At 38.6% G+C, this 71,229-nt stretch overlaps 3 protein-coding genes across 4 annotated transcripts; 1 reads left to right on the top strand and 2 right to left on the bottom strand.

Annotated features, from left to right (window-relative positions):
* Window positions 1–1,594: 1,594 nt before the first annotated feature.
* LOC122316529 (pentatricopeptide repeat-containing protein At3g02650, mitochondrial) lies at window positions 1,595–4,163 on the top strand. The gene has a single exon (XM_043133128.1). It carries the CDS (start codon window positions 1,796–1,798, stop codon window positions 3,644–3,646), a length of 1,851 nt encoding a protein of 616 aa, XP_042989062.1. The 5' UTR covers window positions 1,595–1,795; the 3' UTR covers window positions 3,647–4,163.
* Window positions 4,164–17,093: 12,930 nt separating this feature from the next.
* On the bottom strand, window positions 17,094–20,004 carry LOC122317293 (protein FAR1-RELATED SEQUENCE 5-like). Its single transcript, XM_043134288.1, has 3 exons — window positions 17,559–20,004; window positions 17,405–17,473; window positions 17,094–17,315 (listed from the first exon to the last, which is right to left on the bottom strand). The coding sequence occupies exon 1, from the start codon at window positions 19,651–19,653 to the stop codon at window positions 18,034–18,036; it is 1,620 nt and encodes a 539-aa protein (XP_042990222.1). The 5' UTR covers window positions 19,654–20,004; the 3' UTR covers window positions 17,094–17,315; window positions 17,405–17,473; window positions 17,559–18,033.
* Window positions 20,005–21,866: 1,862 nt separating this feature from the next.
* LOC122314861 (sister chromatid cohesion 1 protein 4-like) lies at window positions 21,867–47,958 on the bottom strand. Of its 2 annotated transcripts, XM_043130490.1 has the most exons (16): window positions 47,041–47,958; window positions 44,124–44,385; window positions 43,500–43,597; window positions 43,350–43,399; window positions 43,089–43,138; window positions 36,305–36,397; window positions 33,577–33,688; window positions 32,509–33,478; window positions 31,818–32,267; window positions 31,475–31,619; window positions 30,459–30,595; window positions 28,885–29,873; window positions 28,536–28,569; window positions 27,986–28,094; window positions 27,097–27,226; window positions 21,867–22,240 (listed from the first exon to the last, which is right to left on the bottom strand). In XM_043130490.1, exons 1-16 carry the CDS (start codon window positions 47,162–47,164, stop codon window positions 22,142–22,144), a joined length of 3,852 nt encoding a protein of 1,283 aa, XP_042986424.1. In that variant the 5' UTR covers window positions 47,165–47,958; the 3' UTR covers window positions 21,867–22,141. The 2 variants fall into 2 exon arrangements, with proteins under 2 accessions (XP_042986424.1, XP_042986425.1); XM_043130491.1 differs by lacking the exon at window positions 36,305–36,397.
* Between the last annotated feature and the right edge of the window lie 23,271 nt (window positions 47,959–71,229).

The raw sequence follows: 71,229 nt of genomic DNA, 5'->3' as shown, positions 1-71,229 counted from the left end.
TTTTGCAATTGTCGTAGCATTGCTTAGATTTCTCATTACCTTTTTATTTATTTCCACTTAACGTTTATTGCATACTACTACAATATCTAGGTGCATGCATATTATCTGTCATGTATGAGGGGTACGTAACCTTGTGTTGCATGTCCCAGCATCTCAATCACTTTCAAATCCTAAGTGAGGGCTGGGGCCGCCACATTTGGATTATGAATATGTCCGAGTCTGTGGAGATTTTAGTTTATTCTATTGAGGTATTTTCTATGGTGGCTTGGTGGAGGAACACATATATTTTGTTTGAATAAATGGATTTATGTTTTATTTGGAATTTGAAGTATTTATAATTGTGATATGAGAGATGAGTTTAGGCTTCATGAACTAACTCTCTGATCCCTCCTAGACCGGGGAGTTACATAATCCTACTTGGAACTTTTTGGCCAGCATTTTCTCTGTACCAATCAAATGAGGGGCAAATCTTCCCAGTTCCATAAATAGGGCCACATACTATTTTACCATCATATTACCTTGCGTCAGATTCACAAATTCCAATGCCTTCTGTTGTTTGGTTATTTCTGGAAAGAAAGAACTATCAAATTCCCTCTTTAACCGCTCCCAAATGAGAGTAGCGATGTCCCCCAATTCACGTGCCAACAGTTATCGATTCATATCCCACCATATACCAGCTTCTTCTTGAAATAAGTGTCTGGAATACTGGGCTTTTTGCTCCTCTGTACATGTAATAATATCAAAGGTCCTTTCCAAGTCATTAAGCCACTTGTTGGTTCTCAGGGCTTATGGAAACCTGATTGAGGAGACAAGAAAATTACTTTCTATAAGTTCAAGATGGAGTGTAAATTTCACTTATAAAGAAGCTAACAACATATCTCATAAGCTTGCAAGATTAGCTTTTACTTCTTCTTTTTTAAGAGAATGTGTGGATAGAGGATGATCCTATACAGATTTTGAATTCTGTTTTGAGTGAAAAATATTGCAGTGATTGAATATTGTGATCCTCAATAAAGATATCGTTCTTTGTCTTTTTTTTTTTTTTTATAAAAATAAAAAAAAGCTAAAAAAACACGCACAATATCATGCTAGGTGTAAGCACTATTTTTTCCTCAAGATTGTTTTTTCTACTATTATAACTTAAATATTAAAACAGTCTGCAGGTTTTTAAACAAACTGATCCATATATTCTAATTTTAAGCTTTTTACTCCATATACTACTGTTTATAAAGCATTAAATATTCCGCGCTAACACTAATAATTGAGTATCAGATGCAAAAATTAAAAATTAGTTAAAAGGAAATTGCATGAGTATCAAGCTTTTTATTACTATTATTATTATTGGAAGTTTTTTTTTTTTTTTTATCTTTTTGTTTAAAGATCAGGGATGTTGCTCACCAGCCCAGGTGGCCATTCAAATTGAAGGTATCTCTATTTTTCTCCTTTGAAAATAATAGTTGGGCCATATTTTTACACCCATTTGATCGATTTTTCTTCTTTTTAATTTTTAAATCTTGGAATTTTCACTTCTCTTACTGATTTTTGTTCTTAAAAGAATTTGATAAATAAATAAATAAATAAATTGGATAGAATGGGGACCAAATTGCATCATCCCTAGGCTGAAAAAATTGCGACTAATACCGGGACGCAGATACCAGAATCGAAGATAGCCCCCGTGTTGTTTCATTTAGCGACACAGTGGTGACGGTACCCATTTTAGGGTTTTGGACACGAGAAGGTCCTGGCTTACGTTCACAAGTACAGGCACTGAGAGAAAGAGAGAGAGAGAGAGAGGATGTGGAGGTCAGTGGTGGCAAGAGCTGCTCTTTCCAGAAGGGAAGGAGCACGGAGCTTCTGTAAGAGCCAGAACCCCAAGGTACCTTCTTTCTCTAAAACCTTTACCCAAGCTGAATCTCCTCGTTTTTCAACAAGGGTCTCCCCCAGTACATCTCTTCTTCTACAAAACCCCAGGTTCTTCTCTCAAATCTCAACGAACCCCTCTAATTTTGACTCCCATCTCTCTGAGGTGGAACAGTCCTCAGAAGGTTTTGCTGACAATGGTGATACCCGGTTGGAGAATCTTGCCCCTGATGTTGATGAGATTCATGGAGTTTTGGACCTAGATTCTGTGGGGTTTGATGATAATAGGGATGCCCAGTTGCATAGTTTTGCCTCTGGGGATGGTGTTTTGGGGAACCCAGAGCAATTGAATGATGCTAAGTGGGATAGTTTCGCCACTGTGGAGGGAAGTGGTGATGCCCAGATTGAAACTTTTGGCTCTGGGGATGGAGAGGGTCAGATTTATGAGATTGATGTGGAACAGTTGGAGAATCTGTTGTCTCTTTTACAGAGTAGTGTTGATGGATCTTTGGAGTCGAGTCTTGATGGCATGTGTTTGACCCTACATGAGGAATTTGTGGTGAAAGTGCTTGAAACTCGACTTGTTTTGGGTGAGAATATGATTAGGTTTTTCAAGTGGGGTATGAAGCAGAAACCCGAATTTAAAATAACGTCATGTGTAGTTGATGCACTTGTTCGTGGCATATGTTGTGATCTTAAGAAGAAAGATGCATATGCTTTGTGGGATTTAATTAAGGAGATAGGTGAGAAGGAGAATGGTGTATTGAATGTGGAGGCTCTCAATGATTTGATAGCGTTGTTTTCAAAGTTGGGTAAAGGAAAGGCTGCGATAGAGGTGTTTAACTCGTTTGGGGGTTTTGGGTGTGCCCCAAATGTGGATACATATTATTTTACAATTGAAGCACTGTGTAGGCGATCAATTTTTGATTGGGCTTTGTGTATTTGTGAGAAGATGCTCGAAGCAGGAAGCTTACCTGAAAATGAGAAAGTTGGCAAGATCATATCTTGGTTGTGTAAGGGGAGAAAGGCTAAGGATGCCCATTCAGTTTATTTGTTGGCGAAGGAGAAGAACCAGTATCCACCTCGGTCTTCTGTTAATTTTTTGATCAGTTCACTCTGTAGGGAGGATAAAACCGTGGAATTGGCTTTGGAAATGTTGGATGATTTTCCAGGAGAAGCTCGAAAATATGCAATCAAGCCATTCTCTGCTGTCATTCGTGGTTTGTGTAGGATGAGAGATGTCGATGGGGCAAAACAGTTACTTTCTAAGATGATTGTGGAGGGCCCTCCCCCTGGAAATGCAGTTTTTAACTCAGTTATCAATGGTTATTCCAAGGCTGGCGATTTGGGAGAGGCTATGCAAATTAAGAAGCTGATGGAAAGTAGGGGATTAAAACCTGATGTGTACACTTACACTGTTATCTTGAGTGGTTATGCAAATGGTGGTCAGATGGAGGAGGCTTGTAAAGTCTTGTCAGAGGCAAAAAAGAATCATCCTAAGCTGAGCCCTGTGACTTACCATACACTCATTCGTGGGTATTGTAAACTTGAAGAGTTCAATAAGGCTTTGAAGTTGTTGGGTGAGATGAAGGATTTTGGCGTTCAACCTAATGTTGACGAGTATAATAAGTTGATTCAATCTCTTTGCCTAAAGGCTTTAGATTGGGAAACGGCAGAAAAGCTGCTAGAGGAAATGAAAGAGAAGGGATTACATCTCAATGGGATCACAGGTGGTCTCATAAGAGCTGTCAAGGAGATGGAAGAGGAGGAGCTGTTGCTGGGTTAGTAAATGTGCGGCCCTGAATCGTTAGCTGGTTGTTGGAAGTGGACTTGATACGAAGATGCTGATAGGTACGTTTTGCATGCTTCCTTTTTTGGAAGAAAGAAAAAAACTTTCGCCGTGAAATAAAGAGTGAACCTTTGTGGCTGACGTCTTTGAAGGCCATCACCTATATATTCTTACACATCAATCAGATTGACACAGAAGCTGCATTTATCTTCCTATCTTCTTTGTTTTGGGTCAGTTTTTGTATCTTTTCAATTACATTCTCTTGGGTAGCATTCCCATGCAGGTGAGGGATATACATTCTACAAGTTGTAGAAGCAATGGCTGTGGATGCCGCTATGCAAATTTCAAGTTTTGTTTAATTTATATTCTTCAATGTAATCTCGTTTTCTTTTGCTGGATATCTTGACCTGCTAGATTTTAATTAGTGGAAATTGTATAAACCACCTCAGACTGCAATTTGTAATGGTTCTACAAATTTGCAATTTCAATAATATATCCCCTAATTACTAAGCAATTACAGTGTACTCATTTTCCCTTTTAAACAGGTAAAATTACGCTTGAATTTTTTTATTATATAAAAACCGTAACTACGTAGTTCATCAGAGATTTGCCTTTCAGTCTTTGACAATATTGGACCTTATCCTATAAAATTACCGTTTCTTTTTACTAGTCAATGTTATTACCAAGCGACTATTTTCGAAATAATCTAAACAATAAAAGAGAGATTCAACAATATTGCATGACACCAGATATTGCATGACACCAGATTGTCGCAAGAAAAATTAGGTCCACCCAAGGGCGTGGCCGAAGAAGCATTCTTTGAGAAATCGGTCGCTAGAGAAGCATCTTCTTTTTTTCTTTTTTAAGAATATTGTTATATACAGTCTTATGCAATGTTTAGAAGTAACTAAGAATTCCCTTGATTTTTTAAGAGTAATCCTAGATCTGCTTAAGACAGTTTAGATACCTCAACTATCTAAATGGTAGTTAAATGATTTTAGTAAATATTTTTATTAGATATTGAAAAATAACAGAGAAAAAATTGAATAAAAAGTTTTAAAAAATTTTAATATGATTTTTTAATATTATTTTTATTTTAAAGTACATAAAAGTTATATTAATTTTTGTGTTTAAAGAATGATTAGGTAATAATTAGATGAAAAAATTATAAATTTTAAATTGTAAAAGTGTTATACTTGACTGATGTTTGAAAAAAAATTATAAGAATTATAAGAATTCTCATTTTCTGAACATGCGTTACACCCTTTAAAAAAGGTAGATTTCCCTAAGTCTTGCTTACACCCTTTGAAAAAAGTAAAATCTACTGTAAAAAATAATTCTTTTCAAATGAGATTCACCTCTATAAATTATTTCCCTTTAATGGGCGGGACGTCGAGTGTTTAAACACTGCACAATTATTTTGAAAAAGAATAAAACATATTATTAAAAAATTAGTATCTTTTTACGTGAGTCCTATATTTACTCATTTTTTACAAATAAGTTGTAAACATTTACACATTGCAAATATCTATTCTAATCCTTAGGACCGGTCGGGCTGTTTATACTCAAATAACAGCCCGCCAATCATCTTATGCCACGTAGGACTTCCACCGACTAACTCATGGACCAGCATATGATGGAAGCCCCCTGCCCTCATTTGTAACTGAGGCCTAACTCCTCGTTCACCCTGAAGCCCTTCTCCTGAACGTGGAAGTCCCCTGCCCTCGTTCACGTTGAAGCCCTTTGCCCTCCCTCACGTTGAAGCCCTAAGCTTCTCCCGAACGTGGTTGAGTCCCCTGCCCTCCCTCACGTTGAAGCCCTAACCTAACGCAATTCCCGAACGTGGTTGAGTCTCCTGCCCTCACTGCCCTAACGCGATCTCAGCCTGTGATTTCTCCAATATTCATCTCCGATCTCAGCCTGTTAAACCACGAAGCGATCCCTCACGTTGGCACGACCAGACCGATTAACAGCCTGCCGTCGCTCGCCATTTCAAATCGATTTCTCAGCCCTCACGATTCAGAAGATTTTCGGTGATGTTATTTACTTAAATGATTTTAACTTCATATTCATAGCAATGATTTTCTATTCTTTTGGTTTCAAACAAAATACATACTGAAAATATTGGATTTGTTTGATGGTATTCATGGCAATGAAATATATCTCGCCCAAGTTTGAGTGGATTTGTTTAATGGTATTGGTAGGAAATCTACATTCTACATTTTGAATAACTGGATTTGTTTGTTGTAATTGAGGGTAAAAGTAACTAGTACATATATAGGTTTTGTTTGATGTCCACTTGCTTGCCAACTGTTTGTGTATATGACTAAAAGAGGTTGGATTTGTCCACATTCAGTTACAAATTAAAATGCTAGCAGATACATAATCTGTTATCCACTATAAGAAAAAGCTACATCGTTGATTTTTTATTATGGACTTCACAATCCTTGTTTGCAGGGTTAGTTCTTTATCAATCCTAAGCTTTAATGAATTGTTATGGTGGAGTTAATTCCACGAACCTGCACTTTGGATAACTAAAGAGCAAGTTTGGCTTATCAATTATATTGTAATAGGAAATGATCTTTCTGTTGATGTGATGACCCGCTTTTGAGTGTATTTTCGCTGAAATGGTTGTTTTTATTTTAATTAATATATTAGTTATTTATTTTAATTTATTTGCGTTTTAAAATTTTTTTTTTATTATTTAATTGATATTGTGTTTTATTTCTTTTAGTTGTCTTGTAGTTTTTAATCTCGTTTCGGCGGTTTAGTTTTGTTTTCCGAAATGAGGTTTAGACCTCATCTTTTTCCCTACATCTCTTTTCCTTTTTTCTTTTCTTTTTCCTTTTTCTCTTTTTCTTCTTTCTTTTTCTTCTTTCTTTTTTTCTTTTTCTTTCTTTTTCTATTTTCTCTCCTTTCCCGCTCGACCCCCCCCGGTCTCTCTCTCTCTTCTCTCTCCCTCACGCCGGAAATCTTCAACCGTTCGAACCGCCGCCGTCCGGCCACCGTGTGGCTCACCGCCGGCACCGTTCGACTCCCCTCCCTCCGGCGCACCTTCCCACCAAAACCCACCCCCATCCGGCTGGCCGTTTGGCCGGAAAAGCCTTTAAAAGCCCGCACGGGTTTGGCTCTGATCCGCCGCCGTCGCTCCACCTCCGGCCACCATTTCTTCTAAAACTTCATCACCGGTCCCTTGCCGTCCTAACCCACCTATTTTCGGCCACCAACGACCACCGGAACAGCTCCTACGAGCTAGCTTTCCTTTTTGGGAAATCTGGCCTCCCACCGCCGTTTTCGCCGCCACCCACGGCCAACCACCACTTCCAATAGCTTCACAATCATCCCTAGACCATTCCCTATCAATCTCAAGCCCTAGTTTGTCCCCGTTCAAAAGTGAGTTTTTCACAACCCACGGCCACACTGAATTTTCACTGTGACGTTGCTTTTTCTCCGCCGTTTGCAACGCCGCGTGTTTTCTAAAATTGCCATATAGCGCTGTAAGTATTTTCCAAACCCTATTTTCAGATTTAAAAATATATTGCTCATTCAATAATTTTATCTGCTGGTTGGTTGATTCCGGACTGAGTTCGAGGAGTTCGGGGGTCGGATGGATGGAGGACGGAGTTGCCTGTTTATTTGATTTATGTTGTTGGATTATTTTATTATGCATTGTTATGACATTGCATGGTGCATGCACGTGTGTTTGTTAAATAGTGTGAAAAGCCTGTGTATTGGCTTAGGTGGTCTTACGGGTGCGTGTGTATCACGACCCCAAGCCGGGATGGGGTATTATCTCGGTGGAGCTCCTCTGGTCACTCGGGAGCGGAATAAACTGAGTGATGTCCTCTGGGTTGTCGCAGGGCGACGACGGGAGCGGGGGCTAGGGGTTGCTTGGCTACAAACGCGCCGGGCACGGAACCGGGCATCGCTCTACGCACCGACTCCGTGGCCCTTCGCTGGTGAGGGCTAGAGGATGCTTGGCTACGAACACGCGGGGCGTGGAACTGGGCATCGCTCGTTAGGTGTCACATGCGTAGTGGTACTCTGCGGTGTAGCACTGGAGCCAGGGTGTGTGGATGACCCCTAGGGGAGGTCATGGTACATACGGATAAAATGGATTCTGGTTTGAGTCGGATAAAGGCCAAATGTGACTTTTGGCGTGTTTTCCGGAAAGGATGTGTTTTTGGGCCAAATGGGATTTTTGGCGTGTGTGGAAAAATCGTGTTTTGTGGGCTTTGTGCATTAGGCATGTTTCATGCATATTGTTTGAGTTCTATGTGTTTTTATCTGGTAGTGTTTGGGTTTTACTTACCTGCTGTACCATTTTTGGTTCCGTAGCTTTTAGTGCAGAGTTTGAGGATGAAGAGGAGGAGGCTGAGCCCGAGGATGCGGCTCTGCCGGGTTGCTGATGCTATGCTTTATATTTGGTTTAAAACTGTATTTGTGTTTTTGTAATATTTTACTTATGTACGTTTTAAACAGCTTGTATTACGTTAAGAAAAATTCTGGTACTTAGTTATGACTTTCGTTATCCGCTGCGTGTTTCTTTGTGCACATATGTTGCCTTTGCACACACTTGACACCCGTCGCTAGGATGGTGACCCGGGTTGTCACCATCCGGACGTCTCGATTTCCCCGTGTTGGGGCGTGGGGATTTGGGGGCGTCACAGGTGGTATCAGAGCGGTTTGGCTCTGGGTAAAACCACATGTCCCGTAGGTAGTACCAGAATTTTGTTTTTAAAAGTTGTGTTTTAAAAATTATGTTAAGTACAGTTGTTTTATTTGTTTGAGCTTGTTTGCTTGTTTTTTTTATTTATTTGGTTATGTTTTTGCAAGCTGGTTTCTTTTGTTTCTTGCTGTGTAGTGTTGGTTTCGTTTTTGTTGGTTTTATGATGGTTTTATTTGTTTTCTTAAAGGAGGGTCAAGAGTGGTGTTATGGCAGGAAAATGGGGAGACCAAGGAAATCTACTCAGAAACCACGGGACAATACCTCCAGGGATAACTTCATAGCCGAAGCAATACGGCAGATGACGGAGTTTATGCAACAGAATATTAGGCCACAACAGGCAGGGCCTTGGCCACAAGGAGGACTCTGGCCACCACCAGGAGGGCCTTGTCCACCACCAGGAGGGCCTTGTCCACAACAAGGAGGGTTTTGGCCACAACTAGAAGGTCCTTGGCCATATCAGGGAGGACCTTGGATGTATCCAGGAGGGTCCAGTAGCATGGTGCAAGCCGGATGCACCTATGAACGCTTCCTGGCGAATAGGACTCCACACTTCACTGGAGATGAGGATCCACTTCAGGCTGGAAAATGGATCAAAGATCTGGAGAGAACCTTTGAGGTGTGTGGATGCACTGAGGCACAACAAGTACTCTACGCCAGCTATCTCTTGCAAGGTATCGCTTCTGATTGGTGGGATACCAAGAGGGTGATGCTGGAATCTGAATTGGGATCTTTCGCTGCGGTGACCTGGCAGCGTTTCAAGAAAGAGTTCAATGATCGCTTCTTTCCCGCATTGGTAAGAAAGCAAAAGGCATGAGAGTTCTCCAATCTGGTCCAAGGGGGCACAACAGTGGAACAATACGCCCGGAGATTCATAGAACTTGGGCGATTTGCTCCTCACCTTATCGCCACTGAGGAGATGCGAGCAGATCGTTTTCAGGAGGGGCTACGCCATGACATACGCCGTATGGTGGTCAGCCATCGGATATCCACTTTTCAGGAATTAGTGGATGTGGCCACCCTTGTGGAGCGGGAAAATAATCAGAGTGTGGGCTCCCCTCCAGGGCATAAGAGGCGGAGTTTTTCTGGTGAAGGAAGCAGCTCGGGTTCGCCCCAGAAGTTTGTTCAGCGGACCAGAACTTGACCTCAAACGTCCTCAGGTGTTCGTATGGGAGGACGGGTGCCTATTTGTGGAGCTTGTAATAGAGCTCATGAGGGCGAGTGTCGGATGAGTAGCGGACCCCAATGTTACCGGTGCGGCCAAGTGGGACATATCGCTCAGGATTGCCCCGTCAGAGTTCAAGGAAGCCGTGGAGGTAGACACTGTGGAATAACCAACCCGAGACAAGCAGTGCAAGCCCGGGTTTATGCTGTCACACCCGGAGAGGTGGATGATGAGGCGCCAGCGACCCATGATGCTGGAGTAATTACAGGTATGGATTAATTTAATTTTAAGTTGGATTTAATTTTTGGTGTATGTGGTTTATTCTTTGCTTTTTGGATTTCATGGGTTGATGTGTTTGGTTCAGGAAGAGTCCGTTTGTATGAGTTTTATGCTTGTACTTTGTTTGATTCCGGTGCTTCACAGTCGTTTGTATCTTCCACGTTTGCTCGGGTGTGTAATTTGGTCACGGAACCATTGCCGAAGTCTATGGTAGTGGCTCTACCCGATGGTGAGATGGTGTGGTGTTCCAAGGTTGCTTTGGGATGCCCGTTAAATTTTGAGGGAAGGTTCTTGGTTGCTGATTTGGTGGTGTTCAAGTTGTTGGGCTTTGATATCATCCTCGGGATGGATTGGCTATACCGATATTCTGCGAGTATTAATTGCAGAAGTCGGATAATTAGCTTTCAGCTTCCAGATGGTGATTGTCTGGAATTTGCGGGGAGTAAATTAAAAGAAAAGCCGATAATTATATCGGCGATTCAGGCAAGAAGAGAGATTGCATGGGGAACGGATGCATTCTTGGTGCAGATGGTGTCCACGCCGTCTGAGAAGAAGTCTTTGGCAGACATTCCAGTTGTGGAAGAATTCCCCGATGTGTTTGTGGATGACTTGCCCGGACTACCCCCTGTTCGGGAGATGGAGTTTGTTATAGACTTGGAACCTGGAGCAGCTCCTGTGCATAAAGCTCCTTATCGCATGGCACCGGCTAAATTGAAAGAGTTGAAGACTCAGTTGCAAGAACTAGTAGAGAAGGGATTTATTCAGCCTAGTACGTCGCCGTGGGGTGCACCAGTTTTATTTGTTAAAAAGAAAGATGGAACCCTCCGTATGTGCATTGATTATCGGGAATTGAATAAGGTGACCATCAAAAATAAATACCCTCTCCCGCGGATTGATGATTTATTTGATCAGCTTCAAGGAGCAGCCGTGTTCTCTAAAATTGATCTGAGGTCGGGATACTACCAGCTGAGAATCAGAGACCAGGATGTGCCTAAAACTGCTTTCAGGTCGAGGTATGGGCATTATGAATTTAAGGTGATGCCGTTTGGGTTAGCTAATGCCCCTGCACCTTTCATGGATTTGATGAATCGAGTATTTCGACCTTATCTGGATTCCTTTGTGGTAGTGTTCATTGATGATATTCTGATTTATTCCCGAGATGTTGAAGAGCATGTGTATCATCTTAGTCTGGTACTTGAGAGATTGAGAGAACACCAGTTGTACGCCAAGCTCAGCAAGTGTGAATTCTGGTTGGAAGAAGTTAAATTTCTTGGGCACATAATTTCCCGGGGCGGAGTGGCTGTTGCTCCTAGTAAGGTAGAAGCCATTTTGTCATGGCAGCACCCGACTACAGTGCGCGAGATTCGGAGTTTCTTGGGGCTGGCCGGGTACTACCGAAGATTTGTAGAGGGTTTTGCTCGCCTATCCGGACCTCTCACAGCTTTGACTCGGAAGAATACAGAATTTGTTTGGTCAGAGCAATGTGAGAGAAGCTTCCAGGAATTAAAGAACAGGTTGACGACGGCACCAGTGTTAGCGCTCCCAGAACCGCATAAGTCATTCGTAGTCTTCAGTGATGCGTCTAAGTTTGGTTTGGGTTGTGTCCTTATGCAGGAAGGATGGGTTGTAGCCTATTCATCTCGTCAGCTAAAGGACCATGAAAAGAATTATCCGACACACGATCTAGAATTGGCTGCGATTGTTTTTGCCCTCAAAATCTGGCGGCACTTCTTGTATGGGGAAGCTTGCGAGGTATTTACTGATCACAAGAGCTTGAAGCATTTGTTTTTTCAGAAAAATCTGAATATGAGGCAGAGGCGATGGCTGGAGCTAATCAGTGACTATCAGTGTGAGATCAAGTACCACCCGGGGAAGGCTAATATAGTTGCTGATGCTTTGAGCCGGAAGTCCCACTTGGAAGATGAAGCCGAGCCGTCAGAATTGGATTCGCTGCTTTGTGGGATGAGAAGGCTCCTTATAGAGAGTTCGCAGCAAGTAGAGATCTTATCTTCAGTTCTTGACATTCGGGTAACTGATTTTGAAGAATTGAAGACTCTCCAAAGAAAGGATCCGAAGTTGCTGAACATCAGGAAAAGAGTCAGAAAATCTCGAGGGCCGTTACATTATAGCATGGATAAGGATGGGATACTTCGGTTCCGAGATCGCAGAGTGGTCCCCAAGGACTCTGAATTCAAAGAGCGGATCATGGCGGAAGCTCATGCGGCCCCTTATTCAGTTCATCCCGGCAGTACAAAGATGTATCGGGACTTGAAGAAAAATTACTGGTGGGATGGAATGAAGAAGGACGTTGCCTTATATGTTGAGAAATGCCACACATGCCATCAGGTGAAGGCCGAGCATCAAAGACCTGCAGGTATGCTCCAACCCCTCCCTATTCCTGAGTGGAAGTGGGATGAAATCACGATGGACTTTGTAGTGGGGTTGCCGAGAACGCCTAGTGGGAAGAATTCTGTTTGGGTGATTGTGGACCGATTAACGAAGAGTGCTCATTTTCTGCCTGTTAATAACACCGACTCTTTGGGTAAGTTGACCCGTTTGTATGTCAAAGAGATAGTGCGACTACACGGCATACCAAAGAGTATAGTGTCGGATCGAGACCCGAGGTTCACGTCGCAGTTCTGGAAGAGTTTGCAGGCAGCTTTGGGTACTAAGTTGAAGTTCAGTACTGCTTATCACCCGCAGACAGACGGCCATTCAGAGTGCACCATTCAGACCCTGGAAGACATGTTGCGAGCATGTGTCTTGGAATTCCAAGGGAGTTGGGAAAATCATTTGCCGCTCATCGAGTTTGCATACAATAACAGCTTCCATGCGACCATTCAGATGGCTCCCTATGAAGCTCTTTATGGGAGAAGGTGCAGGTCGCCCTTGTGTTGGGATGAAGTTGGGGAGAGTAGGATAATTGGACCCGAAATAATTCAAGAGATGCAAAGCCAAGTCCGGATCATCAGAGATAAAATGGCGGCAGCTCAGAGTTGCCAGAAGAGCTACGCTGATACCAGGAGGAGAGAGTTGTCGTTTGAAGTTGGTGATTGGGTTTACCTTAAAGTCTCTCCCATGAGAGGTGTTAAGCGTTTTGGTAAGAAGAGGAAGCTAGATCCGAGGTACGTCGGCCCTTTTCAGATTCTGGAGAGAGTAGGGTCCGTCGCCTATAGAGTTGCTTTGCCAGATTATTTTGGGGATGTTCATGATGTCTTCCACATATCATCCCTAAAGAAGAGCTTTGGACAGCAAGAACCACGCTTCGTCGACCCAGCGGGTATTCAGTTGCAACCGGATCTCACTTATGAAGTTGTTCCGTCGCAGATCTTGGATTGGAAGGAGCAACAGTTGAGGTCCAAGACGATACCTTTGGTTAAAGTGGCTTGGGGAGATCCGTTAGTTCAAGACTTCACTTGGGAGCGAGCAGCGAACATGAGGGAGCAGTACCCGTATTTGTTTGAATAGAGAAGGTATGTATCTTAATCTTGGTCACAGTTGGTTTATGTGCTTTCACGTGGCTTGCTTTAAGTTGGTGGTTGCTCTGCAAATTTCGAGGACGAAATTTGTTTATAAGGAGGGGAGGATGTGATGACCCGCTTTTGAGTGTATTTTCGCTGAAATGGTTGTTTTTATTTTAATTAATATATTAGTTATTTATTTTAATTTATTTGCGTTTTAAAATTATTTTTTTTATTATTTAATTGATGTTGTGTTTTATTTCTTTTAGTTGTCTTGTGGTTTTTAATCTCGTTTCAGCGTTTTAGTTTTGTTTTCCAGAATGAGGTTTAGACCTCATCTTTTTCCCTACATCTCTTTTCCTTTTTCCTTTTCTTTTTCCTTTTTCTCTTTTTCTTCTTTCTTTTTCTTCTTTCTTTTTTTTCTTTTTCTTTCTTTTTCTTTTTTCTCTCCTTTCCCGCTCGACCCCCCCGGTCTCTCTCTCTCTTCTCTCTCCCTCACGCCGGAAATCTTCAACCGTTCGAACCGCTGCCGTCCGGCCACCGTGTGGCTCACCGCCAGCACCGTTCGACTCCCCTCCCTCCGGCGCACCTTCCCACCAAAACCCACCCCCATCCGGCCAGCCGTTTGGCCGGAAAAGCCCTTCAAAGCCCGCACGGGTTTGGCTCCGATCCGCCGCCGTCGCTCCACCTCCGGACACCATTGCTTCACCACTTCATCACCGGTCCCTTGCCATCCTAACCCACCTATTTTCGGCCACCAACGACCACCGGAACAGCTCCTACGAGCTAGCTTTCCTTTTTGGGAAATCCGGCCTCCCACCGCCGTTTTCGCCGTCACCCACGGCCAACCACCACTTCCAATAGCTTCACAATCATCCCTAGACCATTCCCTATCAATCCCAAGCCCTAGTTTGTCCCCGTTCAAAAGTGGGTTTTTCACAACCCACGGCCACAGTGAATTTTCACTGTGACGTTGCTTTTTCTCCGCCGTTTGCAACACCGCGTGTTTTCTAAAATTGCCATATAGCGCTGTAAGTATTTTCCAAACCCTATTTTCAGATTTAAAAATATATTGCTCATTCAATAATTTTATCTGCTGGTTGGTTGATTCCGGACTGAGTCCGAGGAGTTCGGGGGTCCGATAGATGGAGGACGGAGTTGCCTGTTTATTTGATTTATGTTGTTGGATTATTTTATTATGCATTGTTATGGCATTGCATGGTGCATGCACGTGTGTTTGTGAAATAGTGTGAAAAGCCTGTGTATTGGCGAAGGTGGTCTTACGGGTGCGTGTGTATCACGACCCCAAGCCAGGATGGGGTATTATCTCGGTGGAGCTCCTCTGGTCACTCGGGAGCAGAATAAACTGAGTGATGTCCCCTGGGTTGTCGCAGGGCGACGACGGGAGCGGGGGCTAGGGGTTGCTTGGCTACGAACGCGCCGGGCGCGGAACCGGGCATCGCTCTACGCACCGACTCCGTGGCCCTTCGCTGGTGAAGGCTAGAGGATGCTTGGCTACGAACAGGCGAGGCGTGGAACTGGGCATCGCTCGTTAGGTGTCACATGCGTAGTGGTACTCTGCGGTGTGGCACTGGAGCCAGGGTGTGCGGATGACCCCTAGGGGAGGTCATGGTGCATACGGATAAAATGGATTCTAGTTTGAGTCGGATAAAGGCCAAATGTGACTTTTGGCGTGTTTTTCGGAAAGGATGTGTTTTTGGGCCAAATGGGATTTTTGGCGTGTGTGGAAAAATCGTGTTTTGTGGGCTTTGTGCATTGGGCATGTTTCATGCATATTGTTTGAGTTCTATGTGTTTTTATCTGGTAGTGTTTGGGTTTTACTTACCTGCGGTACCATTTTTGGTTCCGTAGCTTTTGGTGCAGAGTTTGAGGATGAAGAGGAGGAGGCTGAGCCCGAGGATGCGGCTCTGCCAGGTTGCTGATGCTATGCTTTATATTTGGTTTAAAACTGTATTTGTGTTTTTGTAATATTTTACTTATGTACGTTTTAAACAGCTTGTATTATGTTAAAAAAAATTCTGGTACTTAGTTATGACTTTCGTTATCCGCTGCGTGTTTCTTTGTGCACATATGTTGCCTTTGCACACACTGACACCCGTCGCTAGGATGGTGACCCGGGTTGTCACCATCCGGACGTCTCGATTTTCCCGTGTTTGGGCATGGGGATTTGGGGGCATCATAGTTGATCTAATTGTAGATTGATGAAGTGTATATTTCCATCAGTGCATGGTTTAGATATGACCATCCCATTATAAACTAGCTAAGAGGAATTTCACCATATGAATTGGTGAGGCTAAAAATGTTCTAAAGAGCAGAAGGTTGGGCTTTAGAAATCAATCTGTAGAATAATCTACAAAGGCAACTTTACAGTACAAAATTACTGGAATGTGTATAAGAATTAGAAATCACTTGCTTGCCCGACAACTTAGAAGGCTTTACAAATCAATCTGTACAATAATATACAAATGCAACTTTACAGTACAAAATTACTGGAATGTGTATAAGAATTAGAAATCACTTGCTTGCCCGACAACTTATAAGGCTTTAGAAATCAATCTGTACAATAATATACAAAGGCAACTTTACAGTACAAAATTACTGGAATGTGTATAATAATTAGGAATCACTTGCTTGCCCAACAACTTAGAATGCCTCCCTAAACCCTAAACCCTAAACCCCTAAACCCTAAACCCTAACCCCCTAAACCCCAAACCCGAAACCCTAAACCCCTAAATCCTAAACCCTAAACCCTAAACCCCTAAACTCCAAACCCTAAACCCTAAACCCCTAAACCCTAAACCCCTAAACCCTAAACCCTAAAACCCTAAACCAAAAACCCTAAACTGAAAACCCTAAACCCTAAGCCCTAAGCCCTAAACCCTAAACCCCTAAGCCCTAAGCCCTAAACCCTAAACCCCTAAACCCCAAACCCCAAACCCCTAAACCCCAAACCCCTAAACCCTAAACCCTAAACCCATGTGATTCTTTTAGTTCTTTTATTTCTTTTAGTTCTTTTGACTAAATTTAGTTCATGTAGTTCTTTTAGTTCTTTTTACTAACTTAGAATTCCTCTTAATTGTTGTCTAATATATACTTATCTGATTATGTCCGTTTTAGCAAATGAGTTCTGCTTCTCATTCTTGCACAAGTTTGGAGAGACCACTTTGCTATTGTGGCTGCCAAGCGAAGCTACGGATTTCTGGAAAAGCAAATACTTTTGGTAGAAGATTTTTCAATTGTCCAAACTATAAGATGAATAAACAATGTGGTTTTTTTGAGTGGATTGATCTTCAAAGTCAGCAAAAAAATTGCTATAAGATGACATTGGAGTTAGCTGAACGGAGGCACGAGAGGGTACTTCATGAGCGGCTACGCATCGAAGAATCCAAATTTAAAGCATTGGAGAAGAAATACATGAGAGTGTTAAAAGTATTAATCTTGACATGGTTTTTTTTTTTAATAATAGCTTGTAGTGTACTTTTTATGAATCCAATAAATTATAGTGTATCTCGGCCACTGCTACGACTCATGTAAACCGTTGTAGTAAATGTACTAAATGTCTCTTATGTAATGAGAACATCCTATGAATTGAATGCATTTGAAATTTCGGGACTTTATTCTGAGATCAATTGTAGAATGAATTTGGAATGTATTTCGACTTTGGTATATTTTTTTTTTTTTCGTTGTCCAAAACATGCTATAAAGGGCTATCATTTGGAAGGGAAAATTGAAGAAATTATGAAAAAAGGTAAAATCCACTTTTCACCACGCGTTCTTCAAAGTAGGGCAAAATTATAATTTGACTAGATGAAGTGCCACATTGGTACAAAAACCTTCTATCAAAATCCCATTACAATAATTTCAAACAAAAATCTTCTAACAAAAATCCCAAAACCAATAAAGTGCCACAAAAGTGAAACACCATTACAAAAGTGTCATGTATCTACATTCTATTACAAAAAATGCCACTTCTAAAGAAAGGACCATGTAAATCAAGCAAATCTGCTACATTCCCTGTCACACGCAAAATAATGACAGATTATTTTAACCGATAAAATAAGTAAGACATTTATTCACTTACAAGTGAGTTCTAAATCACTTACAATGTCACATGGGAAGCCATCAATCATTCTAAATGTATTGATGTGTTGTCAGTTGCTTGCCCAAAATCCCTACATAAACAACAACAAAACACAAACATGCTTAATTTCATATCATGATAATAAATTGATAAAATACAACTAAATAGGAATATACCTCACTGAAGGACAATTGTTTTTAACATGTCCCTCATTCTTGCAAATGCTACAACGTCTTTTCTTTGTTGTCTGTGTTTCTTTTGGGTTTTTCGATCTCAACGATTTTGGCCGTCCTTTTGTTGGCACCCGTGGAGGATCCTGGACCGTTTGTGAAAAATTCGATACAACTTGACTTCTTTCGTTTTGGATAATATTGGTTGACTCCCCTCTTTGTGAACATGCTACATGATCTTCCATTGCAAGTAACTCTTTATGAACCTTCTCCAATGCAAGACATAGATGATTGTGTTTTTCAGTTGACTGTGAGCCAAGTTCAACAATGTCATAAAGTTGAATCATCAACTTGTTTTTTCTCATCATAGGATCATCTTGTCCTACCTGAACTTGCCCTTCAATTAATGGTATGTCAGGAATGGGTCGAGCCTTAGCATTAATAGTCCATCTTTCTTTCACCCAATGCTGTGGCAATTTATCTAATATCGATTTCTTGCCAAAAACACACAAGATATGCCGACAAAGAAGCCCCATAAACTCCCACATTGGCATGTACATGTTGTCTGTTCTTCACCATTTTCCAATGTCACATGATAAAGTGGTTTCTCTTTACCACTTATTACCACTCCATATGTCTTTCTTTCACCCTCTTTAGATAATTTTGTAGCTTTGTACCGTAAACTATTGAACAGTTCATCTTGGAAGATCATGAAAGACTTTCTTGTATAAACCATTGTCGCCTCCTCTTCAATTTTAAGAGGTGTCTTCAATATAGCCTGCGTAAATCTTGTCCGCACATCCTTCTCTTTTTCTTTAAAGTAACGTGCATCTATTGCTTTTTCATACTGATACACAAAATCACTTACCATAGTGCTTGAACGAACGTAATCTTTGAAAAATTTGTTCATGCTTTCGCTCCTTTGAGTTGTTGACATGCCAGCACAAAATGTCGAACGCAAGTAAGCCGGAACCCATTTATCCCGTCGGCTATAAAGATTCTGCAACCAATTATTTTCTTCTAGTTCATACTTCTCTAATATACAGCCCCATTCTTGCTCGAACTCATCAGTTGTAATTGTCTCATGGATGCAATGACGGAAATCTTTGTCAAAGTCCAGAAATTTGTTATAAACATGGGCCAAGTGTTCAGGAAACTTTTGTAAAATATGCCACAAACATAACCTATGAGTTGTATGCGGGAGTACCTCTGCAATTGCCTTCGCCATTGCCTTGTCATCATCGGTAATAATAGTTGCAGGAGCTTTACCAAGCATTGCCTCTTGCCATGTCCTCAATAACCATGTATATGATTCAGCTGTTTCATTAACCAATAACGCACAACCAAACATTATGGTCTGATGATGATGGTTAACTCCAGAAAATGGCACAAATGGCATCTTATACACATTGGTCAGGTATGTGGCATCAAATGTAACAACATCTCCAAAATACTGATATGCAGCTCTTGATTGCGCATCAGCCCAAAAACAACTTCCCATACACCCATCCTTATCAACTTGCATGGAGTACACAAACCCAAGTTCTGTGAGTTGTCGCTCAAGAAAGTAAGAATATAACCTTTGCGCATCCCCCTCTTCAAATACTTTTCTCCTCTTGTTTCCCAAGTAGTTTTCAACATCCTTATCAATACAGCCAACATTGAAGTCACCACCTGATTCTTTACTCAACACTGACATAATCTTTCTTGTCGGTACACCGGACTCATTCAAAGTCATGATAAGGTTTTTTTGGACTTTAGTAACCTTTCTATTTCCGCGGAGCAAACTAGCACTCCTTGGTGTAAGTAGAATGTGGTTATGTCCAACCACAAACTTGTTCACCATCCACTTTTCACCATCTTTTTTTACTCCCATAATTGCTTTACATCCAATCTTTGTCTCAGCAATCTCAGGAACTGTTCTTTCTTTTTCTTTTCGACTTACCCGCCGAAATCCTTCCCTTGTGCAAACATAGTCTACTGCACAAAGTTTTTTGTCATCTTTCGACAATCGAGTATGATTTGTCCGAATTGCAAAACCTTTCCGTCTTGCGTAAGCTTTGTAAAATGATTGGGCGTCTTCCACATCGTCAAATATCATACCAATAAATGGCTCCAAAGCCCCACTACTCGAATCTTCCACATTCACTTGTTCTTGAAGATTGACTCCTTCTTCAACATTCAACCCATCTTCGACATTCACACAATCTTCAAGAGTCACATTACGCTCATCATTCACCCCATCTTCAGCATTGACATCAAATTGTGCATCTACACTATCATCATCAACTTTATCACTATCAACCCAATAACTTTGTTCCTTTCATAAAAAAAAAAAAACCACATCGTAAATTCAATAGTTATTAAAAAACAACCACAACCAAATTATAAATCTATCTAACATGGCTCAACACCACCATGTTTGAGAAAAAAATTAAAATCCTCAAAAAGAGTGGAATGTAATATATGATCTAATAACTAACAAAACGTTGAATAAATTTTTTTGATAAATAATTATGAAGATATATGCAAATGATTGTTACTTATATAACATATGGCTTTAGAATTGATATTCCCTAGTGGTTTTCCAGCTACTTATCACAACGTCATTAATTTGTTGGTATTATAAATAGGAACCCGCAATAGATATATGGGAAAAATATATGGGATAAGATTGATCAGACTCCACCAATCAAAGTCGAAGCTATCACTCATGTGGACTAGCTTCGAAGTAGTGGTTGGAATATCATTGGCCAATGAAAAAGGGCAAAACAAAAAACAAATCAAGATTCAAAAAAAAAAAAAAAAAGAATCCAAATTTAGAAACTTCGAGTACGGCTAGAATGGATCATACATAACAACTTCCCATGTCTACTTGTTTCAAATTCTTTCTTTTAAGAGTTTGAGGCGCAGGATGTTTCCTTTCCATCTACTAACCAATTTGTCCATGCTGCCAGAGTTGAGTGGTAGTATGCTTTAGTTTTTTTTTTTTTATCTAACATTACAGACAGGATGCCTGTTTTTTTGGGTGATAAGGGATCAATCAATACATGGCTAAATTGTTCTTCATCTTCCAAGTTTGATGATGTGCTTAAGCCATGCGAAGATCCAGATTTAGTAAGAGCTTTATAAATATAAGAAATAACAAGATTTTTTATATTAATATTCGCCACTTTTTACGTATCTATGGAAATTCATATTTCAAATGTTTATTCTTTTCTGGCTATCTCAAATATTTCAAATGTTTAGCCAAAAATCCAACCGGAATATGTGAATATAACATAACAGAGCCCTTTGTGACATTTAATCAAACACATATCGTGTCAGCCATGATAACTCCTTCTGGGCAACCGGTTGTGTCGGCCAATAATATCCTAAGCTGCGTCGGTGTTGGACTGATATACAGGCGGTGCGAACAACGGTAGCTGAGCTGGTTTCGGACTGAGAAGGGCAGTACGATTCGGAAGGGTGAATGGTTTCGGACTCAAATGGTTCAGTCTCCGATTTACTTCGGCGTCGGTTTCAGACTGCGATGATTGAGTCAGCGTCGGGCTGAGATACTTTCGTCGGTGACGGGCTGCGATTTTGGCCGTCCGCCGGCGTCGGGCTAAGGCAAATGGCAGAAGGGAGAAAACCCGTGGCTCACGATCGTGGAAAGGGCAAACGAAAAACTCAAGCTGAAGCCTTCTGATTCCCTGTTTCACGGTCTACTAACATTTTACAGCTTTCTCCTACGTGGCATCAGATGATTGGCAGGCTGTTATTTGAGTATAAACAGCCCAACCGGTCTAAAGCGTTTTCCCTTATAATTATGTTTGGAAAGATGGAAAATCTAGATGCTTCATTGCTTTCAACGTAGCTTTCCGGATTTAAGGTCTGAACGCTCAGACACTCCCTGGGACAAGAATTGGGCATTAAACGCGGAACTACAAGCTGTTCCATGTTCAGCCCAACTCCAAGGGAAAGGAAATAATTCACTCACGGAACCTGTAATTTTTCTTTCCTATTTTCGGTCTTTTAGGCGGCAGAGCCCACGAAACATTGTTATAAATCACTTATGGTGTCAACTAGGATTCCTGCACAAAGTCTAAGATCTACGTACACATTAAAAACGTCTGACAAACTTTTTATAATTAACCAGAAGATTCAAGAACAGTCATGAACACAAAACTAGCCCTCTTTTACTCAAAACGCTAGATGTTTATAGTACCCGAGAATAAAAACATTTCGCAATATACTTGCTGAGAACTTGCAACACATGATTGGTCGATTTTTGTGTTTTTTTCTCTTCCACCAAACAAATAAATGGGCATCTTCAATGCAAATGGTGATATTTTACAGATATATACATATAAATATGATTCACACTACAACGCTATTGCTAGAATCAACATCGTCGATCAGATGTTAAAACTACAAGTTACATGGACTAACAAAAGACAATTCCTAACCTACAAATTATAGATGAAAATACATAATCAAAGAGAAAAAAATATAACCAAGGAAAAAATCCCCCATCCCTGCCGAGCATCATAACACTAAAACTACATGGTTCTTTTCAACCGTATCTGCCTTCCCTATGTAAGATATCAGAAATCCGACTTCATGAGCTTTACTCGAGGTTTTATATTTACGTTGTCAAAGGGCTTTGCCTGCTCTACGTGTATGTAATCCCTTGTCTTAAGAACCTGCAAAAGAGTGAGTTAATACATAAGCAAATTGTATCCTTCAGGGAAACTCAGAAAGCAAAACTAAATAAAAACCCTCGTAAAAGTGATCTAAAAGTTCCGATTTGGAAACATTGCTTAAGAAATCAACTATCATCCTTCCCAAATACTCCACAGGTTGAGGTTCAGCATCCAGTTCCCCCATTCTCATTTTTAGGAGGGTAAGCAGAATTTATAATAGTACAAAGCTAATCATCAAAACTAGACTCTAGTCCTCATTCGTCATGACTGCATCACACTTTTGTCCTAGAAACCTTTCATCTTAAGCACACATGCATCATGCATGCTTGAATACGCACAGCCCCATACATGACCGCAAGTGCACATTAAAGACACGTCAAAATATACAAGATACATTAGTGCATGCAAGCAAAACCTATCGATTTTGGATAGCACATTGTATTTCTACTAAGGATAGGTGGTGTATGGAATCCCACATTGCTCGGGAATGACAAGTTCTTGCTCTTTATAATGGTTCCAATTGAGCTCCAATTGTAACATTGACTAGTCCTTTTTACAAATAGTATCAAAGCTTATCACAACTAGAAATGTGGGACTTAGGCTGTGCCACATACGACGGACTGGCCCACCGAGGACGTTGAGAATACAAAGAGGAGGGGGGGGGGGGGGGGGAGGGAGGGAGATTATGATACTCCATTCTGATAAGTGATAAGAGTAGGAGATGTATAAGATCCCACATTACTTGAGAATGAGAAATTCTTGCTCTTTATAACAGTTTCAACGAGGGAGGCTCCAATTGGATCATTAACTAATCCTTTTGAAATATAGGCCCAAATGTGCCTTGGGCCTCCCTTTGGGCCTCTCTGTTGATTAACAGTACACCATTGGTTTCTTCAAAAGTTCCCACATTCTGCATCAAAGGGATCCATTTCTCTTCACAATGATCATGGAAGCATTGACCAAAGTTCGGTGGTGGACTGGGAAGTTCTCACAAGTTTTTCAACGGGAAAAGGAATAAGGACGAGCTGCCAGTGTCTCATTTCCTATTTGAAGATGATACATTGATATTTTGTGAGTATAATCCATAACACTTCTCACATTAGCAACTTTGCTACCATATTGTGAGGGTATTTCGGGGTTGAAAGTCAATTTGGCCGAATTCGAGTTGGATTCCACCAATGATGTGGAATACATTGGGGTATTGGCTTGTATTCTAGGTTGTAGCGTAACGTCATTGCCTATGAAGTATTGGGATTTATCCAAATTCTAGGGGGACACCATACTAGGTAATTTTTTTTATTAGTTGTTGTACAAGGTAAAATCACTATGGGAAAATATCATTGAGCAAATAGGAAGGTGATTGGCGGGATGGGAGTGTCTTTGTTTGACTAGAGGGGATCGAATCACTTTGATTAGGAGCCTGGTTTCTAACTTGCCTACATATTTTCTGTCCCTCTTCCCAAGTCAGTGGGTATGGCCAAGCCTATAGCATTGAGAAGCTTCAGGAGGATTTTGTGGGGTGGAGTAGATGGTGAAGCCATATGTCATCCAGTTAGTAGGCCTACAATATGTGGATTTCTTCAGGCAGTTTGGAAGACAAAGCTAATAGTATTTAATTGAGCATTATTGGACAAATGGTTGTGGCGCTATGCAATGGAGATGCAGGATTTACACCAATCATTGGAGGAAAGTAACTATTGAAGTATGTAGGGTGGATGGCACTTTGATGGGGTCAATGGGGCATTCATAGTACAAATGCAAAAGCATATTTGCCAAGAATGGGGAGAATTCTCCTAATCAATTACATATGAGATGAGAGATGAGTCCAAAATCAGATTTTTCTACATGTGGTGTGAGGATCAAGCCCGCAAAGTAGTCTACTTAGAGCTCTTTAGAATCTCGTGTTGCATAGGGATGTGAATTGATGAGCTTTACCATGTTTCTAATGTATCCACAGTGGACCATTTCTGTTATCAGACTACTGAGGATTGAGAAGTGGATTTGGTCTCTTCGCTTCTCAGCCGTTGGATTGAGAGAGAAACTTGAGGCTGGAGTGGATTTACTCTAGAAGGAAAAAGTTTTGAGGTTAGACCTTTACTATTAAGTTCTTAGTCCGGCAGCTGAACACTCTCTTCCTTGGAAAAGCAAGTTGAGGAACAAATCCCCCTCTAAAATGGCTTTCTTTGTATGGACAACTTTAGAGAAGATTCTAAGCATGGATAACTTGAGGCAAATAGGAGTGATGAATTGGTGTTCTATAAGCAAGAAAAGCAGGAAACTTTCAATCATTGTTGCTTCATTTTATGTGCGATGAATTGGCTAGGGCCTTGCGGTCATCAGTTTTATGTGTGTTTGGGACTGAATGCTCCAACAGGTGGTGGAGTTAATAGCCGTGAGGGGAGGCAAGGCTGTAATTTGAGTAGATCTATGGAGGATTTAGATTTTATGGTTAGGTGTGTCAATCCTCCGTATTTTATAGTCAGGTGCTTCAATATATGCCACACCATTAAAATACTGACAGGGCAGCAAATTCTGTCCCTGCAATTCATCCTCATAAGGGGGGAAACCAAAATGAAACATTTTAGAAAACCCAAAACGTGACAAGGACCAACTTGAGATTTTGTTTTTTTTTTCCATCAGTAAACAAGATTTTATTGATCAAAAGAATAGGCAAAACCCAAGTATACGGGACATATACAAGAGCAACGCCTAGGCATTCTTAGTTTAGCGATACAAGGAATCCATGAAACGACCAGCCATGAAAATCAATAACAATCAACCAATGGAGTAAAGTATTGAAAAATAGACTTCTAAGCTCCTCCGTTGACTGCACTTGATCTTCAAAACTTCTTTCGTTCCTCTAGCTCCAAACCAACTTGAGATTTTTTTAGGGATGAAATGTATAATTTATGGAAAATGAAATGGAATTTCTCACCCAAATCTGTGTTTATTAATAAAAATTCGATTATCATCACACACCCACAACTTCATGCATGTACACATCTTTCGGACTTCCATTACCAAAACTTCTATCAATTAAGAGCAAGCATCCTCACATTCCACCATGAATATGATTCTTAACTGCTTAGTAATCTGCACCATCTACAATTTACATGGCATCACCTGAAGTACACTGCAGATCACCAAGAACACACAATATCATAATATTCTTTTCAAATGCTCAATATTGCTGGCCTTGTATCCTGGGAATACGATGAGATCAATGATCATATTGCCAGGTACTATAAAGGATTTCCTTTTTTTTAATCGGTAAAAGAAATAAGAAATCCTTCATGGTACCATTGGCATGAAGCCAAAACTTGATGGACTAACATTTGAGACAAATGACCAACCAAATGTTGCTCGGTTGGAGAGGCCATTTGAAGAGGATGAGGTTCATCTAGTGGTTAGAAGAATGACTAGAGACAAGGCACCAAGTACAGTCAGGTCACTATGGCACTCTTCAGTCTTGTTGGGATGTGATCAAGGAGGATGCTATAAGGGTATTCCAGGAACTATTCTTGTTTGGGAATTTTGAGAAAATCCTCAAAGCTACTTTAATTGCACTCATCCCCAAGACAATCAGGGCTTCAGATGTTAAGGATTATTATCGCCCTATTACCCGTGTGAATGAGGTGGTTTAAGATCATTTTGAAAGTCGTCATTAATAGGATGGGCGTAGTTATGGAGAAAACCATTTTGAAGACACAATGCTTTAGTTATAAGAGGCAGACATTTTAGATTCGGTGCTAATTGCCAACAAATGTTTGGATAGAAGAATTAAGTCAGGAGTACTACGTGTCTTGTGTAAATTAGATATGGAAAAGGTCTTATGATCATGTCAACTAGGAATTCCTAGTTACTTGCTTGGGAGGCATGGATTTGGGGAGAAACGACGTTTGTGGATTAGGCATTGTGTTTCCACAGTCCAGTTCTCGATATTAGTGAATGGTGATCAATTGGCTTCTTCAGAGTTTCCTAGGGATTGAAACAGGGTGATCCCTTCTCTCCTCTACTCTTCGCCATTGTCATGGGTGCTCTAGATAAAATGTTGTCTACTGTAACTGGGGGTGGTTTTTTCTCAGGTTTTTCAGTGGTGGATATCAACCAAGGCATAATTGATATTTCTCATTTATTGTTTGCAGACGATATGTTGGTATTTTGCAATGCGGATAGAGGCTCCATCCGATGTACAAGATGCTTTGGATTCACTCTAAGAAAAGTAAATTCTCTGTACATTCATTCTATAAGGTCATCACTGCTCAAGCTAACGATTGTTTTTCTTAGAGGAGCATTTGGATGACTAAGGAGTCTCTTAAAGTTGCCTTCTTCGTATGGACAGCCTCCTTGGGAAAGATTCTGACCACAGACGATCTAAGGAAATGCCAGATCATCATTATCGATTGGTGCCATATGTGCAAAAATAGTGGAGAAACAGTGGATCACTTGCTCCTTCATTGTAAGGTTGCTAGATCCCTATGGAATAATTTGGTCAACAGAGTTGGGCTAGCATGGGCTATGCCTGGGAAGGTCGAGATTCTATATCAAGCTCCTGAATGATCGAGATCACACTCTGAATCTTAAAAGATTCCTTTTCAATACATCATTCCTTTGGGCTATAGCAAAAGACATCAAGGAACTTAGTCTTCTGATTTCCTTGTATCTATATCTAGCCCTAATTTGGTACATTCTCTTGTACATGTCTTATGTAGTTAGGATTTGCCTATTTCTTATTAATAAAAATTTTTTTACTCGTTAAATAAAGGTTTCGCTAAAAGCTCTCCACTAAATCTCGGAAGAGAAGATGGCAAGATAAAATATAACTTCAATCAACCAGGAAAAGTTAACATACATACCAACGTCTCAAAAAACATCCTCGATGCTTCCTTACGAGTTTTACCAGCTAATAGATTGTCCATGGTGAGGGCCTTTCTTCCCTGTACAGCTTGCTTATCAAATGATGTCTGTAGATACTTGGCAACAGCCCTAAAAAATGGAGAAAAAACAGAACATCATTAAGTTGTTCAAGTTTGAGTCAATCAATATGGACTGATAAGAATTTTTATTCAAATCATTGCAAGACATCTAAGTATAAGAAATGAAGTCTATCAGATTAGTTGTGTTCATGATGAGATGAGTCCTACTTGACACACCGTCCACATCATGGACATGACAAACTAATTTGTAAGAAAAACTATAAAAATTTCAATTTTAAATTTTTTCAATATGACGTCATCAGTGTGGAGGTTGTGTCCTTGCAATAAGACACATCATGAAGTCAATCAGAATCTCGAAAACCTTAAACCAAATCATCAGCCTATATTTCCAAATAGTCAATCCAGGTTGGGGTAAAACATGGTAAAAACTAGAAACCCTGACTATTAAACAACTTGAGAGCAGTGTTATGATAAGCTGCCCTATCTATGGTGCCAGAAGTTCAAACAGGAGAAACAACATTGACCACCACCTAGCATCTCCACTCCAAAGCCTTTGCTAAACAAAAGAGAACAGTGTGTAATCAAAATATTGACCATGGTAGGTAAGCCTAAATATACAATTATGATCAGTTTGATAGCTAGGTCAGGCTCCCACTAAAAAACAAAAAAAAAACAAAACCTGTTGATACCATCCAAAATTCAGTGAAGTGACAGGCAAGTGAAAATGTCTCTAGCATCTTTCTTAGCAGGGAAAAATTTACTGCCCCGAGTATTAAGAAATAAAACTGAACAAAAGAGGCATACACACCGGGTGCGAGAAGACCATCCACTGTTCTCAACAAGACGAGTTTCTTCAGAACATGGCATACTTTCATCGTATTCTTCAGTTACCTCATTATCATCTACATTCAGGAATTCTGGGAGAAAGGCAAAATACTATATATTAGAGGAACCAAGGGCCACCAATTTAACATAGAATCAGTAAAAGATGTTTCTCTGAATTAAAACCGCAGCAAATTCCACTCCAAAATGAACAAGATTACCAACACTGTCACCCATAAGAGGCATATCTCATTAGCAATTCATTCATATCTCAAACCCACAGCAACAGAGAATGAAAAGCTAAAAGTGAAAGTAGCTCCTCTGTTTTCAGATTTTAGAGGTTGTGAAACTAGCACAGAAATAGTGTACACCGATCTCATGGGAAATTTGCAAGTATTCTGAAATCTTTATAGCTTATTTAGCTAAAACAACTTCATGAAGTAATTCACTTCACAAGGTCACACAACTAACGTCTAGGACACAATCAAATTTCTAAATTGAGCATCAATGACAAACAAAAGAAAGAAAAATTGAACCTGTGTCATTATCAACTGTGGCATCTTCAAAAACCTGCAACATAAGCCAAGGATTCTATTTAAATCATGCACAAGAAATATAAGAGAGAACTTCCAGACATTATAGTGAAAATCTATGACATATAATACAAAGCATAATTGTGGAGATGGTCATGTGCCTGAAAAATATAGACTACACCAAACAAATGCTCAATAAGGAAAAGAGTAACTTGCCAGCGAACCATATTTTATGCAACAACTTGTGAGTCTGTGCATTCACACGTACATGTATATAGATGTGCATGTCAGAGTAAACTGAAAGGAGTGAGTAAAACTATTAAAAAAAAAAAGGATGAAGACTACAACTTACCCTATGATCTTCAACACCAGGATGGTCAAGGGCAGGAATTTCTCCATCCATGATACTCTGTGGATCAGACTCCAGACAGTTTAGATTTTCTTTATCATTCAAAGAAGCATTACTCACATCCAATTGAAGCTCTACAGAATCCATAGAGTCTATTTTAATTTCTCCACTGCAAGTAAGAGGGTCTTTTTCCTCACAACCAAACTCGGCAGGCAGGACTACATCCTCATTCTTATTATGCTCTGTTTCCTCCAAAGTTTGGGTACCATTTTCAAAACCTAGGATATTGCATTCACTTGCAAGTGAAGCTTTATCACCATCTGCAGGTTTAAGACAATGTGACTGAACATCTGCTCCTATTCCAACATCACCTTGTATGATTTCAAGGGAATTAACTGCTTTCCCATTGCTTATATCCTCCATAGAAGCATCCCCCCCAACAGTTTGAGAATCCAATTTCTCATTAGGTGACATGCTTGATACATCCTTTGGCAGATAAGCAGATGGATCATTGGTTTTATCAACAAGAGTTGGCTGCACTGCCAAGTCAGCTGTCACATTGCAAATATCTCCAGAAACAGGATCAATTGAGGAATTTACCGCTTCAGCAACTTCGTCACTCCCTCTCTCAATTCCCATTTCAGTTATCTCCCCCAAGGGTTCATCTCGAGAACTTTTAAGCCCCAGTACATCAGAAACTGCCTTTATCTGACCTTGAGAATCAATATCACGAGATCCAAAGTCATAAAATTTGACCTGATGTGTCAGAGTGTGAATGGAAGTGTCAGCAGGTTGTGCTTCTAAATCACTTCTGACTCCCACAGGTCCAGTACTCTCATTCATTTCACTTTCTTCAGCAACCTTTGGCCCAACAGAAGACTCCATATCCTTTGCTACTTCTGAAGAAGCATTACCCTGATCATTTTCAGAAACCTTGGTTCTGCTCAGATCAAATGTCTCACTATGCAAAAATATCAATCCGGCAGACATACCTGAAAGAAACATAAAACCCCAGGTACCTAGTGAACTGATAGTTGAAGCAATTCCATAAACATATCTTCATTTGTTATTTAGAACTAGCATAATCAAGAAAACACCAAACTCAGAAAACAAATGAGTTGAAATATTGTGATACCAATACAGCACTACATGAACTCAGTGAACATGCATTCATACTTAAAAACTTAACCAAGCCTCATAACGTTGGGGTCACCTATGGATCCTCATCAACTAACAGGGTCGACTATGCATCTGTGTTCAGTGAAATTCATACAAGAAAACCAGAATACCCATTAATCAAAAGCAACCAGTGATATCCATCAGCGGCATGATCAACACGCAAAAGAGTGACTGGAACTCTCGTGGGTGGATATGCCCCCAGGTCCCTCTCGAGTTAAGAGCATCCGCACAAAAAGATGCTACTAAAAAAGGGACAGACAGACAAAAACAGCTAAAAATAAATGAATAATTAAGTCCAGATGAAAACAGGACACACACCTTTTAACACAAGAACTAAAACTATATTAAAAAATAATAATTCATGCAAACAGATTGAATCTTTAGCACTAGGAACTCACCAGTAAAAATGGGCTCACTAAATATTTTATCTTCCAAGAATTGTCTAAGAATAGTCGAGATCTCAGGAGGCGTGCAAGGAGCTTTCTTTCTAACACGACGTATGTCTTCAGTATTTGTCAACTGTTGACGAATAGTACTAAAGAAAAAAGCAGGAAATTCCTTTAGTAGTTTACTTAAAGAGACAAGATCGTAAGTAAGACTTTAATTACAGCATATTAAATCAGGCACGCTTCGTTCACTATTGAAACACTGGATTCGAACCATGGTTACTTAAATATGCAAGGAACAGCAACCACTAAACAGTTCCCACTAGCATGATATGGATGAAAAAATTATCCATGTGTTACTGCTACCAAACAAAGCATATTGAAATTACAGAAGACATAGAAAGATAGGCCAAAGAGCATAGCCATGGAATCAACTGTATTTCACAACAGTCCAAGATATTTCTCTTGGCAGGTAAGTTACATAAAACTTCCTTTGACCTCACCCCTTAGTGTATACTTACGGCAGAAGGAATTCCACTTGATCTGAAGCTAATTTAGGACAAACTAAGGATGGCGTTTTCCTTTTCAAGGACTGTTAAGGTGCTAGGTTATATCATTAGCATTTTTTTTTTTTTTTGGATAAGTAATATCATTAGCATTTTTCAGAAAGTGAGAGAACGATAGCAGTTCAGTGGGTGATGGAGGAGGGGAGAAGGCAAAACTTGACAAATTGGAGTGATAGATGTTGTGTAGGCACGGTCTCCGGGATTCCATGTCATCAAAAATATATGTTTCCATACATGAGCTCCCCACTGAATTCTGTTAACTGAGCAATAAAAGCCACATTCATAAAAAATAATAGAACAGAATTAACTTTTTCTTTCTTATTTTAATTATCTTCAAGGAAAGAGAATGGAGAACTAGAATCTAAGTAATATCATAAGAAACTGGAATAAGCATGTCAACTACAAATTAAGTGTCAGTATGTTCATGAGTGGAACCATAGTGGAATAGGAAATAGAACATACTCGCCATGCAACACCATCGTATCATCCATAAGTACTTTCCTCTTCAAGACAGTAGACCTGGGTGCAGACCTGGGATGTTTTGTGGATACTGTTTCAGGTACAGGTGGAGTAGGCTTCATTTTCAAAACCGAAGATCTTCTTCCTACTGAAGCAACAAATATTTCATTTGAGTCATAACCATGTTTTAACTGTCACAAGCCTTCCAAGCCAAATAGAATTCTAACTACCGTTCTTCGAGAAAGCAAGAGGCTAAAGACCCATCCACTCGTCCAACATTGATATTGAAATTATCCATCACAAACATGCATTAATGATAAGGAATTAAGAAAAAATCATCTGATACCTAAAATGGAAGACAACAAATCATCATCATCAGGAATCGACTCTGCAGTTCTCTTGGATCGAGTCATTCCAAAAGATTCAACTGAGTTTAAACTCTGCACCGTTAGAGTACTTTCTGTGAAACTACGCTTTTTTCCTGAGATGATTTTGATCCCAGCACCAGCTCCATCACTGCCAGGAAGTGCTTCTTTGTCTGGTGTAGACTCTACTAGAAAATCATTTGGTTTACCAGTGAGGCCCTCTGGTAGAGAGAGCATCTTTTCAGGTGCAGGAAAGTTAGAAGTCCCAGAACTATTTAAATTATTCAACCAACTCTCATCAAAGCCCGCATTGCCCAGTTGCTCATCTAACATCCTGGAACCTGCCTGAATTTCTCCATGTGAAGTAGGCTCTGAAATTTGATTTTGTTTTAACCCCACATCAGTAACATCATTTGGAAGGCGCTCGTCACCTAAAACCAAAGGGAAATTATTAATTGACAGGTACCAGCAGGTGGGTGCACACGCATTTTGGGGGAGCATGGGAGTGGGGGGGTGTGGTTTGATGTACGTGCTAACATACACTTTACACCACTAGCTCAGATTAGTTACACAATTAGTTCGTATGCAATAAGAACAGCCCAAAAACCAAAAAGAAATAAGATTAACTAATTAATTCTTGATGGTAAGTCAGTACAACCCCTAAATTAATACCTCCGAGAGATGACATGTTAGGTTCGCTTAGACGGGAATTGCATGCCTGAAGCACGTGGGATTGATTTGACAGTGTAACTTTGTGAGCAACAGGATTATAAGTCTCATTCTCTTTTGGTTCTTGACAAGCACGAGCTTCAACATTTACAACCTCAGGATGCTCCGGTGATTCCAATGTACAGACAGCATTTGGAACTGATGCTTTGTTATGGGAGCACAACACACCCACGTCATTATCAATTTCAACATCATTGAGAATTTCAGGTCTCGAGGATGCTTGATCATCCTCTAGATAGCCCTTTGACTCTAACGCACCAGTGCTACTTGAAAAAGTTCTACGAACAGGATCCTCAAAATCACAGGTGACATGAGAGCAACCAGGAGATGCAACGGTTTCATCCAACCTAGCGCCGGTAGATTTCAGATCTGTTTGATGGACAAAGGGTGTACTAGGTTCATTGTCTATAACAACTCCATTGTGGATATCTTCAGCCCTGTCCAGACCATTCAACATACCAATGGCCCCATCTGAACATTCTGATACCGGACAAATGGGTTTAGATTGATCGGCAGGATTCGAAGATGGTAAAGAATTTGATAGGCAATTATCTTCAGCCGTGCACTCCATACTCGATAGGGTGGGTGGCACAAATCCCTGTTGCTTAACATGTTTGATCTCCAGGTCACCCCGAATGCTTCCATTCTCCTCAACAGTATTAGGATTAAATTCATTGCATGAAGACAAATTCGCCGTATTATTATCCCCAGGATGATGATCTAACCTCTGGCCAGCATTTACGGTGCTCGCCCCTGCAACTAATCCTGTTAAATTGCGATCTTCTGACTCCATATGATCATCACAGGCCAAAGCCTCCTGAACATTGGACAAGTCTGGCTCTTCCAATAATCCAGGAGTGGATGGAGCCTGAGCATACTCAAGCATTTCAGTATCAGTGGCTAGACCTACAACCTGTTCAGAAAGGATGATTTTATATATCAAATAAAGGCCAATGAAAAAATACAGACAAAGAATAGCATCATATGACAATTTTCTGATTTGTTAGCAACCTGATTTCCACTTCCATTCACTGGCATGACTTCTGAAGCTTCAGTTATCCCCTCATGACTCACATCCTTTGACATAAGTGTCACTGATTGGATGGACATGTGCTGATCACCACTGCAACCAACAAAGAATAAGGTATGTCAGAAGTTCAGGGATCAGAATGATTTGAATCAAGCATCAGAGAACCCATACATAACAAAGATGACCTAAAAAGTTGACGGCCTCTTTTAAGTCTTTTAGAGAAGACGTGAAAATTAGGATCAAAATATATCAACATAAATAAAGAGGAAACAGGCAATGTGAATGTTAAAATTAACATAAAGGTGAACAACCCACATCTTTGCATGACACCCTTTTTTCTTTTAATTGGTATGTTCCCCACACCCACGAGAAGTGACTTTTTTTTCTTTATATATAACAAAGATGGCCTAAAAAGATGATGGCCTCTTTAAGCCCTTAAGAGAAGATGTGAAAATCATGGAGTAGAATATATCAACTTTAAGAAGAAACAGGCAATCTGAATTTTAAAATTAACATACAGGCGAACCACCCACATCTTTGCACGACACCCTTTTTTCTTTTGATTGGGATGTTCCCCACACACCCAAGCCCATGAGATGCGAAATTTTTTTATATACATATGATAAATTTTAATAGCAAGAAACAACAAATACATTATCGCAATACACAGTGTATGCTTCCAATACACCTAATGAGGAGGGAAACAGGTCAGCAAACTCTGGAATACCAAAATTGGGAAGACAAGGGTGGGCTGCCACCCAGCGGTAAAGAGAGGTAAAAATTAAAGCATGGTGTTTTTCCACTGTCTTGAGTTATCTTCAAAATTTTGATAATTTCTCTCTCCATAAGCACCTAGCAAATTGGGGTCCTTTTCCATAAGGTTTCCCTGTGAGGACTCTAAAACTGCCCTTTCCAGCATGCTAACAAATCTACCACCCTTCGGGGCATCACCATATTAGCCCATGTAGGTTAAGCAGATTGCCACAAAAAGGTGGCTACCACATAGTGAGGGATACACAACCACCATAACATCTCTTTCTCAAAATTTCTAAGGTAAAGGAGCTTCCCCAATTCAGTTATCCAAACAAAGAAAGCCACCCTTGAAGAAGTCTTAAGCTGCATTTGGATGTTGAGCTGAGTTCAGTTAGAGTTGAGATTAAAGTTAAAAGTTAAATAAAATATTGTTAGAATATTATTTTTTGATATTATTATTATTTTGGAATTTGAAAAAGTTGAATTGTTCATTATATTTTATGTTGGAATTTGGGAAAGTTGTAATGATTAGATCAGATGAGTTTGGAAACCAAACTGGCCTTAATCCTCCGAATGTTCTTCCAAGGAAAGAAGATGTTATCATAGGGTATTAACGCATTATAAACTGATTTAACATCAAACACACCTCACTTGGATATCCTCCAGAGTAGTCTGTCTACAACATCCAGTCTCTTTCTTAATGCAAACAGTTAAGCATAAAAGGATGTAAAGTGATCCACCTCCTAATATTGTGCCGTGCATGTAAACAGCATTTGCCATTGTATTTTAATTTAATTTTCTTTAATTTTCAGAGCCGATGGTATTTCTATGATTTTATGTTTTTCACATGGGCTACTTTTGATCCATTTTATCTTATTTTCGGTTTTCTTATCTTTTGAAATTTAATTTGTTTCTAACAAATGTGTAGTTTGGAATTAGTAGTCAAAGTTCCTAGAATCCAACTCTTACCACAATCAAACTTTCATCAAAATTTAAAAGTTTTAAGAATTAAACTTTGAATGCCTTCAATTCAATAGAAAATAGTATTATGAAAATTCAGCAGTAACTATGCTGTCAAGGTTTGTGTTAATCCGTCCTTTTACAATGTGTGATGCCACCTAGTCAAGTGGGATAAGATCTACAACCCAATTGCTGCAGGTGAATTGGGTATAAGAATTTTGCTCCTGTTCAATATGGCCCCATCACGAAAATGGTTCTCGCAGAACACCATTGAAAGGGAGGATTTGTGGCAATTGGCTGTGGGAACCAAATAAGGTAGCATGTGGGAATTATGGTGTTCAAATGAGGTCAGTCGGCCTTCTGGGATTGGGGTGTGGAAAAACATCAAGAGAAGGCGGGGGACTTCTTTCGCTTTATTAATTATGTGGTGTGTGATGGGTCTAAACCAGATCCTGAAATGATGTGTGGTGTGTGGGCCAATCTTTTTTTTTTCTTTTGATAGGTATGTGTGGACCAATCTTAGAAGACAACATACCCAGAACTGTTTCATTTATCTCATCATAAGGAGACTTCGGTTGCAGAACACTGGCAGATCACAGATAAATTGCTCCAATGGAATATTACTTTTATAAGACCAGCACATGATTGGGAGTAGGATGTATTCTCTTTATTCTTCCATTGTACTCGTTTAGGTGGAGCAGGACCGATGTTGATCAAATATGTTGGACTCCATCAAAGAGATGAAATTTTGAGGTAAAGTCCTATTTGAAAGTGCTCCTCCCTTCAATCGCCCCTTCTTTCCTAGGAAGTGTAATTGGAAAAACAATGCACCTACAAGAGTAGCTATCTTTGTTTGGATGGCTGCGTTTGGAAATATTTTAATGATGGATAACTTGAGAAAAAGACATTGTAGTATTGGAATTGTGCTGTATGTGCAAGCAAAATGGAAAAATATCGATCATCTTTTACTACACTGTGAGTTGGCAAGGGGCTTACGGGTTGCAATTTTTTACACCTTTTGGTCTGAGTGCTCCCTGTCGTGGCCACAAACTCAGAAGTTTGGAGGATGGCCCCTCTATGCTTGATGTGCTGCATTTGGAAAGAGAGTAATGCCTGAGCTTTTGAAAACTTTCGGAGGAAGGTGACGTAGCTATCGCCATATAGTTCAACAATCTCCATTCTCAGATTAAAGCTCACAACAGTCCCCAAGTTTCCAACCTATTAGATTTGACGGATTTGCTCTTTTTCACCTTCTTGCTGGTTGTGTGTATCTTTCGTATACTTTATGCACTTGGGTTATGCCCATTTGCACCTTCCAATACCATCTTTGGCTTCCAACGGCTTTATTTCCCATCAAACCATATGATTCTTAAAATAAAATGAGAAATGTTTGGTGCACAGAAATATCTAAAGAAAATAAAGTTCACAAACTGATGCAGTTTGTTGTGATACGTGATATTGTAAAATTCGTTTTACTTAAAAGATCTAACACATTACATCTAGCCACATTAGCTTATGAATTTTACTTACATTTTTTCTTTTTTATTGGCACCTTGTGTTCGAGATCAAATTCCCGACTAATTTTGAGGTGCACATGCCCTCGGCAACGAGTTTTCCGCAACTGCACCTCAGTTAATTCAAGGGGAAGTTCCCTAGGGGTGGCAATTTGGGTTCGTAGGTCATGTTCGTATGGCATCAAGTAATGGACCTCAACTGCATAGGTCAACCCAAACATGACCCATTAAGCTAAATGGGTCATATCTTCAAACCCTGATATAGCTCATTTAAATAACAGGTGACACGACACGGCCCGTTTTGACCAGTTTAATAATTAATTAAAAATGACACGACCCATTTCAACTCGTTTCAACCCGTTTTATATAAAGGGATAGAACTAACCCGCATAACCCATTTGACTTAATTAACATAATTTTACATAAAAGTTAAAATCTATATTTCTTAGTAACCACCACATCTCCAAAAAGAAACAATAAGACTACCTACTCAACAAAAAATATCAATATTTTTCAGATTTTAACCTATAATAAAACCAATATTACAAATCCTTTTTTTTTTTATATATAAGTAACCAATATTACAAATCCAACAATAACAAATATGAGCATATGTCCAAAATTACAATCCCAACAATAAAAACATAAGCATATTGAGAAAGACAAACATTTTTTTTTTATAACAGGGAAACCACCCCCACGACAGAGCCCTTAGGAATCACTCATGGAACCTAAACCCTTGAGGAGACTAGCACAGCAACCCACCGCCGTGGCCTCCCACTTAAATCGCAGTTTGATCGCAGGAGGAATCAAACCTATGACATGGACACATGCACACAAGTTCGCCCTTACCACTTGGGCTACCCATGGGTGGGTGAGAAATACAAATATTACAATCCAAAAATAATAAACATAAGCATATTGTAATAATATCAATGTTACAATCCCAAGCAAATTTTTTTTGGCAGAGACGGTAGAGAGGAAGAGGGGCAAAGAAAGGAGAAGCAGCAATGGCATCACGACAATGTGCAGAGGGATTGAGAAAATATTGTTTCTGAGGAGGCTAGCTTCAAACAACCATTTGTTTCTAATTATTTTTATTTTTTTATAAGTAAAAATATTATATATATATATATATATATATATATATATCAATAGGAGTAACTAAATACATTGGACGTATACAAGAAAACACCTAACCCATAATAGAGTGCCCCAAATGACCCAAAAGTGAAAACTACCCAAAATACACCAAACCCGAATTGGAATGGAACACACCTCCCCAACCCCAACCCCAACCCCAGCCCCTTGTTTCCTGTACAACTAATTCAAATCCCTCTACAAGACCGTCTTCACAATGCCCTCCCTTTAGTCTTCCCTCAACTTGAAATACCTCCCATAGAATCGTAGTTAATTGCCCATGATAAACGCTTTAACTCCCATCTTTTCTTGAAACTTGATTTGGTTTCAAGCACGTTGCTCGCTTCAATCACAGTGAATAGAGCTTTAATATGATCTTCATATGCATCATTTGAAATCCCCACGATTTGCTTAAACTCGTTAACTTGGTTAGGAACCCAATCCAATAGTGACCCCGCTATATCGTTTAACAAAGGAAGAGAGAGAAACCAAGGGAACAACATTATCCCCAGACACAGTACCCAACTGCACTCCTGACTCTAAACCTTCCTCCACACGAGGCACCAACGACAAACTTTCCTTCCCACCATATGGTTGCTCGACAACAATATGGTTGTTGTCCATTGTTTTTGTCACCATTACAGGTTCTTCCCCTCCATCAACATTGTTTGTATGTACTCCACTCCCCAATGATACTTTTCGTGCCACTTTGTCAAACCCTACTACTCCCTGAGGAGACACGGAACAGGTAGGGGAAACACAACTTTCTGTAGAAGAGGCCCGACTGTTTCTTCCAAAGTATTCAAGACCCTGGATGTACCCCCATCTTCAACTAAAAATGAACCCTAGACAGAAGTACCAACCCCATCTGCAACTGGAGCCTGAGGCCCTATTGCTCCCTCAGGAGGCATAGTGACACTGGCATGAACAAAGATGCCAGCGTCCAACAACCCTATTTGTGACGGCATTGAAACCTTTGTCGGCACACTTGTGGCCTTCAAACTCGAAGGATCTACCCCCCGCCCTCCCTCATCCAATCTTGACCCACCACCAAAACCCATGACTAGGTCCAGCCCTTTATCTACTTTAATTATCAGATCTATCACATACTCAATAACCCTCTTCACTCGAGCTTTAAAATCCCACAAGACCCCCCACTTCTCACAATGTCACCTGACAGCCTTTGTCTCCTACAAGTGGCTTCCCCTTTACTTCTGCCGCTGAGCTGATCTCGGCTGGACTACCCATCATTGACCTCAACACCGCAATGTACGAAGCAACTTTAACTAAGGAAGACGTTCCCACTGTTTTTCCATCAACAAACCCCCCATTGTTTGCATGCTTTAAAAAAGTGGCTTTGGACCTAGTAACACTACGAATGGACTGCATAAAGCCTCTCCTTTCCTTCCGGAATCACCAACAAACCGTTCCTCCTTCCATTTCGAAATTCTAAGAGTTGCAGAAAGCTGCCCCTTGCATTAACATGATGTTGAATTATAAAAACTCCATTACCCATCCTTAACTCTCTAAAGAAACCTTCATGACAGTTAAGTTCTAAACAATCCTCAATCCCCTTAGCCACCCATGAAGCTACCATCCCACCTAAACACATGAACTTAGCTATCCGTTTGCTACGTTCAAAGATACGAAAAGTATTACCTCCCTCTTTCATAAAAACGGAAGTTTTTTATTCCACTTTCAACCACCTCTCACCTTCCAACTGAGACAAATCCCCATCATGCATTGTCATCCTCAGATCCCAAAGCCCAAAGCAAAGATATCCTACTACTCCATCTTCATCCTCTTAAGGGCTACAGATCAAACAGCAAAAAAAACCCACTTCAAATCTACGAAGCCCAAGGATGAAACAAACCAGCAAGACCAATCGGTGTCCCCAGAAAGCACCATCGTCATTTTTTGTACGGAAAAACGATGAATCTGGGCAGTTTTCCAACATCACTTTCTGTTTCGACCGTCGCCGAAGAAGTTCCCGGCACCGGAGTACTGCCAAGAGGATCGCCAGTCACCGTCGACTCTTTCTATGTCGACAACACGGCCGTCAGAGCGGGCGGTGGTATGGCCGTGAGTGACGCCTCCGAGAAATGCAAAAAGGATATGGGAAAAATCAAGGTCACCAGAAAGATGACAACCCCAAACAACCTACAGCGGCATCGCCAAGGCCCGTCAGCCCTGTCTGTGTAGGCGGTGTAGAGACACTCGCCAATGTAAGGGTGACGGCACAAACCTTAGGGCTCTGTCTCTATCTCACCCCGTAGCAAGAGTATTTTGTTTCTAATTCTATATATAAAAGAGAGAAAACAAAGGTAAATACAAAGGTTAAAGAAATCCCAAGAGAATAGATAGATACTCTCTTCTTTCCTTACTACACTAGGGGGAGGAATCAAAGAAGGAGCCTGTCAAGAAGTAATTCGATCCTAAGACAGAAAGAAAAGCCTAGATCTCTGAGACAAACAACAAAGAGAGTCTAACCCTTGAGACAGACAATGAAGAGATAGACAGACACTAAGATGACTACAGAGACACACACAAACAGAGAGAGAGAGAGAGAGAGAGAGAGAAGGACAGAGAGCTTAACCCTTGAGATAGTCAACTAGAGACAGACGGTGGTCGACATACAGAGGGAGACCGAGACTTGAAATGCCAAATGGCAGACAAAGGGAGGTTGAGACTTGAGAGAGTGAGAAAAAGAGGGGGACAAACTTTTTTTTTTTTATAAGTATAAATATTATATATATATATCCAAATGAGTAACCAAGTACACCGAACGTATACAAGAAAACACCTAACCCATTAGAGAGCCCCTAATGACCCAAAAAAGCTCGTGAAAAACAACCCAAAATACACTATGCCCGAATTGGAAAGCACACCTCCCTTACCCCAACCCCTTGTTTCCCGTAGAACTAACACCCAACCCCAGCCCATTGTGTTTCCCATCTTCACAATGCCCTCCCTTTAGACTTCCCTCTACTTAAGCTACCACCCTTAGCGTCGTAGTTGATTGCCAAAGAAAATCGCAGTGATTAGTTTTTTAAACTAGTCTTCACATCCTCCATGTGAAATCCCCACAAAATGCTAAGTCTCGTTAACTTTCGGCAAAATCTAATCCACTATTAGAGGAAGAGAGACTAGGGGAGTAACATTATCCCCAAACACATTATCCAACCGCATTTCCAATTCTAGACTTTCCTCCACACAAGGCACCAACGACAAGTCTCGTACCTCCTCGGCAACTCCACTGGTTCTTTCCAATGGTATCAAGATCCCCATTGGAGCTTCTAGGGTGACAAGAAGTCCCTCCAAATCTGGAAACCCTTTATATGCAACTTCAGCGGATCCTACATCTACTTCAAAACTCGGCAGTACACCATTTTCCTTCAACTCCGACGTAGAACCCACTTCAAATAGCCTAGAGAGGGAGACAAGCTTGAGAGAGAGGAAGACCAAGAGAGGCACCGGATGGTGAATTGAGGGAGACCGAGACTTGAGAAAGTGAGACAGAGACAGAGGGAGACAAAGACAAAGAGAGGGTTACCAAGAGAGAGACTGGACTGCATACAAAGGGAGACCGAGAGAAATAGCATCACAATGGACAAAGGGAGACCATCGACCAAGAGAGGTGGGGGATCGGGGGTACTGGCGCGAGAGAATGAGAGAGAGTGATAAGTTAGGGTTTTTTAGTTTTTAGGGTCAACAGGGTATAATTGTAATTTTGAAATAAAATTTAAACAGATTATTACGAGTTGATTTTGGGTGAAGCAGATTGACTCGTTATTGCCTTTTTATTAATCGTGTCTTAACGGGCTAACCCGTTTTGGCCCAAACCCATTTATATCAAATGCAAACCCGCTAATTTTGTGTTTTGTTCATATTGAGTTCACGAATCATGTCACATATTGTCACCCCTAAAGTTCTCCAGTTTGATGGCTCTTGAAAATTGTTTGCCCCCAAAAGGATACGAACCGTAAACCTCGAGGGAGCATACCACCAGACCAAGTCCTTTACAACTTGAGCCAACCCTTACGGGTTGTGAATTTTACTTTTGTAAGATCTCCTAAGACTTCTCAAATAAAAACCCTAAATCACCCTTGCATTAACAATCTCCAAAATTCCATAAAAGCCCAGATTGCTACTCCCAGATCACTGTTCACAGCCCTGGAAACACAGCCAAAACTTAATTTCTGCTATTTGCTTCTTCTCCAAACCTTCAAATTTCCCTAGTTATCTTAAGACACCCCAAATCCACTAAACTTTTACAAGCCCTTCTTCACCATGAAACTCTAACCCTAGCCGTTCAAAGTCTTAACGCACCAGCTATCAAGGAAATCCAGCAAACTAACCTGCCACTTAAATCCTATTTCCCAGCCACCTTAGGGCCATCGAATTTCAATCTTTTCTAGGTGAACATGATCCATAGAGACTAGATCACCTTTCACATACTTTAGGCCTTCAAAACCACAAAATTATTGACTTATAGATTATACAAAATTTTTATCCCACTCTTACCACAAAATTCTGATAAAATGAAGTTTCAGTGCATCCAAGAAAACATATATGATAACCAATCACACAAGCATGCATAAGTTCATGACCAAAATAAGCCAAAACATAAACTATTTTGCAAGCAGTAAGATCACTGTTTATGACAACCAGGAAATTAATATCTACTGTTTTGTGCAATGCACAACCATGTTGAACCATCCACAGAAGTTAAGATGCTTTTTCTGTTTTTTTTTTTTTCTTTTCCTTTTGCTACATAGAACCAAACAAAAAAATAAAATAACAGATAGCAAGTAACAGTAAGGGCACAGATAAAGAACACAGCACACATAAAATCCTAAACAAGTCAAAGGCAGAATTTAAAATGCACAGAAAATCTTAAAAAGAGAAATGGCAATCAGCTCCACACTATCATCCGATAAAAAAATAAAAGTGCAATGCAGTTTAAAACACCTGCCTCTGCAATCTAGAAATGAGTAGAAGAAGCAATTGCATAAGCAAATATGCAATATAGAAAGGTGTGCATACATAAAGCGCAACTGCCTTGAAGCTAAACCTTGATTAAGAAGATATTAAACGATTATTCAATACAGATATAAAAAACTTACTCTGAACCTCCATCATGTCTTGGAGCTACAACATTGCTTAAGAGCAGCTCCTGTTTGTCAAAGATTTTTAAGAAAAAAGATAGAAAAAATTTAGTAAGTAACAAAAAAGGACGAGAACTAGGTTAATCAATACATGCATAGACCAAAAATAGCATAAGGAAAGGCTCATATGGCACTTAAAATTGTAATAATAACAGGGGCTCCCAGAGAAATAATAAAACGGTAATCATAGAAATTTGGGTATGATTACATCAGAATTACCTCATCAAGGTCTAACCCAATCTGGGAAGTGTCACCATCACCAAACCTCTCTAAAAAAAAGCCACATGCCACAATTATTTTTTATTTGTGCATACATAATTGAAAGGCATACCATCATACGATGACATACAATAAAACAAAAGTACTAACCATCCAATCCAAACTGTGATGTCGAGTAGATCACACCCTCCATGGTATCTTGGAGTGTAATCTGCTCCTTTGTACTCACGTGATGATCAACATAATTACTGCAAGAAAGTTGAATGGTTATTATACATGGATAAAAAAATCTTCCACTTGAACATCAATAAAGGAATCATCATCCAAATGCCAAAGCATGATACTACACAAATTCAACCACATATTTGACTGCAGGCATCTATAATTTCTGCTGATAACAAAATCAACCAGAGCAGATCATGAAGCCACTTTAAACATTTTCTTTCTTGATAAACTTTTTCTTTATATCCATGGGTGTCCGGGACCAGCTTGCGCGCACCTCAACTAATCCCACTGGGCTCTAAAGTTAACGGTCAGGTAGACCTTCAATGGCCTTGAGGGGAATCGAGCTGGTAACCATTGGGGGGCAAACAAAAAAGAACGCTAAATGAACAATGGTCCTTTAAACAGAAAACTAAAACAAAACCACTCTTGTGCCTCAAGAACCATCGAAAGATACACACAATCTAGAAAATTTGTACATGAAAAGTATATCCATAACCTGCAATAAAGTGCAGCTTTAACTTAAGAAAAGCCGAAATATCTGGAACTAACCCCTGAAAATTTTCATTATCTGGCAACTCAAAATCATCAAGATCAAAAGTCTCCGGCAACGTGATAGAATGGTATGGTGCAGTAGACTCTTCAGGTGGTAAATCAACAGCAGTGGAGCGAAAAGCTTGCTTTATCTTAAGCAAAGCCTCACTGCAATCATCGAACAGATAATTAACCTTTCTAGAATATATTCTCACCACACCAAGCAGTAGATGGCTGGACAACCGGAGCGCAATTGGGACGTCGGGAAAAAGAATTGAATCTGCTCAAAGAACATAAACACGGAAATCAGGCAAGTTAAAAAAAAGAATTCATTACCAAAAGCAGGGACAACCAAAAAAGGCAACAAGATATTATTTATGATACTGTGTTATTTAGTTTCTTCAAAATAGGATATTCACCATCAAAACAGGGGTATTAAATAACTCAGCAAATGCAAACACACAGTTCAGACCAGCGCAAGGCAAAGAAATTCAGTGACATATTCAATTGGTACAGCTACAACACAATTTGTTATTAGCCATTCTCCGTGTACTTGGGCTATGCCTATCAAGTTCATCACTAAATTTTTTGTTTACCGATCCAAAAAGATATATTATTAGCCGTTCGATTAACATGGAAATTCGCCAACAAATTTACCCATAAACATTCACCAACAAAATCAGAAGAAGAGAAGATTTCTGCCATGAAATCTCACAGTAAACAGATGTCTCCAAAGTCTCCAAAGAATGAAATCCTCTGCAAAAGTTATTGAGAGAAAGAGTCCCCCACAACCTTCATACCAGACCAACAAGAACATTCTCAAGGAGGTGGTCATCCAACCTCAGAATATAAAAGGGTCCAATCCAAGGAACCTCCCCCCCTAAAGCTCCAAGAAGATGAGCGCATGTATCACATAGGAACTGGAAAATCATAAAATTACCAAACAGTCCAATACTAATGAGTGATGAAAGCACATTACAAATTCATTAACAAGTGTAGACCAGCTGGGCAATAGCTACAGTAGAAAATTGATTCCCAATCCCATGTCATTCAAGCCCATAATTATGTTTTCTAGCTCAAACCAAGCTTTCAATGTCTTAAAATGTTTCCACTAATACTTACAAAAAAAAATATGTTTCCACTAACTGATCTACAACTAGACATGTCACATGGAACTAATCTTGGAAGCATGTGATTGTAGGTGGGTGAACACCACTACACAACATAAGAGATTTTTCACTTTTTTTTATGTAAATGGGCACTCTATCCACTGGGCTACAGGTGCATCTAATAATGTTTTTACAAAAATTGGGCCAATTTAACAATCAAAATCAAAGCACTTTATAAATCATATAACCAAATTAAGAATATCATTTTCAATACATAACCAAATGGGTCAAGGATTGCTGCAACTACAGCTACAAAGCTATCAGGATCAAGATGCTATTTCAAATAACCAATGTTCTAATTTCGCTAAGCAAATTAACTAACATAGAGCAACTCTATATAAATTCGTATATCTAACAACTTTTCTGAAAACTGTCCGGTCACAATGCTTGGAGCATAAGTATATGCACAACGGTAAGCAAACAATATGTGGCCAGACAGGAAACATTTGTTCATGATGCAGGTGCCAGAGCAATAATTTTTTTATGATGGGCGAACCACCCCACAGCAAAGCCCTCAAGACTCACCCATGGAACTTAAACCCCGGCGAGACTAGCACAACAACCCACCGCCATGACCTCCCACTTAAATCGCAGTTTAATCCCAGGGGAAATCAAACCTATGAAATGGGGCACATGCACAAAAGTCTTTTACAATAATACCAATGGTTCTAACTGAATGGTATCCTCGTCCTCAGTAAATGAGGGGTGGAGGATACTATCACTGGGTTCAACCTCATGCAGCTGCATGAGCTACCTATCAAAAGAATCTGGCTTTACGCCAATGGCAATTAGATGATGCCGGTCATGGGGGAGAGGCAGAGAGTAGTGTGTTTGGTGGGGATGGAAGTGTTGATGGTGGGATGGGATTGCAACAGGAAAATTATGCAAAGTTTCTTCACTTCCTCGTATTAGAATCATTTCAGGTAAGCTTAATAAAGTTATTTAAAAAAAAAAAGGTTTTGATTTTGCCAATGATAATTGATTATCAGTAATTTAAAACGAAAGAAAACTAACTTCAGAAACTTTTACAAACTTGGTATAGAAAAGATTAACATTAGAAGATATAAGACAATAAATCTACAGTGGCAGACCTCTGTTTTCTTTTTCTTTCTTTTTTGTGCAAATTAGGATATGTATTAGTTGCAAGGCATTAGTTTACCAGTAATTAACTAATGATGTTTTGAGAGCTTTGCATAGTCACAGATTAATGATAAGTGAAAAAGAAATGTATGGCTTACAGGCACTCAATCAAGTACCAGGCTACTAATATGAATTTTTAATTAGCTTGATTATGAATCAAATCTTGATTTGCTTCTCTACATACGAACAACTACTACTTATTGTACCAGCTACTGGACGGCATTCATTAATGATTCAAATACTGACCACTATAAGGCAGTCGGAGAAAATGGGAAAAGAAAACAAACAGTGAAACAATTCTAAAAGTTTTACATTTCGGTGCCCACACAAACAAGGAGAAAACCCACTTCACTCGGCCTAGCATACCCCCGTCATTTGGCCTAACTGAGAAAAGTTTTATACCCCTTCAGAAAAACCAAAGCAACATAACACCACAAAGCTTTTTTCCTTCACCACCTATATATTTTTTTAAAAAAAATAATTCCATCTATTTAAGGCAACTTCTCCACTACTTGAAAAAATAAATAAATAAATCTCAACCTTTAATTTATTTTCTCTTACTATCCTTCCTCGGCAACTAAAGATCACGTAATCAAAGGAACATAAAGCGAGGAATTAAAACTTACCTACGGAGACACCAATATCTGTATCGGCAACCTGATTCTTCCGTAGCTTCCGCTCCAAATGCGCTGCTATCCATATCGTCCCTAGTGGCCCTTTCTTGGCCAATATAAACTGAGAATAAAACATTTCCTATAATATCTTCACCTCACTTCGCCACTGAAGCCCTAGATTTCATGCAATCAAATTTTTTAAAATTCAGCTTCAAAAACCCAAAATTTACACTTCAAACCAAAATCAAAAACCCAACTTCCACAACATACAACAAAGCCCAGCGGCAATTTAGCTTCTAAACCATGTTGTTCACCGTCCAGGACGCCAAAAGCAAACAAAAAACCTCTAAATCCATCAATTTACATATTTTAGACCGCAAACCCTAGATTATAAAAGATAACCAATTCCTCCGAATTTTACTTCAAAAACCCAGATTTCCAATTGTATTCCAACCCTGAATTGCTCGAGTTGAGAAAAAAAAAAACCCCGGATTCGCAGAAAACACGAAAGCCCTAATCACACCAGAGCTACTACCACGCCATTTCCAGAATCCAAACCTTCAAATTTACAGGACAAGGCTTCATTCACGCTAAATATACCGAATTGACCAAACCCCTTTGGAATTTAAGAGGTTGAGAATCGAAGCTTTGAAGAGAGAGAACAGAGGTGGTGACAAAGTGAAGAGCATAAATTCGCAGCAGCAGTAACAGCAGCTAAATCAGAAAAACCTAGGAGAGTTCAAGCGAAGGTGTTTCGGGTGAGCGCAAGAGAAGAGCAAGCATGGGGTGGAATTTAGCTGAAAAGGGACTGAGTCACTGAGTAAGGGATCGGACGAGTTGACGCGTTTGGGAGAATTGGGAGAAAATTTTGAGAGAAGCGCCCTTTGCCTGAGATTTCAAAGATTTTCGAACGTGGTAAATGTTAGAATGTAATTAAGGTGCATGCGTGCTTGTATGGTTGCTTAGTGGCAAATTTCCGTTGGAGAAGGCTGTGGTCAAAGTCAGCGATTGCATGGCCGTGGACTGCTGAGGTTTTCGTTTCTGATTGGTGAATAGTATTCTGGGGTTGTTCGTGCATCTACTGCAAGATGGGCTCAAATAGCATTGACGTTAATTTGGTCAAATTCATCTTTAAATTTAACTAAAAAAAAAGCTACTCAGCCTCCGGTTTGCCTAACGCACGCCACACTCCTTCCACGTCACAGTTTATTATCAAAATAAACCGGGTTGCCCTTTATTCTGCTCCCTACGCACTCTCTTCTCCATCACCTCTCAATCTGACGCCCTCACCTTAGACTCTTCTCCTTCTTCTTCATCTCCCCTAAATGCAGCTACCCTCTACCATTACTGTGAGACTCTTCTCTCTCACCCATCGCCCTTCACGTCTCTCTCCCTTGAACGAAGACTCATTTCTCTCACCCCCTCCAATTCCAAACCCTAGAAGAAATCATCCTCGACGGATTCCAAGACCCACCCATCTGACTCACTTCCTTCAGCCTCTTCTCGCCATCCCCGAAGGCACTTTATTTTTCTTTTTCTTTTTAATCTCTTCCTTCCAAAATGTCTCTTTCATTCCTTAGTTTTGTGTTTGTTGGATCTATGTTTTGTCTTTTAATGGTTGCTAAGTTTGGATATAATCTCATCCGAGAATGGCATAAATTAATAGTGATGCCGGGGCAGGAACTGAAATCGTGCCGAAACCGTGAGGCTGGAGGACTGAAACCGTGCCGAAACCGTGAGGCTGGAGACCCGTACAGAAATGATGCACCCAGAGGGAAACTTTTGTTCCACCGTGACGGAGTGATGAACCCACTCAGTTCTCTAGTGATGCCGGGGAGGGGAGAGGGTCAGGCCGACAAAGGACACGAGCTGGGGGCGTGGAGGAAAGAACGCGGGGAAGAGTTCTGAAGAAAGTGAAGACGAACTGGAGGAGGAGGGAGAAATTGAAATGTTCTGATCAAAACTCACATTTTAATTAAAAAAAAAAAAAAAACCACGTAGGCTGGAGTGCGGAGGTTGAGTGAACAGTGGGTGGTTGTGTAGTGTAACTCTTTAACTAATATCAATACTTTTTTACATTTATTTATTTCATTTAAATTCTATCCCTATATTGAATTATCAATTCATTTTCTATATAATAATAAAATATTATTAAATTAATAACTTTTTTATCACATTTTATAATTCTATCAATTAAATGTTAATAATAATAATATTATATTAAATTAATATTATTATATTATAATTAAATTTTAAAAAAGTATTATTAAATGTTAATAATAATTATATTATTTTAAATTATTATTATTTTATTGTTGATTTATTATGTTTATGTTTAATTTCATGATAAATTATTACGCACATAATATTGATTTTCGTGATCATTATGAATTAAATTTGACGCCCCCAAATTTCGTTTGGGATAGGATGGACATTTGAAACATCAAGACATGCAATACAAGATTACCTGCCCCTGTTCATGATATATAAGATGCAATATTCCTCACATGATCCAACATTATATAATATTTACAGCGGATAAATTTTTTTCTTTAGCAATATTATACACCAAACTGAAAATATCACAAATACTTAAAACATAATTCATACATAAAGACCCTGATGAAGTGATAAAACTACATAATTAAGCTACTCAAGTGAATAAATTGTTTAACAAAAAATGATTTAAGTACTTAATTATGTAGTAGATCATGATACTTGAGTTCATTGATAAATTCTGATATTTTTTTTGTGCTTAAAAAGATTGATAATACAATCGTTTCACATCAAAATAAATATCTTAATTTTACTCTTCTCATATCATGTTTATATGTTGCAGGGCAATTATTTTTTTCAGAAAGAAATACATGAGTTGTTGACATCCCTTTTTGAGTATAAAGAAATATTATAACAAATGGACATTCTTGACAAGTCACAAATAAATGTAAAAGGAGCTGCAAGCTGCAGCAAAAAAACTCACACACGCCGAAGAGATCAATAAACTTGCAGCAAAGAAACTCACACGGATGGACAACACACACTCGGAAAGTAGCAGCAAATTTATTTCTTTCTTTCTTTTTCTGATAGCTGGATGCGCAGCACGTTGTAGATCAGTTATTTAATTCCTTCTTTTTCGTTTAGATGGAAGGCAGCAGAGGATTATTCGGTTTCAACTTTTGGCATGTGAAGCTGAGAGATGGAAGCACTCGGACATGCAGCAGCAGCAGGTCAGCAAAAGAATAAACCTGCTGGCTCTCAACTTTGACAGAGCTGGACTTCACTCAAAGAAGAGAACATGCTGGAGTGCTTTTCAGTTCTACACCTGGGGACCACTTGGATGTGCAGCAGCTGGAGCAGCAGGAGATCAATTGAAGATCACGTTGGACACTTGGACATGCAGTTCAGCAGAAGAACAGCAGGCCCTCAGCTTTGACAGAAGAGATCACGCTGGCACCAAATGGAGATCAGATGTTGACTGCTGAAGCATTGAGGATTCGGTTTTAGCTTTTGCATGGAAGCACGTTGAAGACAGCAGGTTTTATTCCTTTTGTTGGTTCTACGACAGCACATGGATATGCACTGGATCGTTGAAGACGTTGAGCGAAAGCTTTTATTTATTATTTCTCTGCTTCTTTTGTTATTCATTCGGCTACAGCAGAGTAGACCTTCTTTCTTTCTTTCTTTCTTTTTTCGTTTAAAGCTGGAGTTCAGTAGCTTAGCTTGGTGTGGTTATTTTCTTTTTTTTTTGTTTCAGACGCTAGGCTTCAGAATTTTTTTTTTTGTCACAGCTTTACTTTGTTTTCATTCCAGACTTAGACTAGAGAGTAGAGTTAGAGTTTTATTTTCCTTCTTTTCGTTTCAGACGCTAAATAGTAGAGTAGTCTGAAGTTTATTTTTTTTCTCTTCTTTTGGACAAACACAGTAGCTAGTTTTGACTTTTACTTTCACTTTCTTTTTCGTTTAGCTCTAGGGAGTAGAGTGTAGCTGAGTTTTAATTTCTTTGCTCTTTTCTTTAAGGAGGTAGGCAGCTGTTTTTGGAAGGATTCAACTTGGCTTTTCCAATAGACGGGTGGTAACGTGGCAGTTGAGAGTTTTTAATTTTATTTCTTTTCTTTTTTCGTTTAAGCTGGAGAAGCAGCAAAGTCTTTAATTTTCTTTCTTTTCTTTTTTTTCGGATTAGAGAGTCGGCTAGTCTTGTTTTTGGCTTAGTTTATTTTTTTTCTTCTTTTGGAACTTGGTGGAACTTAGAGTTGGCGTGAGGCCTTCTCTTTGGGATTTTCAGACCCTTTGGCTTGTTTTTATTTATTTTGCATTTATTTTCTTACAATAACTTGAAATGTTAGGATTTATTATTTTTGAGCATTGTATTAAGTTAGAGATGATAGGCTAAATTTTGAGTTTGGGATTCAATGAGTAACCTATAACTGTTTTGGAGTGGATTTTCTTCAATGTTATGTGATTTCAATGATTAACTTGGTAGATGATATTTCAATTTACTTTTAGAAAGGATCGAAGTTCTTTGTTCTTAGTTTAGATTAGTTGTAGACGTAAAGGCACAATTAATACTTGAACAAGTAACAAGACTTTGATGGTTTTCTTTCACTATTTTACAATTGTCATATAATCTGTCAAGTATTTTTATTAGGCCAAGAATTGTGGTTCATTGCTATATTATCCGACCATGACTTCTAGGAATAGGATCATGGTTGAGAGAATGTGAAAAAAAAAGAAGTAAATCCATCTCCAAATCAGTAGGTGAAAATTGCATCCCAAGTGTTTGTTTTATTGTTTCTTACAAGTTTAATTCATTTGCTACACACTTTCTCTAAACCTCTCAGTTTTGATAATTTTAGAAACATAGATCCACATCCATTTTCATCCTTCATAATCGATACATTTTTTACATAAAGAAAATCTCACAAACGCTTTGATAACTCTTTGTCCCTGTGGAATACGATCCTAGACTTATCCTGGTATTACCTTGACAACTTCTACGCTTGGAAGACAAAATTATAAGTTGATCAGACCCATTGAACAACTAAAATCACAACACTAGTCCAAAATGGCTATGATCCAAAAAAATACTAGAGATGCAACTCCATAATACAAGTAGTAATTTAAATTAACTACTATATTAACATTGACTTATCACCGCCACTCAGTCAACTGTGTCTAGTTGGTTAGCTCCCGATTCTCCTTCAGGTCCTGTAACAAGATCTACCATTTAGGGAGAATGGTAGTTGGAACTACCACAGTGAGATTTGATTACAAATCTCAGTAAGTTAACAAAAAACCTTCACACAGGCTAATGATGCATGCATGACAATAAAAATATAAATGCATAATCAAATTCATAAGTAATTAAAGTATAACTTAACGTACAACATAGCATAACTGACATAACTTAAATTGAAATATGAATTGAACTTGACTTGACATGAACTTGATCCGAAACTTAACTTAACATGAATTTGCTCTGAAACTTGATTTAACATGAACTTGCTCTGAAACTTGACTTAACATGAATGTGATCTGAAACTTATTCTTTAACTGCTTAAATACATACTCCATAGTTGTTATGGTCTCATGTATTCTACATGTCATAATTGTTATGTCTCACATAGTATATGCGTCACAATTGCTATGACCCCATACTTCATGTGCCACAATTGTTTTAACCCCACAAAACTGAATGTAACTCAACTTCTTGATATGAACTTGAACTTGAACTGAAACTTAACTTATCATAAACTTGATCTGACTTATTTACTTAACATGAACTTGGACTTAAATTCTGACAATCAAAATAATTCCTACAATTGTTTCCTCAGGAATAGTGAACAATCAGAATGATTCCACCCAACATATTCTATCAGAGATATTTAGACAATTAGAATGATTCCATCATGAGTATTTTAAATAAGATATCCCAACAATCAGAATGATTACGCCAGGAGTATCCGCTGTGACGCCCCCAACTCCCATGTACGGATATGTGGAAATCGAAGTGTCGGGATGACGACAACACGAGTCACACATCACATCGCCAAGTGCCAAGTGAGTGTACATGCAACAAGTGTACAATAAAATCACGCGGCGGATAATAAAAGTCTTATAACAAACTCGTTTAAATCACACATAATAAAATATTACAAGTCTCAAATATTGTTTCAAAGCCAAATTACAAGACATAAAAACTAGTAGAGATCATTTTTAACATAAAAGACTCCAAATCAAAACTCTGGATGAGCCGCCTCCTCGGGCTCAACCTCCTCCTCCTCAACATCTGCATCAAAATCTACGCAGGTAAGTAATAATCTAAACGCCATAAAATAAAAATATATTAAACTCAACAATATGTATGAAAGGATGTCAAATGCACATATCCCATAAATCCACATTTTTTGCACGCACGCCAAAAGCCTCATTTGGCCCAAAATCCAATTTCGAATCAATATTCAATTTATCCGAATGCACCATGACCTCCCCTAGGGATCATCTGCACACCCTAGCTCCCTTCGTCACACCATAGGTAACGATCATGCATGTGACTTCGTAACGAGCGATGCACAATTTCGCGCCTTGCGCGTACGTAGCCAAGCATCCCCTAACCCTTGTGTGCTATCCCGTTTTTACGTGTATTTTCACTAAAGGAGTATTTTAATTTAATTAAAATATTAGTTCTTCTATTTTAAATTATCGTATTTTAATTGAATTTATTTAGTTGTGATATTTGTTTTGTAGAGCTTTCTTAATGTTAAATATTGTTTTGAGTTTAAATTGTTGTATAATTTATTTTAGTTTGTTTTTAGATTTAAAATTATGTTGTTAGTTTTTACTAGTTATTTATTATATTTTAACTTGATGTGGTATTTAAATTATTTTATTCGTTTTATAGCTTTTAAAGTTGTTTTCTTCGGATCAGTTTCTGGACTCTAGAGGGGAGGATTGGACCTCATTTCTTTTCCACATCTTTCTTTTTCTCTTTTTCTTTTTCTCTTTTTCTTTTTCTTTCTCTTTTTCTTTCTTTTTCTTCCCACTTTCCTCCCGTGCACGCGACACTCTCTCTTCTCCATTTCCATCCGTTTTCGTTCAACCGCCCAGAACCACCGCTCGCCAGCGACGTGTACGACACCACCCACCCATAAATCTTCCCCTCCAGCCGGTGCACCTCCCCACCAAATTTCACCTCCATCCAAACCACCGTTAGCCGCCACGAGCTCCTAGAAGCCGCACGGTTTTTGTACTATTTCACTGCGGTCGTTCCACGTCCGCCCACCACCTCTTCACCACATCATCAGTTACCTCTTGCCGTCCTAAACCACCTATTTCCAACTCCGATCCATTGCCAGAGTAGCCCCCACGAGCTCATCTTTGTTTTTGCCAATTTTTGCTTCCACCGCCATTTCTTCTACCACCCACGGCCCATTCTCAGTTTTATTAGTTTCATAAAGACCTCTAGGTCATTCTCTATCAATCCCAAGTCTTGGTTTGTCCCCATTCAAAAGTGGGTATTTTACAACCCACGGCCACAGTGTATTTTACACTGTTACGTTGCTTTCTCTTTACTCTTTTCAGCTCATTGATCCTTCAGAAATTATTATATAGCGCTGTAAGCATTTTTCAAACTCTGTTTTAGATTTTAATATATTATTATTTTTACAATAAATTCATTGACTAGTTGGTTATTTCGGACTAATTTGGTTATTGTTGATGTTGAGTTATGTTGGATAAATTGTATCTTGAGGTGTGCATTGCATGGTGCATTCATGTGCATGTATTAAATTGAGAAAAACTAGTTTTACCTGTGTAAATGGATTTTCGAGTGCGTGTGTATCACGATCCCAAGTCGAGATGGGGCATTATCTCGGTGGAGCTCCTCTAGTCACTCGGGAGCGTAATATACTGAGTGACGTCCCCTGGGTTGTCACTAGGTAACAACGGGAGCGGGTGGGATGGTAACGCTTTCGTACCGACTCCGTGTCCCTTTGTTGGCGAGGGTTAGAAGATGCTTGGCTATGTACCCACGGGGCACAGAACTGGGCATCGCTCGTTACGAAGTCACACGCATGGTCGTTACCCGTGGTGTGACAACGGGAGCCAGGATGTGCGGATGACCCCTAGGGGAGGTCATGGTGCATTCAGATAAATTGGATATTGATTCGAAATTGGATTTGGTCCAAATGTGACTTTTGGCGTGAGTTAGAAAGGAATTATCTTTAGGGCCAAATGGGACTTTTGGCATGCGTGCAAAAATGTAGATTTATGGGATATGTGCATTTGGCATTCTTTTCATGCATATTGTTGAGTTTAATATATTTTATCTTGTGACTTTTGGATTATTACTTACCTGCGGCACCATTTTTGGTACCGTAGATTTTGATGCAGAGGTTGAGGAGGAGGAGGCTGAGCCCAAGGAGGCGGCTCCGCCAGATTATTGAGTTGGAGTCCTTTATGTTATAAGTTATCTCTACTAGTTTGTATGTCTTGTAATTTGGTTTGAACGATATTTGCGACTTGTAATATTTTCTTATGTGTACTTTAAATGAGTTTGTATTTGAACAAAAATTCTGGTACTTAGTTATAAGAATGTTATTATCCCCTATGTGATTTTATTGTACACTTGTTGCATGTACACATACTTGGCACTTGGCGATGGGATGTGTGACCTGTGTTATCATCATTCCGATGCCTCGATTTATAAGTGTCTGTACATGGGAGTTGGGGGCGTCATAGGTGGTATCAGAGCAGTTCAGGTCTGGATAAAACCACATGTCCCATAGGTGGAGTACCAGAAAGTTTCAAAAGTTTGAGTTGAAATTGTTTTATTTATTTAATTTGAATTGTTTTTTTTTTTTATCTAACTTGATTCTATTTTATTTGATTTAATTCCATTTGATTTGGTTTTGTTTGGTTTATTTGATCTTATTTAAATTGAAAGTATGTTTTATTTATTTTGATTTGTTTTGTTCATAGTTGAAATTGGGGTTAAGGGTTACGCTATGGTAGGAAGGCGGTATAATCGAGAATACTATTATTAGGCATAAACATTTAGTGTAGTAGGCTTGAATTCTTAGCGATGTGGTTTGCTTTTATGATGTTAAGGTATGAAGGGAATGTCATGGTTTAGTCAATCTTTGTAAGGTGGGAACTCACGTCACAATGAGGAGAGGAATTAGCTTTAAGTTGCTTAAGATGATTGAGGTCAAGGTTTTGTAGAATTTATGTAACGAGGCTATAGAATAGGAGAGTGTAGGTTCAACGAACTTCAAGGATAGATTTATGACAAGTTCACCAAAGGTTTGAGGCCCTATAAATTTTATGAAACAAGTTTATGGGATTTAAGGTGATAGGTTCAACAAGCATTTGAAGGATTACTTAAATTAGAAGTTTTAGGTTTTGCCGACTTTGATAAACAGTTTGATAACATTTGGGGCTTTAGAATCTACAAGCTTTTTTACGGCGAATGTTTTAGATTTAAAGCCATCGATCTTGAGGATTTCAGAAAATGATTTATTATCCATTAATGTTTTAGATTTTGAAAGATTTGGGAGTCGATTGTTCTATTATGGGATGTAAGTTCATTGATCTTAGAAGTTCCGGAAGATGATTCTTATTTGATTTAAGGTTTTAGAATTGCAGAGTTAAAGGACTGATTTATAATAAGATTTGAGTTCTTAGTTTTACAGACTTAGTGTTGTAGCTTGATCTACTTTAGTGAGTGATTAGTTTGTAACCATTAAAATGGGGTTGATTAGAGTTGAGTTATTGATATGAAAATTTTTCTAGAGTAGATTTCTTTTAGGATTGAAGGTAATGATCTAGTTCGTGTATTTCTTTGATTATTGAAGAAATCAAACTAGTTTAGAAAATAATTATTATTAACTCGAGGTTGTAGTAGCAGATTTTAGGAAATGATTTTATCGACTCGAAAGATATAGGTCCATCAGGGTGTTGGAAATAGTAGATTGTGTTGATATTGAATACGATTGAATTTGAGGCTATATGATCCGTAGACTTTTGGGAATAGATTCTTAGCAGGTTTAAGGTCATTCTTGATACCAAACTTTAAGCAATGGCTAGTTGCTGATTTAAGAATATAAGTTGAGTAGATTCAGGAATGATTCTTATTGAGTTAAGGATATAAGTCCAAATGATGGAAATGTGGTAATGGATCACTTGTACGTTTGAATAATTATTGGTGTTGGCTAAGAGTGCATGAGATCGATGAGTAGTAATGATAAGTATGTATGGATTTCGGAGTGTGCTGGTCCTAGTCTCATTTATTTTTGGCTTGGTAGGAGTTGAAGAGGAATCTGTGTGATAATATTAAATTCAAGAGATATTGACTTTGAGTTGTTTGGTAAGTTGAATGGAATGTGCAGTCGAAGCAAGTTACCCATTGGAATGATGGTTTGTAACAACTGTTGTGTTTATCTTGAGAATTAATTGTGACTTGAAGTCATAGGAATTTAAATTTGTGAGGCTATACTTTTCTTTGGAGATCAAGTATCCAGTTGGGAGAATTAGGGATATTATTATTTAACTTGAAAAGAAATTGTTAGGTCACCATGTGTGGTGTATGATAAAATCTTGGAAGTTGAAACTTAGGCATCAACGGTGGGTAGCTTAACCATATTTATGAGGTAATAAAGCATTAGGATCCATGAGTGTTGTTCAATAGTTTTTGATGGATTGAAGATTTAAACAATATGGCCTGTATTGAGGTTTATTTGTGATGTGCGATTGAAGGAATTAGAAGTTTTAATAGTAGAGTTTTTGAGGGTACGAGTAGGTGGGTGAGTTACCAAGAGCGTTTCGATTATATTTAGATGAAGTCAATGGTAGTTTATAGTGAGTTTAGTTATTGCAAGATTAGATGGGGGTCAGATGGATTGAAGACGGAGTTGCTTGGTTTATTGATTTGTGATTGGTTGGTTGTTTTGTGCCTTGAGGTTGCATTTACATGGTGCATGCACGTGCATTTTATTTAAATTGATAAAAATCATGTTTTATTGGCGTAAATGGATTTTCGAGTGCGTGTGTATCACGACCCCAAGCCGGGATAGGGTATTATCTTGGTGGAGCTCCTCTGGTCACTCGGGAGTGGATAATACTAAGTGACATCCCCTGGGTTGTCGCTGGGCGACGACCGGATCGCACGATACGGTAATGTTGTCGTGTCGACTCCGTGGTCCCTAGAGTGGCGGGGACTAGAGGATGGCCTGTCCAGGGATGCGTTGGGCGCGAGTACTGGGCATCGCTCGTTTAGGTGTCACACGCGTAGTCGTTACCTTCGGTGTGGCACAGAGCCAGGGTGTGCGGATGATCCCTATGGGAGATCATGGTGCATGCAATAATTGGATTGGTTTTATGGTTTTGGTTACGGGCCATTTTCTGGGAAAATGGCGAGTTTTGGTTTGAGGCTATGTGATCCATTTTCTGGGAAAATGGTGGGTGGTTTTGATTTAGGCCATTATCTGGGATAATGGCGAGACTGGTTTTAAAAGTTATGTTTTTTAGCCAAATGGGTTTTTGGCGTGCGTGAAAAAATATGGTTTTACCGGTCATGTGCATTGGCTTTTCTTTCATGCATATTGTTTGAGTTTTAATATACTTTTATCTGGTGGTGTTTGGATCTTACTTACCTGCGGCACCTTTTTTGGTACCGTAGATTTTGATGCAAAGATCGAGGAAGAGGTGGAGGCTGAGCCCGAGGATGCGGCTTCGTCGGAGTATTGAGTTGAAGTTTAAGCTTTGTTGTTGGTTTTAAAACTATATCTATGATTTGTAATATTTTAATATGTATATTTTGAACAGTTTTGTATTAAACTAAGAAAAATTCTAGTACTTAGTTTATGACTTTGCTATCCGCTGCGTGTTTCTTTGTGCACATTTGTTGCTTATACACACACTTGGTACTCGTCGATAGGGTGGTGACCCGTAATGTCACCATCCGGACGTCTCGATTTCCTCGTGTTCGTGCGTGGGGATTTGGGGGCGTCATATTTACTCAATAATATCCACAAAAATCAGCTCAAGATATTTTCTAAAGGTGGAGTGTAGACTTGGAAAAGTGAGGTGGTTAAGATCTTTCCATGTGTCCAATTAAAACCTTCCTAACTTAATTTGGATATTCTATACTGTGATTTTCAAACTACAGTGAAAATCGTTTATATAAAAAAAAAAGCGCCAAAGTGACCCTAAAAATAAAATCACAATTTCGAACAGACGTTTTGTCCAAAAATATAAAAAAAAGTTATTGCGTCATAATACCTTAAATAATCCACCGAGTTTAATAGCACAAATCATAATACATTTTGACACTTTTAACTATCTCCAATAATCAAAAACACACTTCTGATACCATAGTGAGCAATAACACTAACTATGTGGTTAGACTAAAACCTATATGATTAATAGATTCGTGAAAACTTATGGGGTCTTTACGAGATTCCTAAATCCAATAAAAATTCCACAATTAAATTTCTAGCGGGCTGTTACATTTAGAATATAATCTAAGACTTGAATTAAATAATTTAATAGAAATGATAAAATACCTTAAAGAAAAACAATTATTAATGAGATTAGATTATTGCTCAACGATGGAAAGATATCATATATATAGAAGTAGATAAGTTGCAATAGAAGAATATTAAGTGCTTATAAATATGATAAAAATATTTAAGAGATTAAGACAGAAGATGGTCAACAAATAGAAGATGCTGTTAATATTTTAATATTTATATTAAAAAAACATTTTGTAGGTGATCATTTTCAATTTAAAGAAAGAACTATTGATTTATTAATCAATTTAAGATGTCCTAGATTATCCGATTTTAGATGGTATAAAGATATCTTTCTAACTAAAGTTATGATTAGAGATGACTGCCAACAACCATACTGGAAGGAAAAGTTCACAGCCGGATTTCCATATTATTTCGCCCAAAAGGTACGAGAATCTTTAGTAAAATCAGATGGTACCATTGATTTTATTAATCTCACATATGGAGATATAATATCTTCTATTAATAAAACTGGTCTGATTATGTGCAACGACTTAAGATTAAAAAAGTAAATAAAAAAAGAAAAAAAATTTGCTAATAAAGAATTAGGTACATTTTGTGAATAGTTTGATTATTTTTCATTATTAGCTCTTTCTAGAAGATATAAAAAGGGAAAGAAAATTTATAAAATTTATCCAACTAAGAAAATAAAATATAAAAAACCTTACAAAAAGCCAAAAGAAAAACAAGTATATAATAAGCTAGTAAAGGGTAGAAAAAGGTTTAATAAAAAGAAAAAACAAATTGTATGTTATAAATGTTGAAATGTTAGACATTATGCTCAAATTGTAAGGTTAAAAAAGAAATTAATGAATTACATATACTTGAAGAAGTAAAAGAAAAATTACTAAATATTTTTATACAATCAAGTGAAGAAGATGAAATCTTTTTAGAAAAAGATGAAATCTATCAATTAAAAGAATCGAGTTTCTCAGAACAATCTTCTAATAACGAGTCAAAAGAAGATGAGATTCATATTTGTAATTGTCTAGATAAAAATAATTATATCTGTAATATAACTATTAATGTATTATCGTCATATGAAAATATTATATTAGAATTAATAGATAAAATTAATAATCCACAGGAAAGAAAAGAATACTTTGAAAAATTAAAAGATACTTTTACTAATCCCAAAACTTCTGAACCTAATTCAACCCTCTCATCATATGATTTTTTAGAAATAGTAAATATATTCCAATCAGAAAAATAAAATATTACTTTAAAGGACTTACAACAAGAAATTAATGAAATAAATAAAGAAATTTGAAATTTGAAATCTTCCAATACCAAACTTGAAGTTTCTAATGAACAATTATTATAAAAAATTATACTATTAAAAATAGATAAAACTAGTGACAATCCTAAAAGAGAACAAAGAGAAAGCTCAGCAAAAATTATTAAAGAGGAATCAGATAATTTTATAAATATATTTAATAAGATGAATTTTCAAAAATGGTATAACTGAAGTAACTATTTCTATTAATGAAGAGTTCTCGTTTTCTGCAATAGATTTATTATATATAGGTGCAGATCTAAACTGCATACAAGAATAGATAATACCCTCTAAATATTTTGAAAAAATAAAAGAGACATTATCTCAAACTAATGGAGCAAAATTAAACATAAGTTATAAATTATCAAATGCACATATATGTAGTGGTGGAATTTGTTTTAAAACAACCTTCATTGTAGTAAAAAACATCAATACCAAAGTAATATTAAGAAACCCATTTCTTGCTCTACTTTACAATTTCTCTATAATAGAAGAATGAATTTCTACTAAAGTATTAGGAAAAGAAATTCAATTTAAATTTTTATTCCCTTCAGTTTCAAGAGAAATTAATTTCTTAAAAGAAACCTCATTAGCTAAAGAAATCGATTTTTTAACAAAAGTTAAAATCAAAAGAAAAGAAAAACAAATAAATTTCTTAAAACAAAAATTAAAATATAAAAGAATTGAAAAACAATTAAAAGATCATTTATTAATTCAAAAAATTAATAATTTTAAAAATATAATTGAAAAAAAAGTATATTCTAATTTACCTAATGCTTTTTGGAATAGAAAACAACATATAGTTGAATTACCTTATGAAAAATAATTTTCTGAAAAGAATATTCTTACTAAGGCCAAACCCATTTAAATAATAGGGAATTATTAGAATTTTGTAAACAAAAAATTAATGATTCATTAATTAAAGGACTTATTAGACAGAGCAAATCACCATAGAGTTGTGTTAATTTTTATGTAAAAAAAAAAACAGAATTAGAAGAAGGTGTTCCTAGATTAGTCATAAATTATAAGCCTTTAAATAAATTTTTACAATGGATCAGATACCCTATTCTGAATAAAAAAGAGTTATTCTTCCGACTTTATGCTGCTACTATATTTTCAAAATTTGATATGAAAAGTGGATTTTGGCAAATCCAGATTGCTGAAAAAGATAGATACAAAATTACATTTACAGTCTCATTTGGACATTATGAATGGAATGTTATGCCATTCGGATTAAAAAATGCTCATAGTGAATTTCAAAATATTATGAATGAAATATTTACGCATTTCTCTTTATCAATTGAACAACATTGGAAACATTTAAATATTTTTGTCTAAATCATTAAACAAAATGGATTAGTAGTTTTATCATCTAAAGTTAAATTATTCCAAAACAAGATTAGATTCCTTAGACATGATATTTATCAATGAACTATTACCCCAATAAGTAGGGCTATAGAATTTGCTAATAAATTCCCCGATGAAATAAAGGATAAGTAACAACTACAAAGATTTCTAGGAAATTTAATTTATGTTGTTGATTTTTATCAAACACTTAGGCCGTTATGTAAACCATTATTCAAAAGATTAAAAAAGAATTCACCTCATGGATAGAAAAACATATAAATATTATAAAACAAATAAAGGCCCATGACATAGAAATTACCATGCTTAGGACTCCCAACTCCTAACGCTTTTAAAATTATTAAAACAGATGCCTCCGATTTTGGTTATGGAGGAATTTTGAAACAAAAATTATCTGATGAAAAGGAACAGATTATTCGATTCCATTCAGGATGCTGGAATCCTACTCAAAAGAATTATAGTATTATTAAAAAAGAAATTTTAGCTATTGTGTTATGCATTTCTAAATTTTAAGATAATCTTTTGAATCAAAATTTTTTATTTAGAATTGATTGTAAATCAGCCAAGGAAGTTTTAATTAAAGATGTTAAAAGCTTGGCTACTAAACAAATTTTTATAAGATGGAAACCTATTTTAAGTATTTTTGATTTTGATATTGAGCATATTAAAGGAGATTCTAATTCTCTTCATGATTTTCTATCTCGAGAATTCTTACAGGAAAAATCATGTCTTCCTTAAAGTCCAAAGTGAAATCCAAATCCTCCTATGCCGAACCACCTTCTCCTCCTTATTCTTCACCTTGTCCTTCCATCACACCAAACCCTATACAGTAGTATGGACATTACCACAAAACATTAGGCTATCCTATAATCCATTTTTGTCATTATCCTCTCCAAAATTACCTACATACTCAAAAGCTGTTTCTTCTTCTGGTTCTTCTCATTCTCAAATTATTAATCCTCCACCATTATCTCAGCCCTCTGTAACTCCTATTATCTTCAAAACCCATTGGCATCCAGTCTTTCCTATTGAATCAGAATTACAACATTTATATGAACCTCAAAAATTACTTGACGCTTTTCTATTACCAGATTGGCATTATGTTTCCCAAAACATTACCAAGACCCAGAACTTTTATGAATTTATTTTAGTAGACACAAATTCAATTATTATTTCTGAAATCCCCTGTTCTCTACAATCTCAACTTTCTCCACTTGCAACTTCGATTATTGCATTCCACAAAATTACCATTAAACATGTTCTTACTCTAGAACAGTGGGGAAAAAACCCATATTTGACAAGAAGATTTTCTCAGCCATATGATCCTCCTTATTTCGATTATTATGATCATCAACAAGCATGGAACAAAAACATTCTTACGACAAAACAAGAATTTGTGTTATTCCTGATTTCTCCATTTTGATAAATTATAGGAAATTAAAACTTTACCACGTTGGTTCTTATTATGGTGGGCTCAGTTTGGACCAGAATCTCTCATTCTCCCTCCACCTCTCCAGGTGAGTCTTCAGGCTTTTACATTACAAAACGATTATCCACCTTCATTATCACACTGTCCACCACTTCTCCTTTTTTTTTCTTCTTAAAATCAAATTAAATTGGATCATAAAGTGAGAATATGTCATTAAACCTTATCATTCTCTCAAAAACATTATGTTCTTGGCCCGCCAAGTCTCTATAAAATGGTGGAAAAAGTACAATTATGATCATGTTGTAAAAATGTTTTCAAAGATTACCAAGGCCCCTGAGGTTCTTGTTCAGAGAAGCAGATTCAAAGCTCAATTAGCAACAATTACCAATAAAAAAGATTTGAAAAAATTAGTTGAGCCAATGTCACAAGTATCAGACAGTGATGGGGAAGAAAACCATCAAGTCAAATTATCTCCAGCACAGCAGACAACATCATCGCCACTACAGCAGGCCTCTCCCTCTCAACAAGCCTCTCATTCTCATGACAACTTACCATATTATTCCTCGCAAATGATAAATTTTCAAGATCCGTTTAAACTGGAACTGGTAAATTATGACCCTCAGATTATGTAATTCTAAAAGATTATTACCCTTTTGTCCATTATTAGAACAATGATCAAGATGCCCGTCAGCCAAAAATAATCCAGCTGTCCATTTACTGTTTTTAGCAGCCTATGTTTAATAAATGTAGCCGCCTATTTACTGTGTATGAGTTATTAGAGTCACTGTACATGTCAGTAATATTATTATAAGGTACTATTTTGATGTCTATATATAGGCAGTTTGTAAGTAAGGAAAGACATTAAGAATTTCTCATTTGAAGCCATTCCTAGTCCTTCTCTCTCTCATCACTTTCAAAAACTCTCTCTTGTAAACTCCTTTCAATATCTACTGCCTTTCAATCCTTTGAGAATTGTGACGCCCCCAAATCCCCACGCACGGACACGGGAAAATCGAGACGTCCGGATGATGACAACCCAGGTCACCACCCTATCGACGAGTGCCAAGTGTATGTAAAAACAACAAATGTGCAAAAGAAAACGCAGCGGATAACGAAAGTCATAACTAAGTACCAGAATTTTTTTTTCTTAATATAATACAAAGCTGTTCAAAACTTACATATTAAAATATTACAAGATACAAATATTATTCAAAGCAACAACAAGATAATAATTTCAACTCAGAACTCCAGCGGAGCCGCATCCTCGGGCTCAGCCTCCTTCTCCTCGATCCATGCACCAAAATCTACGGTACCAAAAATGGTGCCGCATGTAAGTAAAATCCAAACACCACTAGATAAAAACATAATAAACTCCACAATATGCATAAAAGAATGAAAATGCTCTCATCCCATAAAATCACATTTTTTTCACACACGCCAAAATCCCATTTAGCCCAAAAACATATCGTCTAAAACCAAGCCTCGCCATTATCCCAGATAATGGCCCAAACCATCATTTTCCCAAAAAATGGATCGCAATATTCTCATACAAAACCTCGCCATTTTTCCAGAAAATGGCCATTAACCAAACCATTAGAGTACTGTAGGCGGGACTCTACCACCATCTCTGCTCACCACGATCCCTACGCGTGCACCGTAGGCGGGAATCACAGGCGGGACTCTACCACCATCCCTACGCGTGCACCATAGACGGGAATCACAGGCGGGATTCTACCACCGTCCCTGCTTACCACCATCCCTACGCTTGCCTCTGACTCAAACCAGTCAGTTCAACCGTTCACATATACCATAAATCATTTCTCGTTTACCAGCACAGCTTTCATTTTTCAAACACATGTACATGCATGCAACTACACGAAAACCCGGTTTTCTCTTTTTAAACATGAACATGCGTGCACTATACAAAGCAAACATCAAGGTTCAAATATCTCAAACAAATAACAACATCAACCAAACAACTCCGTCCTCAATCTATCCGATCCCCGAACTCCTCGGACTCAGTCCAGAATCAACCAACTAGCAGTCAAATAATTATTGTAGGAGCAAAATATATTTAAATCTAAAAGTAGAGTGTGGAAAATACTTACAGCGTTATATGGTATTTTTAGAAAGCTCGCGGCGTTGTAAACTGCGGAGGAAAAGCAACGTAACAGTGTAATTTACACTGTGGCCGTGGGTAATAAATTACCACTTTCGAACGGGGACAAACCAAGGCACAAAATTGATAGGGAATGGTCTTGAGATATTTATGAAGCTAAAGGAAACGAGTTTTGGCCGTGGGTGGTGGTGGAAACGGCGGTCGAAGGCTAAAAAGGGGCTAAACGGAGTTGAGCTCGTGGGAGCTACTCCAACAACGGATCGAGGCCGGAAATGGGTGGGTTAGGTCGGCAAGAGGTGGGAGAAGAAGCTGTGAAGAGATGGTGGCCGGAGGTGGTGCGACGGCGCCGGAATTGGTGAAAAATCATGTGGCTTGGTGGAGCTCGTGGTGGCTAACGGTGGCTCGGATGGAGGTGAAACTTGGTGGGGATGTTCACCTGTGAGAGGGGAAGAAAACCGGCGAATGGTGCCGTGACTTCCGGGGACAGGGGGAAAAACAGAACAGGTGCCATGACTTCCGAGGGCTCGCGGCAGCTAACGGCTGGTCCGATGGCTCTGAAAATTGGTGGGGATGATCTCTGGTAGAAGGGGAAGAGAATGGTGGTGGTGGTGCACTAAACGGTGGCTGGACGGCGGAGAACTGGGCGGTCAAAGGGGAGGCAACGGGAAGGAGAAAAAGAAGCTGTTCGGCATACGCGAGAGAGAAAGGAGAAGAAAGAAGAAGAAAAGAAAGAAAAAGAAAGAAAAAGAAGGAAAAAGGAAAAAGAAAAAGGAAAAAGAGAAAAGAAAAAGAAAAGATGAGAGAAAAGAAATGAGTTCCAGTCCTCACTCTGGAAACCAAAACTGATCCGTCGAAAACGATTTTAAAAATCGTAAAACGACTAAATAAATTAAACACAACATCAAATAAATTAAAACCAATTTAAAATACAATAATTTAAAATAAAAGAACTATTATATTAAATAAATTAAAAAGCGCCTTCAGTGAAAATACACATAAAAACGGGTCATCACATCCTCCCCCCTTAAAAATAAATTTCGTCCTCGAAATTTGCAAGATCAATCATCAGTGCCAAACAGATACAAGATACAACTACGAACATATATGAGAGATACATAACATCGACAACTCCCAACAAAACCAATGGTTATTAACTTCACAGCATAAATTGCTAATATCCACGACGTCTCTGCTTTACCTTCCAAACTTTCATCTCATTCCAACTTTGGTAACTTAATAGCCACTTCCAAAGTTAACCATCCATAAACCAAATTGCACGACCAAAAGATTAATCTCTCATTAAAACTACGAATCACTACTAATCCTTCAAAATCAACACAAAATTTGAACTTCTAAGAATCTCCAAAAATCATGCTTTTCACGTGCACTCTGATAACTCACCAAAATACATAAAGGCTATGTCCTGAAAAATTAATATCATGAAGTATAAGCTCAATCCACACCTAATCACAAGAAAAGCTTTACCACATTTCCATAGAAAATCATATACCTAAAAAAAAACCATAAATCTCCACTCGTTCCTCAATTGGCCATCGCTGCCCTAAACGAAAACCAACATTCTGCAAAAATACATCATTGATTGATGACGGAAACCAGTACTAATCAACCTCTAGGCCCTAATTTGAAAACATGTAGCATCATCCTAAAATACACCTGTCTCTCCTGAAGATAAGGAACATCTCCAAAAGGCCCAAGTCCTTCCCGGCCAACCAACGAGAGCGCTTATAACTTCTATCCGATATCCCATACTTCAAACTCATTACCTATATTATGAATAACATCTAATCTTGCAATAACTCACACACTATAAACTACCACTAACTTCACCTAGACATAATCGAAACACTCTTGGTAACTCACCCACCTACTTGTACTCTAAAAAACTTTAGTTTTAGCACAACTAATTCCTTCAATAGCACTTCACAAAAAAAAACATCTCAAGATAGGTCATACTGTTTAAATCTTCAATCCATCAAAAACTATTAAACAACATTCAAGGATCCTACTACTTTATTACTTCATACATACGATCATGCTACCCACCTTTGATGCATAAATTTCAACTTTTTAGATTTATTACTTCATACACCCCATATGGTGACCTAACGATCTCTTTTCAATTTAAATAACCATATCCCCAATTCTCCCAACTGGATACTTGATCTCCAAAGAAAAATATAGCCTCACCAATATAAATTCATATGACTTCAAGTCGCAATTAATTTTCAAGATAAACACAACAGTCGTTTCAAACCATCATCCCAATGGGTAACCCGCTTCGACTGCACATTCCGTTCAACTTACCAAACAACTCAAAGCCAAAATCTCCTGAATTTAATATTACCACACAGATTCCTCTTCAACTCCTACCAAGCCAAAAATGGATGAGACTAGAACCAACACTCCCCGAAATCCATACGCCCTTACCATTACTACTCATCGATCTCATGTACTCTTAGCCAACACCACAAATCATTCAAACGTACAAGTGATCCATTATCACATTTCCATCACTTGGACTTATATCCTCAACTCAACAAGAATCATTCTTGAATCTACTCAACTTATATCCTTAAATCAGCAACTAGCCATTGCTTAAAGTTTGGTACTGAGAATGACCTTAAACTTGCTAAGAATCCATTCCCAAAAGTCTACGGATCGTATAGCCTCAAATTCAATCGTATTCAATACCAACACAAAATCTACTATTTCCAACACCCTGATGGACTTATATCTTTCGAATCAATAGAATCATTTCCTAACATCTGCCACTACAACCTCGAGTTAACAATAATTATTTTCTAAACTAGCTCGATATCTTCAATCCTCAAAGAAATACACGCACTAGGTCATTACCTCCAATTCTCAAAAAAATCTACTCTAGAAAAATTTTCATATCAACAACTCAACTCTAATCAACCCATTTTAATGGTTACAAACTAATCACTCACTAGAGTAGATCAAGCTACAGCACTAAGTCTGTAAAACTAAGAACTCAACACTTATTATAAATCAATCCTTCAACTCTGCAATTCTAAAACCTTAAATCAAATAAGAATCATCTTCCAGAACTTCTAAGGTCAAGAAACTTACATCGCATAAAAGAAAATCGACTCTCAAATCCTTCAAATTCTAAAACATTACTAGATAATAAATCATTTTCTGAAATTCTCAAGATTGGTAGCTTTAATCCAAAACATTTACCTTAAAAGCTTGTAAAATCTAAAGCCCCAATTGCCACCAAATTATTCATCCGAATCATGAAATCTAAAACTCAAAATTTAATTATTCCCCCCAAAGCTTGTCGAACCTAACACCTTAATTACCATAAACCTATTTTCCTAAAATCTATAAGGCCCCAAGCTTTAAAACTTTAATGAAACTTCATAAAATCTATCCTTGAAATTTGTTGAACTTACAATCTACTACGTTATAGACCATTTCATAAACTCCATGGAACTAGAGAACTCAAGTATTCTACTTCCCTAAAGATCACCCAGATCATGCCATTCTCTCCAAGCCTCGATAATATACATATATAAAAGAAAACAAAACCACACAAGGCATTAAATTAGAACCATACCTGCCATGACTCCAGCATTCTGAGTCTCTGTAACCTCGCCTCCAATGGTACCAGGAGTCATTGCGTACATTCGAGCCCGAGCCAAATGCCTCTGGTTAGCTCTACCACTACGATGAGCTCCACGACTTTCTTGAACTCGACTAGGGCATTCACGAGCAAGATGCCCCTGTCTGACCGCACTCAAAACATTGGTTACTACCCAGACGACACTCGCCTCTGTGAGCTCTATTACATCTTCCACAAACTGCCACTCGTCCTCCCATACGCACTCCCGAGGCTGCTAATGGTCGAATCCTAGTCTGCTGAACAAACTTCTGAGGCGAACCCGAACTACTTCCTTCACCAGAAAAACTCCGCCTCTTATGTCCTGGAGGGGAGCCCATTCTCAAATTATTCTCTCGCTCCACAAGAGTGTCCACATCCACTAAATCTTGAAAAGTGGATATCTGGTGGCTGACCACCATAAGGCGTATATCAGGACGTAGACCCTCCTGGAAATGCTCGGCTCGCATTTCTTCTGTGGCGATGAGGTGGGGAGCAAATCGCCCAAGTTCTATAAATCTTCGGGCGTACTGTTCCACTGTCATGCTCCCTTGGACCAAACTTGAGAACTCTCTTGCCTTTTGCCGCCTTACAGAAGCGGGAAAGAAGTGATCATTAAACTCTTTCTTGAATCGCTGCCATGTCACAGCGGCGAAAGACCCCAGTTCTGATTCCAGCATTACTCTCTTGGTATCCCACCACTCAGAAGCGGTGCCTTGCAACAGATAGCTGGCGTAGAGTACTTGTTGCGCCTCAGTGCAACCACACACCTCAAAAGTTCTTTCCAAGTCTTTGACCCACTTTCCAGCTTGAAGTGGATCATCTTCTCCAGTGAAGTGTGGAGTTCTATGTGCCAGAAAGCACTCATAGGTGCACCCAGCTTGCACCCCTCCACTAGGCCCTCCAGGTAGTAGCCAAGGCCCTCCTTGTTGCCAAAACCCTCTTTGTTGTAACCAAGGACCTCCTGGTTGTGGCCAAGGCCCTGCTTGTTGTGGCCTAAAATTCTGTTGCATAAATTCAGTCATCTGCCATATTGCTTGGGCTATGGAATCATCCTGTGGCCCTTGAGTAGATTTCCTTGGTCTCACCATTTTCCTGCCACAACACAACCTTTGACCCCCCTTTAAGAAAAATAAATAAAAACCCACAACATAAAACCAAAAACCAAAACCAACACCACATAGCCAGAAACAAAAGAAACCAGCATGCAATAACATAACTAAATAAATAAAAACAAGCAAACAAGCTCAAATACATAAAACAAATAAAACACGTTAAACAACAACTTTACTTAAAATAAATTTTAAAACACAACTTTAAAAACATTCTGGTACTACCTACGGGACATGTGGTTTTACCCAGAGCCAAACCGCTCTGATACCACCTATAACGCCCCTAAATCCCCACGCACGGACACGGGAAAATCGAGACGTCCAGATGATGACAACCTGGGTCACCACCCTATCGACGAGTGCCAAGTGTGTGTAAAAGTAACAAATGTGCAAAAGAAAATGCAGCGAATAACGAAAGTCATAACTAAGTACCAGAATTTTTTTTTCTTAATATAATACAAAGCTGTTCAAAACTTACATATTAAAATATTACAAGATACAAATATTATTCAAAGTAACAACAAGATAATAATTTCAACTCAGAACTCTGGCGGAGCCGCATCCTCGGGCTCAGCCTCCTCCTCTTCGATCTCTGCACCAAAATCTACGGTACCAAAAATGGTGCCGCAGGTAAGTAAAATCCAAACACCACTAGATAAAAACATAATAAACTCCACAATATGCATGA

This window comes from Carya illinoinensis, chromosome 7, assembly GCF_018687715.1.
Source record: "Carya illinoinensis cultivar Pawnee chromosome 7, C.illinoinensisPawnee_v1, whole genome shotgun sequence".
NCBI lineage: Eukaryota > Viridiplantae > Streptophyta > Magnoliopsida > Fagales > Juglandaceae > Carya > Carya illinoinensis.
This window is presented reverse-complemented; position numbering and strand designations above follow the sequence as displayed.

What these genes read in the sequence shown, in the direction of transcription:
- LOC122316529 (XM_043133128.1), top strand. Translation starts at nt 1,796, where the DNA reads ATGTGGAGGTCAGTGGTGGCAAGAGCTGCTCTTTCCAGAAGGGAAGGA.
- LOC122317293 (XM_043134288.1), bottom strand. Translation starts at nt 19,653, where the DNA reads ATGATATTTGACGATGTGGAAGACGCCCAATCATTTTACAAAGCTTAC.
- LOC122314861 (XM_043130490.1), bottom strand. Translation starts at nt 47,164, where the DNA reads ATGTTTTATTCTCAGTTTATATTGGCCAAGAAAGGGCCACTAGGGACG. An exon ending in AGATATTGGTGTCTCCGTAG is followed by an intron (nt 44,386 to 47,040) that starts GTAAGTTTTAAT and finishes TTCTTTGAGCAG; the next exon opens with ATTCAATTCTTTTTCCCGAC. An exon ending in TAGTGAGCCCATTTTTACTG is followed by an intron (nt 29,874 to 30,458) that starts GTGAGTTCCTAG and finishes TGTTTCTTTCAG; the next exon opens with GTATGTCTGCCGGATTGATA.